The sequence below is a fragment of the Eurytemora carolleeae genome, unplaced genomic scaffold (genome assembly GCF_000591075.1).
Source record: "Eurytemora carolleeae unplaced genomic scaffold, Eaff_2.0 scaffold525, whole genome shotgun sequence".
Taxonomy (NCBI): Eukaryota; Metazoa; Arthropoda; class Copepoda; order Calanoida; family Temoridae; genus Eurytemora; species Eurytemora carolleeae.
This window is the reverse complement of record NW_019396459.1, coordinates 69,882-121,920: the sequence shown is the minus strand read 5'-3', so window position 1 is coordinate 121,920 and position 52,039 is coordinate 69,882. Positions and strand designations below refer to the sequence as shown.

The 52,039-nt window shown below is 31.7% G+C and overlaps 3 protein-coding genes across 19 annotated transcripts in view; 2 read left to right on the top strand and 1 right to left on the bottom strand.

Moving 5' to 3' along the window:
• LOC111703670 (bromodomain and WD repeat-containing protein 3) overlaps positions 1-6,698 on the top strand; it is a 40,484-nt gene extending 33,786 nt beyond the window's left edge. For 2 of the 15 annotated variants that reach the window (XM_023475690.1, XM_023475689.1), the window contains exons 24-35: positions 657-723; positions 1,369-1,422; positions 1,507-1,583; positions 1,779-2,008; positions 2,076-2,152; positions 2,242-3,059; positions 3,153-3,331; positions 3,481-3,814; positions 4,010-4,144; positions 4,484-4,521; positions 4,788-4,844; positions 5,127-6,044. In XM_023475690.1, the coding sequence (XP_023331458.1) occupies positions 657-723; positions 1,369-1,422; positions 1,507-1,583; positions 1,779-2,008; positions 2,076-2,152; positions 2,242-3,059; positions 3,153-3,331; positions 3,481-3,814; positions 4,010-4,144; positions 4,484-4,521; positions 4,788-4,844; positions 5,127-5,176 (2,116 nt within the window). In that variant the 3' untranslated portion in view covers positions 5,177-6,044. Of the gene's footprint in view, positions 1-656; positions 724-1,368; positions 1,423-1,506; positions 1,584-1,778; positions 2,009-2,075; positions 2,153-2,241; positions 3,060-3,152; positions 3,332-3,480; positions 3,815-4,009; positions 4,145-4,483; positions 4,522-4,787; positions 4,903-4,938; positions 6,045-6,075 lie in introns of those variants that run through there. The other 13 variants (XM_023475703.1, XM_023475701.1, XM_023475698.1 and 10 more) reach the window with 13 other exon arrangements.
• Positions 6,699-11,916: 5,218 nt separating this feature from the next.
• Positions 11,917-17,023, top strand: LOC111703669 (uncharacterized protein At5g50100, chloroplastic). 2 transcript variants are annotated; one of them, XR_002765662.1, is made up of 6 exons: positions 11,917-12,138; positions 12,738-12,780; positions 13,264-13,326; positions 13,400-13,463; positions 13,818-13,918; positions 16,731-17,023. XR_002765662.1 is itself a non-coding variant. In XM_023475688.1 (5 exons), exons 1-5 carry the CDS (start codon positions 12,064-12,066, stop codon positions 13,858-13,860), a joined length of 288 nt encoding a protein of 95 aa, XP_023331456.1. In that variant the 5' UTR covers positions 11,917-12,063; the 3' UTR covers positions 13,861-13,983. The 2 variants fall into 2 exon arrangements, 1 of the variants encoding a protein (XP_023331456.1); XM_023475688.1 differs by lacking the exon at positions 16,731-17,023 and having other exon boundaries at positions 13,818-13,983.
• Positions 17,024-17,130: 107 nt separating this feature from the next.
• Positions 17,131-46,451, bottom strand: LOC111703668 (uncharacterized). Of its 2 annotated transcripts, XM_023475686.1 has the most exons (25): positions 46,399-46,451; positions 45,521-45,749; positions 44,757-44,928; positions 43,185-43,279; positions 41,074-41,220; positions 40,367-40,436; positions 39,295-39,387; positions 38,625-38,699; positions 37,548-37,615; positions 35,050-35,143; positions 34,467-34,527; positions 33,914-33,955; positions 33,019-33,072; positions 30,906-31,231; positions 28,905-29,008; positions 26,771-26,846; positions 25,505-25,583; positions 23,980-24,077; positions 22,365-22,426; positions 20,161-20,215; positions 19,333-19,410; positions 18,934-18,990; positions 18,619-18,707; positions 17,547-17,656; positions 17,131-17,236 (listed from the first exon to the last, which is right to left on the bottom strand). In XM_023475686.1, the coding sequence occupies exons 1-25, from the start codon at positions 46,433-46,435 to the stop codon at positions 17,175-17,177; spliced, it is 2,433 nt and encodes an 810-aa protein (XP_023331454.1). In that variant the 5' UTR covers positions 46,436-46,451; the 3' UTR covers positions 17,131-17,174. The 2 variants fall into 2 exon arrangements, with proteins under 2 accessions (XP_023331454.1, XP_023331455.1); XM_023475687.1 differs by lacking the exons at positions 17,131-17,236; positions 17,547-17,656; positions 20,161-20,215.
• Between the last annotated feature and the right edge of the window lie 5,588 nt (positions 46,452-52,039).

Here is a 52,039-nt window from a genome sequence, read left to right as displayed (position 1 = left end):
AGGATACTGGGTACAGGATACTGGAACATCTTCTTGAATAAGCAATCAAATAAGTACTTATGGAACATATTCTCAAATAAACACTTCTTGGACATATCTCGAAAATTATGAATGAATTTTGATTGTCAATTGAAACATTAATCAATCTAATATTATTTAGAATGCAGAAAATAAGTTAAACTAACTTCATTTTGACGAGAATTTTTTTTTAATTTCATGAAAAATTTGCTAAAATGAGTGAAAATTTAAAAAAACGGTGTATTTTCCAGGATAAAATCCGTACAATCCGTACAATTTGAAAACAAATCCGTACAATCCGTACAATTTTAGGGTTAAAAAAAAATCAATCCGTACAATCCGTACATTTTGGCCACCCTGTATCTGTCTGTTTGTTTGTCCGATCATAACTCAGGAACCCCTGGACCGATTTGCCTCAAATTTTGATTGGGGAACTCGGGAGACCCACGGGAATGTTCTTAGCCTTGTTTTGAGATTCTAAGTTGAGTGGGTCGACTTTTATAGCGAAAATTTAGTTTCCCTGTAAAATTGGTTAAGTGCGGGTAACGGGGGGAGTAACTTTTAGTAACCTTTGCAATTGGTTCCCAAGCTATAGTACATATACATAGATAAAGATAATTCCAAGGTTTCCTTTGTAGACGAAGTACAAAGAAACCTGAAAGATTTAGAGAGGAGAATTCAGACTCGGAACCAAGACCAACTAAGGTTAGTTAGTTATATCACATTAATGTTTAAGGGGTGGGATTGTTAATCCCGCAGTGAGTTAACTAAACGTATAATCTTTTTTTGTTTGAATTTATTGTTATGTATTGATTTATTTATGTTCATGAATTTCATAGAATTTTAATGTTTTTGAATCTTGGGGTCAAGTTTTGATCTCAACCTAATGCAAACCTATGGATTAATCATATTTCTATTCGATATTCAGTGGTGGATATATCCTAGAGGGATGACTTTTATTGGATGATCAAGCATTAAGATTTTATTCCATTTTGAGAGAATTAATATCCCGTGTATTTTCCTGTAATTTGAAAATCTTCTAGGATATTATTTCTCATAATTGTCCAGGGACATTTTGAGAAATAACGTCCCAGAAGATAATTGATAAATCTAACATGTTCCTTGCCAGTTCAACTAACACTGACAAATTCTGGATTTTTTACTAAATTTTGCGGATTTTAGAGGGTTTTTTTCGTTTTTTCGGTTTAAAAGGAATAAAATTATATAAGCAACTGCCTTGCGTAAAAGGAAAATTTTAACACAAGGCATAAATAGATTAACGATACTCCAAGCTAAAGTTCTGACCTTATTTTTAGCTTTTTCTTTATGTCAGTAAATATTATTTTTTAGGAACGCAGACGCCTTAATCTTGATTTAAGCGAAACTTCAGAAACAGATTCCAAGGTACAGCAGATTAAAAATAAAAAGATATATTTGGGTTTAACATAAGCTTACCAAAACATAGCACTAATACTATAACTATTTTAGAGTAAAGGGAAAGGGAAGTCCACCAAGGCTCTAAGTAGAAGGCCAAAAACAAACTCTGAACAAACCAGCTCAAACAGGTAAACATCATTTGTATATGAAATATTGTGCTGTTTTCTTCGTTTGAAACAGATTCTCGATTTTTGTAAATTCTAGTTAATCTAAATACTAACACTAAGTTTAAATTAAAGTATAAAAAATATTTTAACCATTTCAAATTGTCATTAAAAAAAAGAAAAAACAAATTTGGCTAATTTTTTACTACTTGTATTTAGATCTCGTTCTGCACTTGCTCAAGAAGACACCCAGTCAAGCGAAGAAAGTGAACAAGTGAAGAAATCTACGAAAAAAGGTCGAAGTGGCGGGAAAAAATCGTCTAAGAATTCAGATGAATCGGAATCTGATGATGATATTCCTATTTCTGTCAGAAGAAACATCACACCAAAGAAGAAATCGATAAACGGGAAAGGTGTTAAGAATGCCGGTAGTAAAACTCGCGGAAAAGGTAACATAATATCCTTTGTGTGCTAAAATTTAAAGAAGACGAAAAACACAACAACTTTTTTGTTAAGATTCAGAAGAGGAGTTGGAAACTGAAGAACTTACTGAAGAAGAGGAAGACATTGAATCTACTCCAAATACTTCTGAGGTTTATTTTTTTTGTTTAAGTTTTTTTAGTTTATGGAATTATTTGCGAAACTTTGTTTTCATAAGATTAATTTTCATATTTACTTTTAGTCTGAAGAATATGATCAAAAAAGGAAAGATCCATCCAAATCTTCGAGAAAAGGGAAAAAGCGTAAACATTCTGATGATGAGGAAAGTCAGGCCCTTCCCCGGCCTCGGAGACAAGCCACTGCTCGAGCTATATCAAAGTTTCAAGAATCCAATTCTGACGACGACGACACTGAACCTCTTGGGCGAAGACGGGATCGCAAAAAGCAAGGGGTTCATATCCAACCAGCTGCTAATCGACGAAAACAAAGAGTAAAATCTGCCGAAGAGACTGTAACCATCTCTGCAGCAGATAGTAGCACTGATCCTAGGATTAGTTCTACCAGAAGACAAGAACATAACACTGAAACGGAATCAGAGGAAGAGCTGAGAGGATCAAGGGTTAAAAGACAAATTCTTCGTCCGGACTACAGCGAGGAAAATGAGCCGAGAGCCTCTGGATCTCAGAGAGGCCGAAGAAAAGAGGTTCCGAGTAAATCCAAGAAAAACTCTGGAGAGCACTCTGCAGAATCAAATAGGTCCAAGCGTAGAACGGTTCGTCCGGACTATAGTGAAGATCTCTTGGACGAAACTAACGGATCTTATCAATATGAAGACGAAGACGTGAATCCCAGACGAAAGAAGAATCGAAATGGTAATTCCGTGAAATTAAAAATCTACGAGGATGAGGATGCAAGTGAGATCAGAGAGGCAAGAGGAGAGCCCAGTAAGAGGCTGGTTTCCAGAGCTGAACCAGAACAAGAGGAGACTACTGGACGAACAGGACGAAAGATAGTAAAACCTGCTAGATTACAGGACTACAGCAATGACGAGCTAATCAGGTAAATTGAATTATTTTTAGCTTTTGTTTAAATAATGTTTTCTTCACAAATAGGATTTTTATTTCAAATTTTCTTTAATAATACAACCTTTAGGGAAGCCCGAAGAAAAAGTATGAAAAAGAAAAGGAAAACGTGGGAGGATGATTCTGACCACCAAGCTTCAAGGAAGAAAAGAAACGAGGGTGGTAGCGGAAAAAGAAATCGGAAGGAGGTTCGTTATACAGAGGAGTCAGAACCAGAGAATAGGAAATCCAAGGGTCGCCGGAAGTTAGGTAAACAAATTGTTTTGTAAATCTTTAATCTGCAATTCGTTTGATAACAAACAGTAAAGAAGTTACACTCTCTTCTTCCCTTTTATTATTTATATGAATAGAAATAATTTTGACTTTGGTTTCGAAAAAGATAACTTATTTCTGTTTAGAAAATGAACCCAACTACAGAGACCATTCTGAGACCGAGGACGACGAGGAGGAGATAAGACCCAGAAAACGCGGGAAACTGGTTTCAGCCAATCCGCCAATCAGCGAGGAGTCGGAGGACGAAGAACCGCTGAGGAAGCGTGGTAGAACTTCAGTTCTTCAACACAAATCTCAAGAAGATTCTGAATCTGAAGAAGAAGAGGAAATACCAAAGAAGAAGAGCGGAAGAAACCCAAACTCTAATTCCAGATCTAGATTAAATCCTCGTGATGAGAGACAGGATGAAAGTTCGCGGGGTAATGATAACGACAGCGAAGAAAGCGATTATGGAAAAAGGTAACTTAATAGAAAAAATTATTTTATTCGCCGTTTTAAATTTTGTTTGTTAGAATTTCTTTGTCATTGTTATTGTTAATATAATCGAGAATATGTCAGGGATTTGAACTGATTTTTGACATTCAGATTTTATTCCATAAATCGTACATTAAAAATCATGCAACAATATTTTTTAAGATTGATATTTTATTCTAGAAAGCGACCACGTCGCCAGACCTCCGGTCATCTGAAGGGTGAATCCTCTCGACCTCAGCGATCTGCCGGTCAGAGTGGTAGATCTAGGTACAGAGAATCCTCAGATGAAGATCCGCATCCTAAACGGCATCACAGGTTTCAAATCAAATAATATTGTACAAGGCTCGCTTAAGACATCCTTTCCTTGGGTCAGAAATTAAAATCCTCCCCATATTCTAAATTTAAGCCAGATCTTTATCTTATAACAAAATAGAATTTAGATTTTTTCAGGGGTCATACGTTTCACATTATTTTGACATTTTCACAGACACACTACAAAAAATTCCCTGTACAATCGTTTATTTTCCCCTATTTAGTGACTGGAAACTAAAAAAGAGAGCCCTTCAAAATGGTTTTTATTAGCCCCGACTTTGAATTGTTTGAGTAAAAAATGAAATTTTTGTTTTTTGTTTGTTGATGGTGTTCTTTTTTCAGGGGTAAAATTAGCAGGACTGTTCAAGAGGAAGCGTCAGGTACCAAATTAAAATATTAAATTTTTTCTTTTTTAAATAAACTGACTTGACTTCTATCTAATAGGATAAAAAAATTTTTTTTCACAAATACTAAAATATGTTACATTGAATTCTTGTTTTTCTCCTTTCTTTATCCCCAGAAAAAAATCAAGATAGATTCAATCGTTTTTTCTGATTAACGCAGTCAAAACGGAAAAAAAATTTTAGATAAGAAAAACAATAAACAAAAATATGTTTCATCAAGATATTAAAAGTTCAAATTTTAGATGGAAGTTCTGAAGAGACAGAAGATACTTCACTTCTTACAGGAATCAGTTCAAGGGGTAGAGTCAGAAAACCTAATCCTAGACTTCTAGATTAGATCTAGTCCTAGACTTCTAGATTAGATCTAGTATCAAGGGTTAAAAGACAANCTAGACTTCTAGATTAGATCCAGTCCTAGACTTCTAGATTAGATCTAGTCCTAGACTTCTAGATTAGATCTAGTCCTAGACTTCTAGATTAGATCCAGTCCTAGTCTTCTAGATTAGATCCAGTCCTAGACTTCTAGATTAGATCTAGTCCTAGGCTTCTAGATTAGATCCAGTCCTAGACTTTTATATTAGATCCAGTCCTAGGCTTCTCGATTAGATCCAGTCCTAGACTTTTAGATTAGATCCAGTCCTAGGCTTATAGATTAGATCCAGTACTAGACTTTTAGATTAGATCTAGTCCTAGACTTTTAGATTAGATCCAGTCCTAGGCTTCTAGATTAGATCCAGTACTAGACTTTTAGATTAGATCCAGTCCTAGACTTCTAGATTAGGTCCAGTCCTAGGCTTCTAGATTAGATCCAGTCCTAGACTTTTAGATTAGATCTAGTCCTAGACTTTTAGATTAGATCTAGTCCTAGACTTCTAGATTAGATCAAATCCTTGACTTCTAGATTAGATCTAGTCCTAGGCTTCTAGATTAGATCCAGTCCGAGACTTCTTGATTAGATCCAGTCCTAGTCTTCTAGATTAGATCTAGTTCTAGACTTCTAGATTAGATCTAGTCCTAGGCTTCTAGATTAGATCCAGTCCTAGGCTTCTAGATTAGATCTAGTCCTAGGCTTCTAGATGAGATCCAGTTCTAGACTTCTAGATTAGATCTAGTCCTAGGCTTCTAGATTAGATCCAGTCTTAGACTTCTAGATTAGCTCTTGTCCTAGGCTTCTAGATTAGATCTAGTTCTAGACTTCAAGATTAGATCTAGTCCTAGGCTTCTAGATTAGATCCAGTCCTAGACTTCTAGCTTAGATCTATTCCCTGGCTTCTAGATTAGATCCAGTCTTCGATTTCTAGATTAGATCTAGTCCTAGGCTTCTAGATTAGATCTATTTCTAGACTTCTAGTTAGATCTAGCCCTAGGCTTCTAGACTAGATCTGGTTCTAAACATCTAGATTAGATCTGGTTCTAAACATCTAGATTAGATCTAGTCCTAAACATCTAGATTAGATCTAGTTTTAAACATCTAGATTAGATCTAGTTCTGAACATCTAGATTAGATCTAGTTCTAAACATCTAGATTAGATCTAGTTCTAAACATCTAGATTAGATCTAGTCCTAGACTTCTAGATTAGATCTAATCCTAGTAGCTTAGGTTAAATCCTAAATTCTAAAATCAGATTTAGTTATTTTATGATAATTTCGTATCTCACTTTCTTTAAAAATGAAGATTATTTATTTTGTATTTCTAATTAAGTACTAAGAAAAAATGTAAATAAAATAAAACCGTGTAATGTGTATCTTTTCGTGAGATATTTTTTTCAAATTTTTTGTGCGTTAAAAATTAATTTTGAAGTATTGTTATTCACATATTATGTATTTTTTGCAATACTTTTAAATTAAATGTTTTGTGTCGTGCCCCACCCGAGAAATCTGATACTTAAAAACACCAAAAAGGAAATGTTTCATTTTAAATTTCACAAATTTGCCAATTTTGTCAAAACTTAATTTTTTCACTCTGACCACTTTTTGTCCCCGTCAATATTGTCAAATTCTGTTCCAGTATTTATTTTTAATGTAAAGGGTATACGCCCCCCCCCCTTGTTAGTTTTAAGAACTATTTTTGTGCATAATAATTGTGATATTAAAGTTATTGGCCAGCACACTGCCTTTTGTATTTTTACAGGAATAAACGACTGAAGTATTTACAGACTGCGAATTCAAATATAGTGTGATAGCTGTCTGGGGAACCCAGTGTTGCCGGGAAATTAAAACCGACCAATTCATCATGGAAATTTTTATTTTAACTAAAAACATTTCCTTGTTTTTACGCGTTTTTCAATCAAAATTTGGGACAAATCGGTCAAGGGGTTTGTTAGATATGATCGGATACCTAAGCAAACAAACCGAGATGACTACTTTATATTGATAGATTAGTAGCAATGTTTGAATGTTAGTATGTGACCCTCTTTGCAAAGATGGCATTGTCCGATTCACAAGGTGTCGTTGGTACTTTAATTTATTTGCTTTCCTGTAGTAGAAATACGCAAGTCACATATTTGCAGTAAACCCACAATCATAAGTGATAAGTTTTCATGATCATGAGTATCAATATCTTTTTAACTTTAATAATTTATTTTTGGATAAGGGTTGTGGGCACAAGCTCACGCTTCCAAATACAACGAAATAATCTATTTTCAGTTTGTCTTTCTATTATTTTGTTTTGCTCAAGATCAGTTAAAAGTCATATACCCCAACGTTTTGTGTTGCGCCATTGTCTTAAAAATCCTTTAACCCTTTAAACCATAGTGAACACTTATTTTACGCGGCTTGATCTTGCCTCCCTATTTTTCCTTATGCTTAGCTATTAGGTTTGGTTAATGATTTAATTTTTGTTAATCGCATGTAGCGTTGATTTGCCAGTGACTTGTAGAAAGCTGGATTTTCAAACATAATTGAGTTATGGTCTTTTTTTCAGTCAATCATAAAAAGTAAAAGGAAAGAAATAGGGAATTTTTCCTTTAAAGAATTGATTTTGTTTTCTTTTGTCTTTTCTCTTCCATCTATCATTTCCTTTCTTTTTTTGTTTTCTGTGTTCACTGGCTCCGCAAAAAAAATTCTCTCAAATTCTCCTACTTAACTTTTCTTTACTTACTAGGAGTGGGATTCATGTTGTGTTCAATGACCCGAAAAATTCCAAAACAGAGAGGGGGATTGAATTTTGTAGATCCAGAAAAATAATTAAATTAGTATTTATTTAGGGTTAGGTTTGGTTAAAACACTTTCTGGGCCGAGCCCTGCGGCCACGGGTTAGGTTAATTGTTATGACACTTTCTGGGCCGAGCGATGCGGCTAGGACAGGATAGGGGGCCGAGCTCTGCGCCCACATGTCTTACATTTAAGACCCCACCAGCTGCTAGTCTCTACGCAGACATCCCACAGATATCATTTTTCTGGATTTACAAAATGCAATCCCCCTCTCTCTGTTTTGGAATTTTCCAGGGCATTGAACACAACATGAATCCCACTCTGCCTACTTACTAGTGCTATCCTTTCTGCACTTTAATTGGATCAGCCTGTGTAAATGTCATGTTCATCAGTGCCCATCATTTGTCTATTGCTTGACAGAATATTAATATCTAATTCATGCTTGATCGGACAAAGTTTTCAGGGTACGGTTGTTAATCGGTCCCTTAAAGCAGGTCCTCGACACAATGTTGCAGCGAGGGAGGGAAGGCAATCTCCCCCTCACAGCTTACGAACCTCATTCTTTTTGCGGCATTGCATGTCACCATAGGGCTTCCGAACCTCCTCCAAACAGTCTTCCTGGAATGATCTTCCATCTATAATCGTCAATTTCTACTTAAAACGGGACTAATTTGATGATTTAAGCACGGTAGTCAATCTATGTAGGAATCAAGCATTTAACCTCAACCTGAAAAAGTGCCCATGTTTAAAGAAAATCCGCGAAAATATTTCGACAATTGGTTAAAAAAAAGCTGATTTTAATCCTAATTTAAGGATCTATTCCTTACAGAAATGTTGTATTTTTGTCCTTTTTTATTGAGCAATAGTTTTAACTATTTCTCACTTCTCAGTACGCCAATGAAGAAAAAATGTTCATTGTCGAGTCGATCAAGGGTAGCTTTCCGAGCTACAGGGTTACCCACAATAGGATAAGACTTCAGAGACGACTCTATGGAATTTTTGCTGTTTATTTCCTAATGTCTATCATTCCCTGCAACTGCAGCTAACAATTGTTTGTTTCTATGTTAAAATTGTTAAACCAAAATATTAGTACAATTAGTACTATATTATATCCGAGGCAAAAGAAAATAATTTTAACCTTGTAATTGTAGCATCATATTTTCAGAGTTTTATGTTGTCTTTACAGTCTCATTGTTTGTAAGTAACCCTGTAAATAATTAAAAATATTGTTATAATGTCGTCTTCTTATTCTTCTTTTGCAATTGGATACGAAATATTTTCTTAAATCATTATTCTCTTTCATTGTTATTCGCAAGGCTTTTGGCATGCCTACTCAGCTACAGGGTGTCCCATGAAACATGACATTTAATAAATAGCTATTTTTAGTTTAAAAAATCTTTTGCTTAGTTATATTTTACTTTTAAATCAATGTTGATATAATATGACATGACTCCCATATAATATTTTTATTGAATTTTGGTAACACACAACTGAATTAATTATGGAAAAAGACATTCTAAACTATTCACTAACTGTCATGTTTAGTGGGACACCCTGTAGTTCTGAATACTGAATTAGGAATGTGTGTTTTTAATGAACTTGTGAACATCCCTAATAACAGCTGATTCCGGGGTCACAGTGTACACAAATGTTTCGTAAGATTTGTGTACGCTATCATAACAAACTCTTTAAACCAAACATTTGGCTTTTAGTAAGTTTGTTAAAAATCTTCACGACAGAAAAAAATCTCATTCTCAAGAACTGATGAGGGTCAATCAATAAAATGTGGAACTCACATCTTCTTTTATTTTTCTACAGAGTCCATCATCACCGAATTTTAAACCAAATTTAATTATTGACAACCGAGGTGAAAGGTACTCTGCTAAAAGCATACAAACTCATAATCATAGGAATGTGTACTACGCGAATGCGATATAGTCTACAGTCATCTTAGGGTGTATAGAAAATGTCATCATGCCTGGAGCGTTGCTATGGAAACGCCTCACTACGGAAATGCCTCAATCTCAAAACAGGGAAACCCCTCAAAAGTAGTTTATTTGAGTTGTTCCGAGATTTCTGAGAAAAATGCGGAGATCCCTCAGAACCCAGTTTTTGAGAGGGAACCTTTTTATTTTGTGGCGTTTCCTGATATATTTGACATATTTTTTTTCATTTATATTTATTCATATTTATATCTGACAAATATTTTTGAGGAATTTCCCAATATTTTTGAGACGTTTCCTACCAATAACATTGCAACCGCTTTAAGTGAAAATATAGGCTATGATAACGTTTTTAAGTGAAATCAGAAGTGTATTTAACCTTAGACCTCCTAGGATCAGTGAAATCCATGGCCCAAACATATGCTGAGCACCCCCCCCCCCCCTAAAATTCCTGTGTACGCGATCTATTTGATTTTGAAATATCCTCTCATTGAAATATTTTGTTTTAAAAGGGTAAACCATGTTTATGGTAAGATTTAAGTAAATATGAGGTATATTCAACTTTCAAGTTTGTGGACTGTTTGTTGGGTTTTTGAGGGTTCTTCCTGCTCAGACATTTCCTTGTTCTGCCAACACTCTCAATTATGCCTTTTCCCTTTTAACACACTTGTAGACTGTTGCCTTGACCATATCATTCTCCTCTAATGCATTTTGAATCATGTCAAAGGTGTCTGCTTTGTATTTAGAAAGTTTTAGGCCTGAATTTTTGTGTATCTAGTGTCTCTTTCCTGGGTTGGTATTAAGAACATTCCCGTGCTGTGACAACGGATCTTAACAACTGAGCCGGGAAAATCTGGATTATATAGAAATACAAATTTTGATAAATAAAGTCTGTTACGAGAAAACAACCGGGATGGATACACTCAGCTTTGAAAAAAAATAACATGGCTGAGACGCCATAAAGTATCTTTAAAATTATTTTTGCATTACTTATTGAACATATACCTCATACAAATATTTAAGGGTTTCAATGAGAACTTTGGTTTAATTTAGAGTGTTATTGATTAATATGTGATTCATGTTTATAGATAAAAATGCTAATTTCTTCTCATAAAGTTTTGAGGGGAATTAGAAGTATAAGTAGAATATATATTGGAGAAGATGTAATAGCAAGAAGAGGAATTATAAGCTCGCGATTCATCAATTCAATTTCAGGTTAAAATATATTTCCCTTGAAATCAATCATCTTTACCATGGAGTCTATCCAGAGACGTATTCAGGGGGGCAGTGAAATCTATAGCTTTTAGGGGTTTTGGGCTCCGATGGGTGCAGGGCCTCCCCCCCCTGGACGAATTCCTGAATTTGCCCGTGAGTTTATCTATTAAACCATGGAATTTATCATCTTTTCTAATCAATTATCTTTACAATTGAGCGAGTTTACTATCTTTACCATGGAGTTTATCATCAAACAACCAATAGAGTTTATCATCTTTAACATGGAGTATATTATCTGAAACATAAAGCTTATTGTATAAACCATGAAGTTTATCATCTAAACCTTGGAGTTTATTATCTAAAGTTTATCATATAAATCATAGGAATTTATCATCTTTACCAAGGAATTTATTCTCTAAGCCCCCTGGAGTTGTTCTTTAAAATCATGGACTTACCTATTAAGTTTATCATATAAACTATAAGTTTATCTTCTTAATAATGGATATTATTATTTAAACTATGAAGTTTATAATATAAGTTTATAATGCCTTTTATGACCGCAAACATGTACATGTACGAAGTACTTGTTTTTAACTAGTCTCTGAGAAATAATAAGCAAAATTCTCATCAATTTTCGCGTATCTTCAAATCAAAGTGCCATTTATTAAATCCTGCCCTAGACCTGATTCCATAATAGTTAATCAATTATCAAGAATAGAAAATAGTTTGAATTTCGATTCAGGATCCAAGAAATGGAAAATAAATATGCTGTACGACAGTGAGTGTCCCTTATGCATGCATGAAGTTAATTTCTTAAAATCCTAAATAAGTTTCTGTTTACGCCTCTGGTCAACTAAAAATCCCCCTTTCTCCCTTGTAAAGGACAAGGGGGAGATTTTAAAGCTTTGGGGGTAAAGAATTTGCAAACTTATTTTCATCATTTATATAGGTGAAATAAATCAAAAATTTACTTTCTTCTTTTTATATAAAGGGGTCCCTGAATTATTGAGTACCTAACGACGACTTTTGGACAATAGACATTATGTTAAAAAACAAATAGTGAAAATTGTAGTAACCCAGGATAAGATGATTTTTGGAAATTTTTTTTTTCCGAGAAAGTATTTGAAAAATTCCTATTCCACTTTATTCTTGCGACCACTGTAATTAATCACAGTGTACTAAACTAGGTGTAAGCTACGAGGAAGGTATGAAGAAGATACACGCAGTTACGTCTTCGGGAGAGGTCATAGTCGGGATGCATGTCTTCAGGGAGGTCTACAAGGTAGGAAGGTCTTATAATTAGGTCATGTCTTCACTCAAGTCAACAATGTAGGTCATCTCTTCACTTATACAGGGAGGTCTACAAACTAGATAGTTTCTTCAGGGAGGTCTACAAGGTAGGTCATGTGTTCAGGGAGGTATACAAGGTAGGTCATGTCTTCAGGAAGGGTTACATGGTAGGTCATGTGTTCAGAAGGTATACAAGGTAGGTCATGTCTTCAGGAAGGGTTACAAGGTAGGTCATGTCTTCAGGAAGGGTTACAAGGTAGGTCATGTCTCCGGGGAGGTCTATAAGGTAGGTCATGTCTCCAGGGATGTTTACAATTTTTAAAAATATCTAAACCTCCGAACAGAAAATAAATAAGATAAATAATTAAAAGTCTGTCATCCTTGATAAGCCAAAATTTTATAAGGTACCGTTGTGAATCGGGTGGCGGGCTTTTGGATCTTATTTCTAAAGTTTTCATATCAGAAATAATTCTGAAGAACTGAAAATATAATGTTAAATATAATTTTGGAAGTTCGCAAATAGAACATGTGTAATCTTCTTGTTTTGTCCGGGATGCTGCATAAGCACCAAGCTTTAAACCCCTTTTTCAGGCTGTTGGCTTAGGATGGGTCTGGGCATTTACTCAGTTACCAGGTCTGAAATTATTTCTTTTTTCTACTTACATAACACAATTAAGTAAAAGTTTATAGCCGGTGACTGACTCCGCTAATTTTGATTTTTAAATGAAGAAAAAATTGAAATTTCTTCATGAAATCTAGAAAATCTTTGACATTTTTTTTTTCGAAATGTCGAAAAGCTTGCGGATAGATCAGCAACAAAAAGCTAATTTCGGTACGATGCGCCCTTTAGACCTTGGGGCTAGGACCGAATTTAATGAATTTGAGCTAGGTCACTAAACTACATACCGTCGATTTAAATTCTTATCTGTAGTTCTGCAGTGAAGTTATATCAACAATAAGGACATGTAGACAAATCCTTCATGTTCTATAGATATAAACAACTATACTGAACTATTTGAATCGACGGTAGGTAGTTCAACGACTTAGCTCAAATTCATTAAATTTGGTCCTATTGTGATCAAGATTTTTTTCCCCATTCGAATTAATTTATTTTTAGGATTTAACTCTGTATGTGATAGATTTTACGATTATTGGGCGGCTTGGCGCATGAAAATAACAGGTTTTTAAAAACATAAAAATCATCAAAATGTTTCAACTTTTTATGTCAAATTTTATATTTTTTTTATTTTAAGGTCGACCTGAGCTTGAACACGTGTTTGCGGAGAGAAAACAGATTCTTAAAAAGTTTAACCAAGGGTATTAATAATTATTATTAAATCTTACGCGTATAAAAATAAAAATTAAGAAAGTAATAAAGGAGGGTTCATCAGTTTCATGGAATTATAGAAATTTTTCAAAATATGATTATGAATTCTATAAAATTACTATGCAATTCAAGTTTGTAGGAAGTGTTAAATAATTCATTCTCTGTTAGCCCTTTCCAGATTGTTAAAAAATACAAATTTTCATTTTAACTCAATTTTTTTAACTTTCCAAACCGAAGGGTTTAAATGGATACCCCCCCTGTCCTTTTTGACAGGGGGAGGATTTATAAGACAAAAATATCCCAACCGGAATAGGGTTAAAGTAAATTTAAATTCCTTTTTTTAGATCTGATAAGCTTTGTGAAGACGAGTGCAAAGTGAAGAACTAGAAATACAGTCTAAACACAGAGAGAAGTTATTAAGATTATAATCATATTTCAAATTAAAGTATGAATATAGATCATAATCTTTCTGTAATTTCAACTAATGAAAAATATAATAATTATCGCTTACTCATTAACTTCATTTTCTTCAGAGTATTGCTTTGTAAGCAAACTCTGTAAATTTTAATCTTGTAGCTAATTTGTTGTTCAAATGTGTTTTAAAAATCAAAGTAAATGCCTTAAGACCTTTAAAACAACAAAACTACTACAATGAAATGCGCCAATTTTGTTTGCTGACATTATTAAAAATGTACTTAACGATTTTTAATTATAGAAATTCACCTATAGTAAATCATAGATTTTTACTGTTAATAAAATTCAATGATACATTAGGACCCACAAAAATGTGGAAAAGGAAGACGACAGTTACTGCTTGATTTATGTCATGGTTTTTAATAGTCCAATGAACATGAAATGCAGTAATTGTGCTGCTGTGCAGTGTACAGAGAGCCATTAAACTGAATAAGCTGATTTTTAAGCACTTTGTAAATTTTTTTTAGTTAATCAAATATACATAAGATTGTTTAACTATCGTCTTCCTATTTTACAATTTCTGAGCCTTAGGTCTAATGTCGACTCTGATCGATCTTGGAAATGTTTAGTAGCTTAATATTTTTAAATTGATACTTTGCCAGGAATCTCAATCAAGCGGAGTTGCTATCTATACAAAATATAAGATATGGTTGTTAATCGTTTTTGAGAACGATCATTAAACGATCGTTTTTTTCGTTTTCCTATCGTTTTTTGTTTCGTTTTTCGATCATTTTCAAAACAATCGTTTTAAAAACTTTTTTAAAAAACGACAGTTTTTAAAACAATCGGAAAACGAAACAAAAAACGATAGGAAAACAAAAAAACGATCGTTTTTAAAAAAAAAATGAAAACGTTAACATCCCTAGATATAAGTAAAAACAAACCGAAAAGTGAGTGATATAAACTTAAGTTTTTGGTTTATTTTTCTATATTTATATTTTTTTCAATTCTTCTCTCAGGGACATAATTTGGTATAGTGTATACTGTATAGGTAACTTCCAAGCAAATGTATATAAAGGGTGGACACGAAAAAACTGTCCTTCTACTTTTTGGCCTCCTACAACAGGCAATTAATCAAAATCTGTAAAACTAAAAGGACAGATTTTTCGCGTCAACCCTTTAAATATGTAAAGCTTTAAATCATAATGAGATTGTTGTAGCAGTTTTCTTAGATCTGCAAAAAGCATTTGATTTGGTAAACCATGATATTTTACTTATGAAATTGAAGAAAATGGGGGTTCGGGGAAGCTCGTTAAAATGGTTTGAAAGTTATTTGAAAAATAGAAAACAGTTTGTAATGATTAATGGAGCCTTTTCGGAATTTTTTAAACTTTTAAACATTGGTGTCCCCCAGGGGAGTATTCTTGGCCGTCTTCTGTTTCTATGTTTTATAAATGATATGTTTAAGTCAAATTCTCTTTTGAATTTTGAATTTGCAGATGATACCTCAGCTCTTTGCAGGGGTTCTGATATACATTTTCTTTGCAATTTTGTCAATATTGAACTCCAAAAACTCGGAGTCTGGCTTCGTGCTAATAAGCTTTCCATCAATACTGACAAAACTAAAATTATGATATTTCACTCCAAAGGAAAGCATATTCCTGATGTCGTCTTCAAATTTGATAATGATTCTGATACTCTTTCTAACCCTTCAATTGTATTTCCTATTGAAAGAACTACTAATAAATCGAAAGTTCCAGCATTTAAAATCCTCGGTGTTTATCTTGATGAGAATTTGACTTTTGACTTTCATTTTAAATCTATTACATCAAAAGTCTCAAAGTCTTTTTTCTCATTAAAAAATGCTAAACAAATATTGACTTCATCAGCCCTTACATATCTTTACTATGCTTTAATTCATCCTCATTTCTTGTATTGTTTACCAATTATATCTTGTACTAGCCAGAAAAATGTAAATATTTTATTTAAGAAACAAAAATTAGCTATTAGATTGATAACCAAGTCTAAATACAGGGTGTCCAAAAAAACATGGGAATTCAGTGACGAATTCGATATCGTCTTTGTTATGAATTAGCATTGTAATACCTAATTTCAAAAGCCATAATATTATTATGTCTGCTAGAGTTTATTTAATGAAAAGGGTAAAAGACTGAAAAGATGTGTCTATAATGTCTCCGCAAGATGAACAGTGAATATGGACAAGTTTACTCTGTTTGTATACTGTAATTTTCTTGTTTTACTAAGTACAACCGGTTGCAGTCAAAACATAAACAAACAAAATGTAAACATAGCAGACGAAACTCTTACAGATTACAGCTTTCTCAGTAGGTATCACTATACTAAATCAAAGAATTATTCATAAAGACGATATCGAATTCGTCACTGAATTCCCATGTTTTTTGGGACACCCTGTATAATGCTCATTCACAGCCTTTATTTTATAGCACAGGTATTTTACCTTTACCTGAGCTGATCTTACAGCAAAAACTTCAATTTATGCATTTATTCAATCATTCTCTATTGCCTAGTTCTTTTGATGAATTATTTTTAAGAAATGCTTCACTTTTTGGAAACCTTTATTTTATGAGAAATTTAAATGACTTTTATGTGCCGGGAGTAAGAACAGAATTTCTTAGACGATTTCCTTTTTACTCATTTCCCACTGCATGGAATTTTCTTTCGTCTGAATTTAAAGAAATAGCTCAAAAATCCATTTTGAAACAGTCGTTAAAAGCCAAACTTTTCGATAATCTTAAAGATTTTCAATGTGAAAAACTATTTTGCAATTCTTGCTCCTCCCTTTAACTCTCATTTATTTTTATGTGTTCCACCCCGAGAATGGAGGTATCCGACCTCTCCTTGACGGATTCCTGCACGTTTATGAACTGTATCCTCTCCAGTAGCTCCAGCTCCCTCCATCCCATGAGCAGCATGACATCCAGCAGCACCTCTTCTTCAAGTCAGCACCATTGCAAAAACTGACTCTCCAGTGGGAGGCTGCGTGTTAAACAGCCCCTGGCTATTAATGCCTCCCCGTCTCAAGTTTATAAATATATTTTGAAATATGATATTTTCTATGTTTTTGGCTTGGGACAAATATATATATTTGATTTGATTTGATTTGCTTTGAAGTTGCATTTTGAAATTTGTAAAATTTCTCAGGTTTTCATTTAACCAAAATAAGGCCAAGCACTACATCTGATGTGAAGTATATGAATATTATCTAATTGTATTAAGCTTTATTTAATTTTAAATGTTGCTTGAATTTAAATTTGTCCTCCATTCCCATAAAACCCATTTGGCTCAACTGTCTCTGTCCAAGCAGATTCTAAAAAAATAAATTCTAATAAAAAAATCTTGAAAAGATTAAATTTTTAGATAAAAGAGATTGTATTCAGATTATTAAACAGGAACCTTGATTTGAAATAAATTTTAAAAATATTGATGTTTACTTTCTAAAAGTTGCAGAAAATTGATATTTACATTCGAATTTTTAAAAACTGCCTTGGAAATAGAATAATCGTTATTTTCGAGGTTTTACGGCAATTCAAACAATGATAAGGATTCAAGGGTATCATTGGTAGATAAGTGTAGATATAAGACATGTAGATATGTAGATATACGTGTAGATGACATACTTCGAATAAGTGCAACACAAGGTCCGTTGTCTACTTCTAGTATAATATCCATTATCCATGAGAGGGTTGGCCAGGTAGGGATATATTCAGCTGACCCACTGTTTCCACAACTACAATTAGACATTTAGTGGTGATTGTCGTCTTCTTTCTATTTTAATATTTGACAAGGTTAGGAACCCAGCTTTGTCTGGAAACTAAGTTTTTATTACTAAAGTCCATCGTTACAGCTTAGTATTTTTAAGCCAAGCTAAGAATGTTCCCGTTAGTCCCGTTGTGCATAGTGTCACACATTACCTGTAGTCCTGTTTTATAGTGTCACACATTACCTGTAGTCCTGTGTATAGTCCTACCCTTTACCAGAGGTCCTGTTGTATATAACCTTACTCTTTACCTGTAGACCTTTTGTATAGTACCACCCTGTACCTGCAGACCTGTTGTATAGTACCACCCTGTACCTGCAGACCTGTTGTATAGTACCACCCTGTACCTGCAGACCTGTTGTATAGTACCACCCTGTACCTATTCCATTGCATAGTTCCCCCCTGTAGTCCTATTACATGGCCCTACCCTACACCTGTAGTCCTGCTGTATTTTAGACCCACCCTGTAACTGTATGCCATTGTATAGTTCCCCCCCTCCATTGTATAGTCTTACCCTTTACCTGTAGTCCTGTTGTATAGTCCTACCCTACCAGAGGTCCTGTTGTACATAACCTTACTCTTTACCTGTAGACCTGTTTTATAGTACCACCCTGTACCTGCAGACCTGTTGTATAGTCCCACCCTGTACCTATTCCATTGTATAGTTCCCCCCTGTAGTCCTATTATATGGCCCTACCCTACACCTGTAGTCCTGCTGTATTTTAGACCCACCCTGTAACTGCATGCCATTTGTATAGTCCTACCCTGTACCTGTAGTCCTATTGTATTGTATTGTATTTTGTAGTTCCACCCTGTACCTGTAATTCATTGTATAGTTGCCCCCTGTACATGTAGGCCTATTGTATAGTGCCCCACTGTACCTATAATCTATTGTGTAGTCCCACCCTGTACCTGTAGTCATTTTCCTATACCTGTAGTCCCAAAGTAACCCAGCAACTTGAAAATTAATTTTGTATCCGCTTCTCCCAAATCTTGTCATTAAAATAGATCCGTAATCTCTCTAAAAAAATCTATGCAAACAAATTTTTAATTTTTAAAAATAATTTCGAGTATCAAGGTTTACAAATACAGGGAAGGATGTAATTTGTCATTTTGATTTTACTCAAATTTTTATTTTGATCAAATTTTGTTTCCAATCAATTTCTGATTTTAATCAAAGTTTTAGTCACTTAAACTGCGTTCAGAATTTCTTATTTTTTATCTTAGTAAAAAATATTTGTACTTACAAATCCTAAAACACTTTTCCCTCCAACTGTAATCCTAGAGGTATCACACTGCTTCTCCTTTAAAAAAAACATAAAGAAAAAAACTTTAAAACAAGATTCTTAGATTAGGATTCTCCAAAGAAAGAACAAGATAAATCACCCATGAAATTATTTTTAACAGGATTAACAAGATAATTAAATATTTTTTAGCAAATCTGGATATGAAACCTTTAATCTAGTGTAGTGACAAAACATTCTAATTTTTTCACCGATCTCGAATCCCTTTTAAATTTCTTTATATTTTTGTTCTTAAAAGTTCTTGAAAAAAAGTATGGCAATAAATGCTTTTGAAATAAAAAATTCTAAATAAAATGAATTAAATTTTAAACCATTTAAAAATGAATTATTGTATTTTTATACCTGTCCAAAACTACTGATACAATAGGTCTCGGCAGCGCTTTGATTTGGTCTTTTAACACACTCATTACTGAGCATTTCCTTGTGAATTGTAGTCTTTTATTATAATTTGTTATTTTTTATAAAAAATGTCGTCTTTTATTATGATGATTTGTTTGTTATGGAAATATCGTTTTTTATTTTAATAATTTGTTTGCTCTATCAGGCGCGTACACGGGGGGAGCAGTAGTCCTGTTGCCCCCCCCCCCCTGGGAGTTCCAGGGGGGCCCTGTGTACGCGCCTGTGCTCTATATAAATCTTCTCTTTTATTGTGAGGATTTGTTTGTTTTTATAGATATGTCGTCTTTTATTATGTTAATTCTGTTTGTTTTATAGCAATATCGTCTTTTATTATGTTAATTTGTTTGTTTTTATAGAAATGTCGTCTTTTATCCAGATATATTTTTTTTTAATAGAAATATCATCTTTAATTATGACAATTTCTGTGCTTTTATAGAAATGTCCTCTTTTATTATGATAATTTGTTTGTTTTATTATGATAATTTTTTTTCTTTTTATAGAAAATAGTCTTTTATTGTGATAATTTGTTTATTCTATAGATATGTCGTCTTTAATTATGATCATTTTATAGACGCAACAGATAGAAGGAAGATTAGTAGCGATCAAAAGCGATAATTTTTCACCGTAAGCCTATATACCCTTTCATTTTTTGGGAAAACTTTTCCATTAAAACAATAAGATATTGCCGAGAACGCCGTAAGCCTATATCCTCTTTCATTTTTCTTGAACACTCCCTTTAAACGCAAACAATGTGAATCTGATAATTATTACCGATAGACTTAGTTCAGCAAGATATGTTGTAGATCTTTGGTTTGGATATGGAGGCCTGAAATATATTTTTTTAATAATTTAATTGATCAGATTTAATTATTTTTTTCCTTCGATATTTAAAGGGACAGTAAAGGAAAAATGAAAGGGGGTATAGGCTGAAAGCTAATCACTTTAGCTCTTGATCGCGACCCATGTAAGTCATATCTGATGTTCCTGTCTCAAGAAATTGATATAAAACTGTGTCAAATATATACGAAAATAAATATATATACAATTTTGTATAAAAGTAGTAGGTTTAAACAGATCATATTCAGAAAATAAGCAACCAATCTGAAAACGATGATATCCCAGAGAAAGCTAATTGTAAAGTAGGTTTACTTTTATATTTGTTATTTCTATTTTCAATAGATTTCATTCATGATATTATTTTTACGTCCGTATTACTTGACCAGAAATTCCACCAATGGCAGTGCAGTAAAGTGGTCACGTGATACAGGCGGAGACACGTGACCAGTATACTGCTCTGCCATTGGTGATAGTTCTGGTCACGTGATTTAAGTTTAAGATTTTCAAAATTTTACATATATGAATTTTCGTATAATTTTAACACAGTTTTATATCAGTTTCTCGAGACAGGGACATCAGATAAAACTTTCATTAGTCGCGATCAAGAGCTAAAGTGATTAGCTTTCAGCCTATACCCCCTTTCATTTTTCCTTTACTGTCCCTTTAAGACAATCCCGTCGCGCAGTTTAGAAATGTATTTTATGCTAGTATTAAAATAAATGAAGTATATAAAGTAGATTACTACAGTGCACCAGAAAACTCTGAAATAGGAAGACGACTTATAAATTCAAGCTAAGACTTAAACTAGTTCAATGAACATTAGACATAGCAATTTTACATTGTACATAGACTCTTTCATTTTGTGCTTTTCTAAGTTACTAGTAAAATATTTACATTGTTTTCTCGTTATCACTGTATCAACCAACTTACCACACTCAATCAAAAAAGAGATAAAAAGATAAATCATAAATATACATATATACATACATATACATATATATACATATATATACATATATACATACATATATATATATATATACATATATACATACATATATATATTACATCTTGAAATAAATTATACTTGGCATTCCGGGCGGTTCGCGTTCATCTTCTATTTCAATTGTAAACATTTTCTCTCTGTTTACAATGTAAAACAAAAACAAAAGATGTTTGCGGATTTTATAAAAAAAAAATCGTGGACTTTTAAATCAAATGAAAATTGAATTTTGTCGGGAGCTTATTTTCGAAATTTTTATCGTCTATAAACCTATATCGGGTCATGTGAGGTCCCACACAAAATTTAGGCCCGATCGGTTTAGTTCAACCGTTTTAACGTTTATTAGATACAAACAGACAAACAAATACCCAGACAGACAGCAAAGTATATATACAATACTAGCTGAAGAGCCCGCGTTGCCCGTTGAAAAAAAAATTTTAAAATTAATATTTTTAAAAATTTTAAAATTAATATTTTTTTTAAAAATTGCCAAAAAAAATTTTCGATTTTTTTAGCCTTTAACAACCCACGACCACCCATGAGTGTCTACAAAAAATTTCAGCCCAATTGGTTTAGTCTTTAGGCCGGCTATAGGCAACATATATAACGAATGTCTTGTTTTACTATATAGATATATGGAAACCCTTCAAAACATGCACCTGACTTAACGGATAAATATAAAAAGGAATTCAAATTTTCCAATTTTTATATCTTTGCAACCTGATGGTGTAAACATTTGATATTTTAAACTTAGATCATTCAACCTAATGTCGAAATCAAGCATTGATTTCGACATTCAAAGTTCTGTATTAACAAAATATCCAGATAAAGCATTAATCTACGATTCAAAGTTCCTAGCTCTGTATTAACAAAATATCGAGATCAAGCATTGATCTCTACATCAACGATTCAAAGTTCCTAGCTCTGTATTAAAAATAAATCGAGATCAAGCATTGATCTTGACATTCACGATTCAAAGTTCCTAGCTCTGTATTAACAAAATATCGAGATCAAGCATTGATCTCGACATCCACGATTCAAAGTTCCCAACTCTGTATTAAAAATAAATCGAGATCAAGCTTTGATGAAGCATTGATCTCGACATTCAAGATTCAAAGTTTCCAGCTCTATTTACCTAAGACCGTATCCAGCTAGTAAAGGTGTGGCACGTGTCATCTTGTCCAACATACTGTTCAACTGTTCTCCGAAAAAATTTACAATTTTGCATACAATTTAAAGAGGTTGTTCACTAAATAATTAACATGTTTTTTTACAATTTAAGAGATTGTTGACAAAATGTGATTACAATTTAAGAGATTGTTCCCCAAATAATTTACATTTTTGAATACAATTCAAAGTGGTTGTTCACTAAAGGGGGTTCACCAAATAACTAACAATTTTGTTCACATTTCGGAGGTATGTTCCCCAAATAGTTTTCCTTTTTCATGTAGAAATAATCCGTTTATTTTCAATAAAAGATAAAAATTTACTGATTTAAGAATTTATTGTCTTGCTAATCAAAATTGTATTAATATTTATTATACCACATTCTTATCGGATTTAATCTTGCATAGCCAAATCAGCAATAATTCTTATATTGTCACCCATTTCGTGTAATAATGATGATTATTCCACGAAGTACAGGTGACAATAATAAGAATTAATTCTCACAATCATGAAACTAACAAATTGCTTATTTTTTAAAATAGTTTTTTTTAACCTGAACCCTTTAAAAATTCTCATTTCTTGTTCTTTCATCAGGGGCGTAGAAACGGAACGGGGGCAAAATATATATCAATATCAATATATCACACATATTTTAAGATTTTAGGTCTGTCAGAATGTTATGCCATGAAAAAAGTGCTTCACGAAAATGATTCAGCATGCAAGATTTGCCCGATATGGTTAACAATGTAATTCTGGGAATGTATTGAAATCCTCCAAGAATGTGGTATAATATACTAATTTCTCCGTCAATTTTAAGATACAAGAAAGATAGACCACTTTATAAAAAGCTCGTCAGCCGTACAGCTTCGTTTTTACATTCTTTGCCATGCATTTAATGCACTTCGATGTATGTAGTTACTGCAGAGTGCAGGGTGTACCACGAAACATGACAGTTGGTGAATAGTTTTTAATGTCTTCTTCCATGATACTGTATTTGTTATTTAAGACTTTTTGCAGTTTCTTTCGTTTCTTTGTCTGAAATCAATTTTACTATAATATTACTGCCATTTAGTATTTCTTCTCATTAATTTTGGTATCAAACAACTTAAAACCTATGGAAGAAGAATTTTTAAGCTATTAACCAATTGTCATGTTTCGTGGGACACCCTGTAGTTTTACGTGTGTTTATTTCCTTTGTAAACAAATTTTAGCCTTCTTAGAATGAAAAAATTTTTTCCGATAGCCCAAAAACGAAATAAAAAACTTCATAGTTCAATTTTTTTCTGATTTCGAGTCGTAAATTAATTTATGTTGAGGCTGAATATCATACTAAACTAAACTAGCTTTTCAAAGTTTTTGGAAGTTTTTCGTTTTCTAACTAATTTTTTAAGAAGGTTTTAATATTTTTTTTGTCTCTGTAGTCATTTTTTAATTTATCTTTTTGGCCTATCAGAAAAAGTTTTTCAATTTATAGAGGGCTAAAATGTGGCAATGGGCATATTCATTAGGTTTATTCAGGACCTCTAATGGGCGGTTAGCTGATTTCCAAAAAAAGTCCAAAATCGATGACCCCTAAACCCTACCTTGCAGGTAAGACATGAAGGTCTGGGTCTATACGGAGCCGTCATATTAAACCCATCAGATAGAATTAGAGCTAGCACACAGTACTGAGGTCTTACAACTAAACACATCATCATCAAATTACTACCTATATAGTTCATATACACATATATATATATATATGTTTAGAAGTAAATTTATTGCTTCTAGATATAATTACATGTTAAATAACGAGTGTGTAAAAGGAGAGGAAGTTGAGCAGGTCTTCTCCGGTTCCAGGGTCCGACACTACTGATTTGCGGATTTCCTAATCCTCTTTCGGGGATTTCATATCCTCTACAGAAGTCCCCCCTAAGTCTCGAGTACAGAGAGAGTCGAGACTGATNTTTAAGATTTATGATTAATGATTTAAGATTTATGATTAATGATTTAAGATTTATGATTAATGATTTAAGATTTATGATTAATGATTTAAGATTTATGATTAATGATTTAAGATTTATGATTAATGATTTAAGATTTATGATTAATGATTTAAGATTTATGATTAATGATTTAAGATTTATGATTAATGATTTAAGATTTATGATTAATGATTTAAGATTTATGATTAATGATTTAAGATTTATGATTAATGATTTAAGATTTATGATTAATGATTTAAGATTTATGATTAATGATTTAAGATTTATGATTAATGATTTAAGATTTATGATTAATGATTTAAGATTTATGATTAATGATTTAAGATTTATGATTAATGATTTAAGATTTATGATTAATGATTTAAGATTTATGATTAATGATTTAAGATTTATGATTAATGATTTAAGATTTATGATTAATGATTTAAGATTTATGATTAATGATTTAAGATTTATGATTAATGATTTAAGATTTATAATTAATGAATTTAAGATTTATGATTAATGATTTAAGATTTACGATTAATGATTTAAGATTTATGATTAATGATTTAAGATTTATGATTAATGATTTAAGATTTATAATTAATGAATTTAAGATTTTTGATTAATGATTTAAGATTTACGATTAATGAATTTAAGATTTACGATTAATGATTTTAAGATTTACGTTCGATTAATGATTCAAGACTTTTAAGGCAATACTATAACATCATCATCTAAAAACTTTTATGATTTTCGTTTTTCTTCATCAATATTTATTAAACCCAACATGAAACCAGTGGAATTGCGTAGATATGATGTAAGTATTGCGTAGATATGATGTAAGTATTAGTAATTGCGTAGATATGATGTAAGTATTAGTAATTTAAGGTACTGTACGTGCGTAATGTCAAAAGACCCACAAAATTGTTTAATTCTGTTAATTCCTGCATGTTTTCCTGCAGTAGAAATGTACTTGTTACCACTTTTGAAAATAATCCGTTTTCAAAATCAATCACATAGATATCAAATTAATACTTAATCAGACAAAGCTTAGATGAGACAGTTGTGAATCCGACATGAACTTCTTTGGATGAAAGGTCACTTGAAATTACGCTTACAGTCCCTTTAAGACCTTTACCTGGATCACAAGATGGATGAATTCTGATTTGTTTAACAGTTCTTTTCTCCTCCCAGTACCCACTCTCTACACCAATATCCTGGACACACCACTGTCTACTGTCTACTGTCTACTGTCTACTGTCTACTGTCTACTGTCTACTGTCTACTGTCTACTGTCTACTGTCTACAAATGCTTACTGATAGCGTTAACCTTATATTTTTCACAAATATCCTGTCATGTATATATACAGGGTTACCCACAAAGGATGAGGCTGTAAAGACGAACAAAACTCTAAAAAATAAAGATTCCAAGGTAAAATTAAATCTTTTTCCTTACAAACAGTTTGGCAAGGCATTTTCTAATGATTGGGCAAAGATTTTGGTTGCAGAGAATAATAAATATAAGAAATCGGGCGGTATGAATTCCGTACACTCGTCCCTGAAGTCTCATCCTTTTTGGGCAACCCTGAAGTAAGTAGAAATATCTGTTTGTCAGTCTGTCTGAGTGTACTTGTGAAACTCTTAATTCGGTTGCATTGTGGCTCAAATATGGCTTGGAGAGCACATTAGCACCACAAAAATGTTCTTTATAACTTGGTTAAACATTTTAAGTTAAGTTTATGACTTTTTAAACTGAAAGGTTAGTTTCCAGGTAAAGCTGAGTTCCCAAGCTAGATTTTCATATTTTAAGAACTTTCGTTGAAAGCATAAAATTCTATATTATCCTATTTTATTTCTAATGTAAGTATGTGAAGGTAATTTTATATATTTAATGTAAAGTAAAATAGATTATTATCCTATATCAATTATTTGACGGTATATATATATCTATTATTTCACACTTTGACCATAAAATTCAAAATTCACAACATCATTTGCAATTTATTTTTTTTAGAATTTAATCTAGTAAAAGATTCTTTAAACCATTAAAAACTTTAAATCCCAAGCTTTAAAAAGGCTTTGTTTACATCGTAAAACTAAAACAAAAAATAAGTTTGCGTATTGCGGATTTTCTTAAAAAATCAAATTTTGTTGGAGGCTGATATTTGAAATTTTGATCATACATAAACCTTCCCTGGGGCCATGTTAGGCGCCACACAAAATTTGGGCCGGTTAGGTTGAGAGCCGTTTTGACTTTTATTGGATACAAACAAACAAACACCCAGACAAGCAAAGTATATATGCATATAGAAGATAAAACCAATAGCCCAGGAAAACTGCAAATTAGGCCCGATCTCAATAGTATATGCACAATTTTGAAATTCATAGATCGCTAAGATGTCACCTGTTCATCCTGGCAGATCACATAGATCTTGGATATTCTTGAATTCAGGTCTTCAACACCGGTTTGGTCTGTTCCCCTGAAAAATAAGCACTTGCAATAAACTCCAGCTTTCTAATTTATATATGTAGGCAACCGCATGGTGAAAACCTTTGATTTAAAAAATGGCTATTAGATCTAGCAGAATCAATATTTTATAAATTTTAAAGGACATCAGATTGCAAAACTAAAAAGATTAGAATATTAGAGTTTGTGGCGAGTTCTCCATTCCTTTCCAGTTTTCAGAATTTACGTCTATATGTTGGAAACTAAAAAAGTTTTTTTTACCATATTCCGATAAAATATTATAGATTTAGTCTGCTATAAGGTAAAATAAGGCATTCAGGGTTTGAGAACTCAGACAGTAGGTATAAAATCACAAGCTTTTAGCCAAAGAGAATAGAAAATATATCAGAGTGGATTTTAATAAAATCTCTCGGTATGAATTTTGTCAGTCCCTTCCAGCCTGAAAGGGAGTTCAAAGTGTACAAATCATGTAAATGTTCACAAATTATATGCAGTAGAGAACATTAATATGCATTATGTTCCCTAGACTATCCATTTCAATTTCGAATTTTTTAAAGCTGTTAAATAAACTTTATAAAATGAATTAGGTGAATAAAAACATCATTTGAATTATAGTTATAACGGAAAATCATTGTTTGTAAAGTGAAATGATCATTGGTCAATAATGAAACCAGCCTATTTCATTATTTGGTTTTCTTTTAATATTAATTTTAGATTTTCTATCAAATGATGTTCCAGGGCCCAAAATGTGAAGTACACCTGTAGTATGGAAACAGTACAACAAAATGGCCGTTTTACACTTTTTTTCTAGTAAATTCCACTCTAATATATATTCTATTCTCTTTGCTTTAGCCTTAAATGAGGGGCATGTTTTTGTTAGAAAAGTGAGAAAAAATATTATATAGATTAAATACTTTTCGAGTTCTAGCAAACAAAACTATATTGATCAGTCGGAATCAAAAAAGTGTTTTTTAAAGTAGCTTATGATTATTATGTGGGTCACAAAAACGTAGAAAAACCCTGATTTTTTTCGACGAAAAAAATTTGTTTTTTATATTTTCAAATATTGGATGAGAATTGATAGCTTGCCAATTCTGTAGCCAGAAGATGAAACAAAGCTATTTATTTTAAGCCGAGTTTTCATGCAAGATTTGAACTGAAAGAACCTGTACTTAAATATGATAAGTTCTCATAATATCTCTATTCACAGTTCTTGGCTTTAGACGCATTTTCATTTTCATGAAAAATAAAACAAAATATATCTACAAATTATTTATCAGATTTGCGTAAAGATTAATATTATATTGAAAATTTAAACAATTACATGTGTCTATTGTAATATTTAAAATATGTTTTTAAGTGTTTTCTAGAAAGAAAAAAACCTTGTTGTAAAACACATCAATCTTGTCAGAACAGAAGGGAAAGGACCAATTTATGGGAAACTACTAGTGACACTTTGTAATTATGGTTCATTAGTTATATACTAGAAATCAAAACTTATTTTTCATCTCAATTTACTAATACTTGTAAATAAGAGAGGGGGTGGGGGTAAAATCAGGTGGATGGGGGGAGTGTAAAATTAGCTGAAAGGGTGATGAAGGGGAGTGTAAAATAAACGTTTTTGATAAATATATATAGGGATAACGCGGGCCAAACAATTTCGTTTTGAAACAAAAAACATTATAATTTAAAATAATCATTTTGACCTAAGACTGGGGGACCTGTCGAAATTACTTATTTCTCCCCATTGGTATCTATATCAATTGGTGCTTGCTTCTGGTTTGTTTAAGAAACAACAGTTCATACAGTGATAACCATAAAACTGTAGAATAGGAAGACGATATTTAAGCAATACTGAAGTGCATTTGATGTTGTTTAGTAAGTTATTAAATCACTGACTAAGTGAAATGGGTCTTTTTACACTACACATTATGACTTATGTTCATTGGACTATTCAAAGTCAAATCTTGAGTTTAAAAGTTGCCTTCCTCTTCCAGAGTTTTCAGGTTTCATTTAAACAAACTTTTCTAAGATAAAATACAAAATATCTATTAATTTATTAATATCTTACTTGATATCCGTGATCCAATGGAAACATTTTGTAACAATAACAACAATACTTGGGGATACAGCATACCCAGTACACACATAGCTCTCATCATAAACTACACTCACCTAAAGGGACTGTACACTTAATTTAAGTTGGAATAGTATATACGCTACAATACTCAAAATATTGTCTTTTTTCTATTTGAAAATTCTGAAATTCATGCTCAGACAAAAGTGTCATCGTGAATATGGTCTGTGGCTCTTAAAAGGGAGAGACCGGCTAGGTAACAGATTTGAACCGAGAGTGCAGTATTAGAGAGAAAAATGTTAGGATTCATTTGATTCAATGAGACGATTAAACGGTGTATAATTTCAAAGTAAGAGTGTACATTTATTTGTAAAATTTCACTAAAAGGGATCGGTCCGCAGAAAAAACTTTTTTTAAAACAATTATTTAACAACTCGGACGAAAAATGTAACAAAAATTCTACTGTTAACTAAATTGTTGTTTAGGAACAGAGTCTAAAACTAAAGAATGCGCGAATTTTAAGTTCGAGGTTAAAAGTTCTGCAAAATAATGAGTAGCTACTTAAATATTTAACTTTCTCAATTTTAAATTTGAATTTCCCGGGAAAAATTTCACCCAATCAGAGAAAAGGATTTATATGGAGAATATTACGTAACCATCGCTAATCAGCTGTTTTAGTTAACTTTTTAATATTTACGTAACCGAAAACAAAAAATATTTCCAGTTACAACCGTCTTTTGGGTTTACGTACAAACATTAATTAATTTAAAACGTGAAATTTATTAAATCAAGGGTTTTAATTTTAAATATATCGTAATTAGATGAATGCGCGCCGCTTATCGCTGAATGATGATAGACAAATAGGGATTGCGGGATTTCAAGATTTTAACCATGTGTTTAATTTTAACTCGTCGATTTCGGCGAGTTAAATATTTAACCACAGGTTTAAATATTTAACCTCACGGTTAAAGTTCGGGTTTAAATTAAGTCAGAAGTGGCATTTAACCATGAACTTAAAATTTAAGTCAAAACTTTTCTCGTTCTTTAGTTTTAGACTCAGGTCGATAAAATAAAATTAACTGTTCTTGTCTAAAATAAGTGATCTTATTTAGTTTAATAATTCCCTTCATGATTAATTGTTTACAAACATTTTACATAGATTTTCGTGAATTTTCGTTGAATATAGATGACATCTGAAGAATTCAAAGAAATCTTCGAACACAATTATAAAGAATAGAAAATTTAATATAATGATGATAATGAAATAATGAATTCTACTATTAATTTTTTCACAAATTTCTATTGAGAATTATGTTCTTAGTCGGTCTCTCCCTTTAAATTAAAGAAGGGTCTAATTAGTAATTTAGTCGATATTCCCTTAGATTAAGTATTAGAATAAAAAATTGGCCTTTAATATTGGAAATTTTTGTAATTTCCTAAGAAAAAAATGTTCTGCATTTATTTTCTAAACATTAAAATTTAAATTTTAAAGAATCTTTCAACGACGAAGAAAAAACTGAACTTTTTTTCTCAAAGTCTTAATTTCTAATCCACATTTTTAATACGATGACGTACAGGGTGTCCAACGAAACATGATATTAACAAGACGACTTGAAGGTCGTCTTTGATTTTTGATACAATTTTCTAATTTTTTTGTCAACCTAATTTCAGAAGTATTATTCTAGGGATAATAATCAAAAAATACGCCTACTTCTGGCATTTCAAAAATGACATGTTTCTTGGGACACCCTGTAGATCTTAGAATTTTCAAATTATGAATTCTGCAAGATCAAATAGTTATTGGACCGAAAGTTGCAAAGATATAAGGATTAGAAAACTAAAGTTTCAGGCAAATGTTCAGTTCCTGTAAAAATAATAATGATGCAGGAGGGTGGAAAAATATGTGTTAACTTAGATTCTGATTAAGCTAGACCGCTTAAACTATTTTTAATGGTAACTATTCGGTAATCAAACCTATTGTTGGTTTTGACTTACCAGCCAAGGCCAAATAGATTTGAAAGGGCTGTTTGGCCCTTTACTAGCTGCAGTGTCTTGTTTTACACTCATTTTTCCGGTTTTCTTAACTTTTTCATTTTTTGACTTTGAATTCACTTTTTTCTTTTTCCGCGAAGATTTTCCTTTTTTTCCATTTTTTCTCTTCGGGTTTCTCTGGTCTTTGTTAACTTTTGCGTATTTTTGCGGGGTTTTCTTTTTTATCTGCTTTCTTTTTCCCAGTTTTAAAGTTTCATTTTTTATTTTTCTGTTTGGCCTGATTGTTTTGTTGTGAGAGAAGGAAGGATTTGCTTCTCTCCTTCCTATTCCTGCAAGCAGAGAAGTATAGAGACGGGCATCGTGTTCTCCTCTCTTTTCAAAAAGTATTTTTTTGGTTGCTTTTTAAACATTTTAAAAGACCATCGTTTAATTTTCAGTAAAATCCACAAAATCAATTTTCAAAGAGAAAACTGCTACTGTACTGTATTATGTCTATTTAAGACTTTTTACTTTAAAATTGTATAGATATTAGATACTCTCAGAGTTTACTTTTAATAATTTGTGCAAAATTAAACTATGAAATAAGATAAAGGTCTGAAATAAGATAAAGGGCTGAAATAAGATAAAGGGCTGACATAAGATAAAGGGCTGAAATAAGATAAAGGGCTGACATAAGATACAAAGTGATAAATGAATGTTAAATGTTTAATTGTTTATTAACTCGTTTCCATTAAACGTTTACTTGCAGAAAAAATATAAATATTTAATGAACAACCAAAAAAATATGCCCTTCTGTAGAGAGTAGGGTAATTACTATATAATGTATATATAGAACAAACCATACCAAACCACTCTATTCTACTAATCAAGTATTGTCAATATAGATTATATATAAACCCAGGGATACAGGCCGATATACAGGGTTACCCACAAAGGATAAGACTTAAGATTTTAAAAACGTGTCAAAAATTGCTGTAGAAAATGAAATTACTGCTTGTTCGAAAAATGTCCTTAAGTGCAATAATAAGTGCAATTACTTAAATAAAAACTGTTCTGAACAGCTCTGGGAAAGAGAATGTTCTAAATCTAAATTGTGAAAAACTCATATTTTTTTAATCCCTTTATCTCTTCAACTTGATTTTGTAGACCTTTGATATTTCAAACTATAATTTCTGTCAGATTAAATAATCTAAGTTTGAAAAATCATAGGTTTACACTTTTAAGCTGCAAAGATATAGGAATTAGAAAATTTTAAATTGTAACAAAAACTCAATTTACAAATTACTCGTATTCCTAGCTTAAAGGAAACATCCTTATTGCTCATGCGTAATGTAAACACAACTGTTTTGATTGCGATCAATCTAAGAGGAGCCAGATTTACAATTCTACTCTTTAAACCTTTATCTGATTAATAACGTGGAAGATATCGTCGTTTTTCTAGTTTAATATTGTTTTGTTCTGAACAATTTCCTTAATAGTTTCTTCAGCAGAACTAAACAAGGCACTTTATAGAAAATCCACAATGAAAATAATCAATGTTTAAATTTAAACTCATGAATATTACTTGCATTCTTTTGAAACTATGTCTACAGTCTCTGTAAATAAAGGTGAAACTATGGGACACTTCTTTAAAAAAAAGCTCAAATTATTCTTGCACCAATTTCTAAAGTTATCTTTGATATATATTTTCTTTCTTTTTTTATAATTTTTAAATTCATTAGTTTTTTTGTGTAGAAAAATCACTGATCTAAAGGGAAAAAGTTCAAAATGGGTAATCTAAAAATATCCTAAATTAATTCTAAACGTGAAAATCGTATAAATTATAAAAAATGAAAGAAAAAAACGCGAGGTTGAAAGATATTTTTCAAATGAAATAGTTTCACTATAAAGAAGTTTTCAGTCTTGTTATCATTATTCAGGGGCGGATACATGGGGGGGCAGGACCTTTGCACCCCCCCGTGAGATTTCAGAATAGTTTATCAAGCAATATCTTCGTTTGCGGCGCGTCTCTTGGTTCCTAATTCTGGATTTTTTTGGTTCCGAAATAAATCTAGCACCCCCCCCTTACTTAAATCCTGTATCCGCCCCAGTTATTATTAAATACAAAATGTTTAACCTGATTTTTCAAGAGGATCTTTTACAGGTCTGTTAGTGTTTCTTAACCCACATACTAAAATAATTAAAATCTAATTGTTTTACATATACAATAGTTTATAGGTATATAGGTATAGGTATCCTGAGATCAAGCAGTAGTCCGTATATTATGCTATCCTATATACTATCCTATTGTCCGTATATTATGCTATGTCCTAAATGCTTGAGACAAATATATATATAAATATATATGATTTGATTTGAAATTAATTTCTTCATGGATCAGTGGTGGTCCCAACCCACAGAGATCCAGACAGCTAGAAAATACATTCAATAATATTCATTCATACTGGATTGCAAAGATATAGAGGTTGGAAAATCAGAGCTTGTGGCAAAGAGTGAAAACCAATTTCTTTTAAAGATGGGTACGAAGCGCTCTAAAGGTTAAGTAAATAATAGTTAAAGAGTAAAGACCTTAATCAAAGAAATTCTAAAAATATCCAATTTCTTAGAACATAAAATAAAAGAGAAAAGGAAAAAGAAAATGAAAAGAAAATGGAGACAATTTCTCAAAACCCCGCAGGATTAATCTGGGAGCATCACGAACAAATTTGTCTCAAGAAATTGATAACATGAAAGTGTTAAAATCTATTTTTTATACATAAGGTATATAAATAAACCATTTTTTTCTTCAAAGCAGCTTTTAATACGTGTAAACATTTTTTACTCGTAAATTTTGTTGCTTTTCATAAATATTTTATCTTAAAATTTATATATTTTAGAGATTAAAATAAAGTTTTTCAATATTTTTGCTAGATTCTAATATATTTAAATACATTTACCTATCCAAGACAGTTGGAAAAATGGATAATTCTAAGTAGATTACGTAGATTACGTGATATATATAAAAAACTTACAACATTTTTTCCCGTAGAACTTCTGATCATACGAGGCAGTTCCTACAATATAAATATATTTAATAGAAGAAAATATGTAGTTGAAAGATAATTCATAATTTTCTTGATATTTTGATGTTAGAAAACGAAATGTAAGATGTTTGTACAACGTACAATGTTGTACAATTTTGTACAATGTTGTACAATTCTGTACAATGTTGTACAATTTTGTAAAATTTTTACAATATCGTATTATATCGTAACAATTTTTTACAATATTGTATATTTTTTTTTCATCGTTTTCAATGTTTTAAAGTGCAGTTGTACAATGTTAAGCTGATCAATCCTGTACAATCCTATACAATTTTGTATATTTCTTTCACTATTTTTACAATTTTGTACGATGTAGTGTATTTTTAACAGTGTTGTGTAATGTTGTATTAGGTTGTATCTTTTACGTATTTTAGCATTGTTTTATAATGTGTACCCTGTACAACGAACCCTGCAGGCTGCAGTACAGTTTTTATGAGAATATTTAGAATTCTAAATTTTTCAAATAATTTTTCATTCTTACTTCTATATCCTATGCTTCTAGCCTGGAAAGCAAGTTTGGAATTGCTTTTTCCAATCTGGTCCTGGAGCCAAAGTTAATATATATCTTTTATCATATTTCAAAACTTTTATCATTTTTAGAGATCACAACTTCTATCGGCATAGTGTCACCAGGGAGGGAAAGTTAAAAGTGTTTTTCAAAGGGATCGTTCAGAAATTTTAGCAAATTGGTCGGTACCAAAATTGGTAACATTATTTTGATCTAATCACCAACTTCGCATCTTAACTTACTGTCCAAATTAGTTGTGCTATTTTTGTCTAATATAAGGCTGAAGAAATCTCTATATCTTTACAACCCAATGTCGTACACGTTAAGTATTTCAGATCACAAAATCAATGCTTGAAGTATTGAAGGTGAACGCCATAAGGTTGCAAAGATATAAGGATTAGAAAATTTGAGTTTACAACTAATTTTCTTTGTATTATAACTTTTACTAAATTGTGTCAAGCCGAAACATAGAGTTGTAAAAATTTGTGATCAGATTTTTTACTGAATTGTAAAGCCAAAGTTTAATGTCTTCATTAAAGATTATTATGCCCCTCTCCTTGTGAAGCGTATTGTTAAAAATGATCAACCAACGGGCTCTACCAAGATCAAAAACAGTATTCTCAAACTTAGGCGCAGTTTGCCCACAATACCTGAAAAAAAAGAATTTTTAAAAAAGACTCTGAACGTAGTTTCAAGTAATTCTCCAATTTAAAGAGTTTAACATGCATGATTTACAACCAAGGTTGCGCTCCAATGTACGGAAAATGTCATCTCCTTGGATAGATAAATACAAACCTCATATGACGTCACTCTCACCTCTATTATCATTTATCAGTGACGTCATATGAGATTTTTATCTATCTATCTTAGGAGACGACATTTTCCGGCCATTATAGAGCATCGAGAGTAACGAACCTTAACATACAACCTAGTTTACAACGGTACTCTGTAAAACGCAAAAAGAGAAGCAATGGGGAACATATTGTAGTTTTTCTGGAAAAATGTTTTCTTCTGACAATTTCTATTTTTTCTCTACTATCCCGCGTGCAAAAATTACAACAAAAAGATGTGTAAATATCAATTATTAAAACAGCCATCACTTTCAATCGTATAGAGCTGCATACATTAATTCTATATAGTAACCACAGAAGGAAATTAACAAATTACCAAGGATGTATTCAGAATAAGGTTAAAAGGGTACCATTGTGAATCGCACATGCACATTGCACATGAATTAATGAAGATCAGGGAATAGGAATAAAGAAAAGGAAATGGCGCTGGTCTGGCATGAGAAAGCCAGTCGCACTGCTTTGCTGACAAGTTCGGTAAACCTTACACACACTCTTTTGATACAGACACACAACATGACTACAGTCAAAGAAATTGCAGAACAATGTTGTCAGTTATAATTAAGCTTGAATAACGAGTAGCTTATTGTAAACTTTAATCGAATTATATTCTTTGCATGAAAATTTGGCTTACAGTGTTGACTTAAATATGTAAATAATATATTACATGTATATTAAACTTATTTTTAAGTAAACAATTAACAACAAACAAATGTACTCTCCTAGACTGTACAAATACCGAGATTCTTACGTACTGTATATACCTACAGTACAGTACACACCTTCGGTTCGGTAAACTTTACACGCACTCTTTTGGTACAGACACACACACATGACGTTTCCGCTCCCTGGTGAAGATTCACTCAAAATTACAAGTGTATGTAATTTATACTAACACCAATTTCCAGTTTGATGGCTTGCCATTTTAGTTATGTCAATTATAAATCCGTGTGGAACCCTTTTTAAGCCTTGTTGTGTATATGCATGAAGAGCTGGGGAAGGCAGACGGCCAAAAGCCACCGGCCACTATTTCCCCTTCCGTTCCACATATTAGCTTTTTTCTCTTCCGGCAGCCATGAGCCACCACTATTTCCCCTTCCGTACCACCACATTTGACTCTTCCGGGCAAAACTACTTTTTTAAATGGTATATTTAGGGCCTTTAAAGTCTGATTTTAAAAAATCCAGCCGCGTCCTCAAAAAAGCACAACTCAAACCATTTTTCAATTCTACTTAAGATTAATATTTGTGTGTTTAATTCTTAAACTGTTTTACAATGAAATTTTTGACAAATTTGACTGAGTATTGCATCTTGAAATATCACAAAGTCTAATGATTATTCAATTACTGACTCATTATACTAAAGCCATCTTAAAATCACTCATTAACCAACTTTGTGATACTTCAAGGTGCAATACTCAGTCAAATTTGTCAAAAATTTCATTGTAAAACAGTTTAAAAATTAAACACACAAATATTAATTGTCAAAAATTTCATTGTAAAACAGTTTAAGAATTCAACACACATGATATTAATCATAAGTAGAGTTGAAAAAATGGTTTGAGTTGTGCTTTTTTGAGTGACGCGGCTGGATTTTTTAAAATCAGACTTTAAAGGCCCTAAATATACCATTTAAAAAAGTAGTTTTGCCCGGAAGGGGAAATAGTGGTGGCTCATGGCCGCCTGCCTTCCCCCGCTCGCATGAATAGACAGAACTAAATTGACAAACTGACAAACCTGATATTGCTCTAAGTGCACAGTGAGCTAATGTATAAATTGTAAGAATGGGATATTGCTCTAAGTGCACAGTGAGCTAATGTATAAATTGTAAGAATGGGATATTGCTCTAAGTGCACAGTGAGCTAATGTATAAAATGTAAGAATGGGATATTGCTCTAAGTGCACAGTGAGCTAATGTATAAATTGTAAGAATGGGATATTTCAATGCTACACACAAGGATTATTTTTAGCAAGTTAAACCCCCTTATTTCGGTATTTTAATTGCTTTAGGGGACGGATAACCATTTTTGTAAATTAAATAAAAATCCCACCAATATATTTTAGATTGAGCCAGAGATGACTGTTTTGTCAAAATAAAACTTTGTAGAAATAGAACATCAAGATTTTCATTGCATTTAAAACGTATAAAGTTTTCCCTTTTTCCTCAAAATTTTGCGGTTTTTCTTAAATAATTTTAAAAAGTTTACGCTTCAAGTTTCTTTGCATATCCTGTCTGTGATATTAGAAGATGTGGACCCTGCTTGCAGCAATCTCCCTGTTAAATCAAATATTTATTAAAGGGACTGTTTAGTTATTTTACTAATGTTTTAGGTACCAAGTTTTAGTGATGGGCTTTTACTTGGTGCGTTTTAAATCTTTTTGGAGGTTTTTGCATTCTCAAAAGTTACTGTAAAGTTAAAAATCTGAATAGTTTACAAATTCTGCACTCAAAATTTCGAAATAAAAATAGTTTTTTCGGCGACAAAAGTCGGATGGCTGCCAAATAAGCGACAAATCTGTCCACCTATCTTTTACCTCCAAATTTTGAATTCAAAACTTAGAGTGTAAAAATTTTTATTTTTCAACATTCGTCATTGGGTTGCAAAGAGAAATCGAATAAAAAATTGAAGAAACAGAGCAAACTGAGACTGTTGAAATTTTCTTAATTTTCCTACATATCCATTTTTTTCCACAAATAAATTTGCATTTCTTAATTTACATCAGGTTATTTAAAATTTTGCATTTTTTTGCATATTGAAATGGCATGGTAAAGGGCTTTTTCAAAAATGTATATCTGATCACTTTTTGCACATTTTTTCTTTTGCAAACATTTTTACTAGGAAAAAATAGATTTTGCAAAATTTTTTTAACTTTTGCAAATTTCCAATTTTTTGCAGATTCGGAAAGTAGAGCATAAGAGCTTTTCAATAATGTATCATTTATAATTTTTGGAAATCAAACATGGTATTTAGAGGGTGGGGGTGGTGTCAAATTGACCCCCCCCCCCAGCGTATTCTGGTTTTCAAGTACCCAGCAGGGATAGGGTTAAAAAACAAACAAAGCACTGACCACAAACTCTAAATTTAAAATTCTTATAACTTTGCAACGTAATCATTAATATTTCTAATTTTAACAACTAAAACTATAGCAGAGTTTAAAGTTTAAAATGTTAAAGGGTTACGATATCAGATTAAAAATTATCGTTTGTGTTAAGTAATTATAATTCCGTACGGATTTGTAATTCTATTTATTTATTATGCTTTTATTTTGGAATAAAATCCTACCTTTGTAGACCCATCAGGGCATGAGGGTAAATCCCAGTCTTTGAATACAATTTGTCGTCTCCAGTGTTCATACGCCTTATATTAGAAAATATGCCAGAAACAGCTATAATTGGTTAAACTTACATAGAAATGCCAGAAACAGCTGTAATTGGTGAAACTTACATAAATATGCCAGAAACAGCTGAGATTGCTTAAACTTACAAAAATATGCCAAAAACAGCTGTAATTGGCGGAACTTACATAAATATGCCAGACACAGCTAAACTTTCATAGAAATGCCAGAAACAGCGCTGTGATTGGCTAAACTTCATAAATATGCTAGAAACAGCAGTAATTGGTGGAACTTACATAAATATGCCAGACACAGATATAATTAGTTTAAAAATTACATAGAAATGCCAGAAACAGCTGTCATTGGTTTGAATGAAATGAATACATAAATATGTGAGAAACGGCTGAGATTAGGTAAACTTACATAAATATGCCAGAAAAAGCTGAGATTAGGTAAACTTATATAAATATGCCAGAAACAGCTGATATTAAGTAAACTTACATAAATATGCCAGAAACAGCTGAGATTAGGTAAACTTAAATAAATATGCCAGAAATAGCTAAGATTAGGTAAACTTACATAAATATGCGAGAAACAGCTGTGATTAGGTAAACTTACATAAATATGCCAGAAACAGCTGTGATTGGTAGGAAAAACAGAATACTCTGGAGCCTCTTCTCCGCAGTTGTAATCTGTTTCATCTTGCTCAATCTATTTTTGAAAAAAAAATTTCAGTTAAATGGGTTATAGATCTTATTTAACTGATTACATGTTTTATTGAAACCAACAAATTATCTAACCTATCGAACCTGTCGAACCTATCGAACCTATTGAACCTATTGAACCTATCGAACATATTGAACCTACCTAACATATCTAACCTATCTAACCTATCTAACCTTTCGATCCTATCGAACCTATGGAACCTATCGAACCTATCGAACCTATCAAACCTATCGAACCTATCGAACCTATGGAACCTATCGAACCTATGGAACCTATCAACCCTATCGAACCTATGGAACCTATCGAACCTATCTAACCTATGGAACCTATCGAACCTATCGAACCTATGGAACCTATGGAACCTATCGAACCTATCGAACCTATCTAACCTTTCGAACCTATCGAACCTATGGAACCTATCGAACCAATCAAACCTATCAAACCTATCGAACCTATCGAACCTATCAAAACTATCGAACCTATCGAACATATCGAACCTATCGAACCTATTGAACCTATCGAACCTATCGAACCTATCGAACCTATCGAAAGCTCCGTTATTATTGGCTAACGCCAATGTATTCTCATTCCTGTATAAAAACCAATTTTAATTGAATCTTGCAAATCTAAAATTTATTTACGTAGGTCCATATTAACATCAGCTTTTTACATTGAATGTCACCAAAAGATATACATTAACTGGATTTATTGCTGCTCAAAGCGATAAAATATTGACTGCATTTTATGAGGAAACAAAAATGCACGTTTTTTAGGACTGTAAATGTATTGGTGTTCAGCTGTAATTCGGAGGAAAACTTTAACAATAATATCTCTTGCCAAAAATCCTAAACAAATTTTCTTTCTTTTCTAGATTTTTTCCATTGATTTCTGTATCAGTAAAGAAGAATTGAGTCTTTGCCACAAATTGAAATTTTGAATCTATATATTCTATATTTTATCTTACCTCCGCCCCACAATTGAAAAATGTTTGTTTCTCCCCAGCATCATCACTAGTGTTCTGGGACAGCTCAACACTAATCATATCTCATTTGAAGGAAATTAAAGGGAGTGTTCGCGAAAAATCAAAGGATTTAGCACAAATTTTCTTCATATTTTATCAGAAAAAAGGAATTAAGTCTTTTCCACAAATTGAAATTTTCTAATCTATTTATCTGTGCAGCCCAATGTCGAAGAATTTTGTTATTTAAACCATGAATTCTTTAAGATCAAACTAGGTGAAGTACCCGGCGTGGGATTTCAAAAATATAGATAACAAAGATAATAGAGCGATGATCTTTATTATATATATAATCTAAGTTTGAAATATCAAAAGTTTACACCTTCAGGTTGCAAAAATGTGGGATTAGAAAATTAGAGTTTGAGACAAAACTCAGTTCATTTATGTCAAATGTCTTTTAAAAAATATTCAGATATTTGATAATTTTTGCTTCTATGGAAAATAATATGATAATGCCTCTACAAGTACCCCTTTTTAATTTTGTTTAAGAACGCCGAAAACAATGTTTAAAAGTATAAAATGTATTTGTAACACTCTCATCTAAATCATACTATTTCTTCGGCCAGAGTACTGCAAATATAATGCGGTACACGCCAAAAGCTGATAAGTTTGTGAAATAATTTGTTATAAAAAAATGTCAAGTTTTTAATTACCTGAACTGTTTGAAGTTGACCTGCTTAGCTGCCAGCTGGTTAGTGCAGTTCAAGGATCCAGGTATAAATATAAAAGTCAGATTAGGTCCATAACTTAAATATTTCTCCGCCCAGGAATTGTACAAACTTAGGTTGGAAGTACAAAATCTGAAAAAAAAATAATTAAATAAATCTTTTAAAAGTTTATGCTAAAATTATTCAAAATTGAAAGAAAAAATCTTGGAAAAATCGAATAGATAAATCGAATAGATAAATCGAATAGATAAATCGAATAGATAAATCGAATAGATAAATCGAATAGATAAATCGAATAGATAAATCCGCCACAATTTGAAAATGTTTAAAACTGAAACCTCGACTTTCAGAGCAACATTTAAAAGCTAAAATTATTTACAGAAATCGGTTGCGAAGAGCCCACAAAGTTTATTAATTATACAGGGTGTCTCTGAAAAAAAGCGTGTTCATGCTTTTCAGCCTAATAACCATTGTTGTATTGTATTAAAAAGTGCTCCTATAGTAGGTATAAATAGTAGGTATTATACCTAACTTTGAAGGTTAAAATGACATTTTAGAGAAACATGTTTCATTGACCACCGCCCCCCCCCCCCATTTACGGGGATTGTACCGTACCTACTAAACTTGTTTTCTCTAACAAAAAAATGTTTAGTATGTTAAAAAGCATAACTTTTTTCCAGGGACACCTTGTATATATACTTTGCTTGGGTTAATGTTAGTTTGTATCCGTTAAACGTTGAAACGGCTGAATTGATCGGGCCCAAACTTTGTATGGCAACCAACATGACCCCAGGGAACAATTGGAAGCTAGAATTGTTAATAGGAAAGGGGGTGCCGCGAGTAGCGCCTTATAGGCATGGTAAACGTATGAACAGTCAATTTTCATGCTGTAATATTATAGGATTAGTAAGGTAAGTTTCAAACATTTTACAAATTGAAGAATGGGAAAGCTTTTGAAGAAAGGAACTGATTTCTCGCATTAAACTATCGTTTTAATATCCATATATCTTTTAAACCTGATAATTTTAACCATTTGTGTTTTAAAATTTTGACTTTACTGTTCTAACAGAATTTATAGAAAAATTATATATTATATAAATACAGACCTCACTGAAGATTGGTCCATGACAATTTGTCCATGAAACATTGTGTATGAAGATGTATCTGTTGTTTTGATTGAATAATAAATTGAGTATTGTATTATATTATATTTTATATATTATTTATTTCTGTAATACTAATTTTTCTAAATTTATAAACTTAATTCCTAAGCTTAACAAAGTTTAAATAATATTCCCAAGGAAGCATTAAATTTAAAAGTAGAGAAAGAAAAAAATTCAAAGATTTGTAGAAAAATTCAATGACCCCAAAAAAAATCCGCGAACATTTTTTTCTCTTAAATCAAAAAATCAGAAAAACAAAAATGTGCAAATAAATTTTTTCTATCGAAAACTACAATTTTAACAAGATTGAATCACAGAATCTCAGAAAATTTGCAAAATAGTAATTAGTTCTAGCCTAATTTTTACGAAAAAATTGTTTTTCACTGGTTCTTAAGGTTTCAACTAAACAGCGTATATTTAATACTTTAGAATATACTAAGAAGAAAGGAATTTAAATAACTTTTCCTTAAAGATTAGACCAGAACTAAAAATTGCGAATTTTCTCATTACAATATTGCAAATCTTCTGTTATTCTTTGATTCAATTTTTAAAAACTTGTAGATTTCGATAGACATAATTTATTTCCACATTTTTGCTTTTCTGAACTTTTGATTTTGAGAGAAAAAAAGTTCGCGGACTTTCTTTTGGACCATTGGAGTACCAAAAAAAATTACAAATTTTCAAAAAATATTGAAAAAACACCATACAGGAGAGTTGCTCAAAAAAGGTACAATCTTGCACCAGGCGCCGCAAATCACACTTTTTTTAAACTCACCCTGTAGTTACTTACATAGGTAGATAGATAGAGATATAGTTACTTACATAGGTAGATACATAGATAGTTACTTACATAGGTAGATGATAGATAGTTACTTACAAAGGTAGATAGATAGATAGTTACTTACATAGGTAGATAGATAGATAGTTACTTACATAGGTAGATAGATAGTTGGAGGAGGGGCATACCAGGGGTCATAGATAATCAAGGTGTCTTCACAGTTACCACATCTATACTCTCTTACAGTCCACTGTACAGTACATAAATAGATAAATAAATAGATAGATAGACAGATAGATAGATAGATTGATAGATATATAGATATATATATAGATATATAGATAGATAGATAGATAGATAGATAGATAGATAGATAGATAGATAGATAGATAGATAGATAGATAGATAGATATATATATAGATAGATAGATAGATAGATAGATAGATAGATAGATAGATAGATAGATAGATAGATAGATAGATAGATAGATCGATAGATAGATAGATAGATAGATAGATAGATAGATAGATAGATAGATAGATGTGTAACAAATGCCTTACTCCGTAAAGTTCTCTTAAGTCAGCGTCAATCCAGGTATAACCTTCTGTATTCGTCAAGCAAGTATCAATCCAGATACAACACTCTCTGTATTCTCAAGTTGGTATCAATCCTGATACAACTCTCTTTATGCTTAAGTAAGTATCAATCCAGATACAACACTCTCTGTATTCTCCAGTTAGTATCAATCCTGATACAACTCTCTTTATGATAAAGTAAGTATCAATGCAGATACAACACACTCTGTATTCTCAAGTTGGTATCAATCCTGATACAACTCTCTTAATGCTCAAGTAAGTGTCAATCCAGATACAACACACTCTGTATTCTCAAGTTGGTATCAATCCTAGTACAACTCTCTTTTATGCAGTTCAAGTAAGTATCAACCCAGATACAACACTCTCTGTATTCTCAAGTTGGTATCAATCTTGATACAACTCTCTTTATGTTCAAGTAAGTATCAATCCAGATACAACACTCTCTGTATTCTCAAGTTGGTATCAATCCTTATACAACTCTCTTTATGTTTAAGTAAGTATCAATCCAGATACAGCACTCTCTGTATTCTCAAGTAAGTATCAATCTAGACACAACACTCTCTGTACTTCTTAATATTTATCGCACAGATACAGCTCGAGCTTACTATTTGCTTCTCTACACGAGAATTAATACGTTTCTAACGTAATAAAGCAAACTCACTATATTTTGAATTTTATGGTACATGTTAAATTAATGAACGTAATTAAACTAAATCGTAGTACACGTTGAGTACACGTTATAATGATAAGAACCAATAGGTTTTCTCAGAAATTAACGAACGTTCAGGTTTACAAATATGCGGTTAGTACTATAATTATTACAGATAGATAGATAAATATATAGTTCGATAGATAGAAAGAAAGACAGATAGATATATGGATGGATAGATAAATAGATAGTTTAAATTGCACCCCGCGACCTGTGGTTTTCCCGACGCTCTAGCATCCACGTACGTGTGGCGAGCCGACTGGCAAGTACATTTTGGGATAGATAGATAGATATATAGATAAATAGATAGATCGATCGATAGATAGATAGATAGGTAGATAGGTAGATAGATAGATAGATAGATAGATAGTTAGATAGATAGATAGACAAATAGATAGATAGATATATGATTTCCACTTACATCTACATCTTCTGGGTAGAGATATCCGAAGGGTCCAGAGGTTCTCTCCTCTACAGGAGGTTCAGTGGCTGAAACTTGTCTGTTCCTTTGCTGCTTTCTTTTTTTAATCCTCTTTTTCCCCTTCTTCTTCGTAATCTTTCTGGTTTTTGATCTTTTCCCAGCTTTCTTCTTTCTTAATTAAAGTAACTGTTAATTTTGTAATCCATATATCTTTGCAATCCGATGTTTTAGACCTTTGATATTTCAAAATATGAATTCTGTTAAATAGAAAAGATAGTATACAGGTTTGAGATGAGACTAAAAAGACGACTTGAAACTAATAAGACGATTTAACCTTTACTCAGTTCAATAAAAATCGGTACAGTCGTCTCTGAAGTCTCATCCTTGGTTGGTAACCCTGTGAGTTTAAAACATCAATTCTTATTTCAGGTTTGAAAGATTTTGTGGCAAGAACTCAGTTACTATGTTCAGAAAAAAAACATCAACCATTTACCTGCTTTACGGTCTTTAAGTCTAGCTAGTGCTGTACTAGTTATCATCTATCATGATCGAATAGAAGTCTAGCTAGTGCTGTACTAGTTATCATCTATCATGATCGAATAGAAGTCTAGCTAGTGCTGTACTAGTTATCATCTATCATGATCGAATAGAAGTCTAGCTAGTGCTGTACTAGTTATCATCTATCATGATCGAATAGAAGTCTAGCTATTGCTGTACTAGTTATCATCTATCATGATCGAATATTTCGTATTGATGCAACTTACTTAGCAACTGTATTGGGTTTTGTCTCTTGCAGTGATCGTTTCATCTTCTCTACACCTTCGTACTCCTGGATGGTTCTAATCACGCCGCCATCATCATCATCATCATCATCATCATCATAATCGTCATCATAATCATCATTTGTATAATCGTAATCATCATATTGATCATCACTGATCTCCATATCGTTATATGTATTCCTTCCTTCAGCACTCAGCAGACAATTCAATCCTATATTAAAGAGACTGTTACTGCCTCACAGGTCAGATTCACAACTTTACCATTTAAACCTTTATGTAATAACAATGAGAAAGGTTCAACAGTGAGAACCAGAAAACTATAGAATAAAAAGACGATAATGATTAGGTGTATTTGATGTGTGATGTTTTACTATGTAGTAACTTGTTAAATCACTTATCACGCAAAATGGGTCTGTTTACAAGGCACAATAGCTCTGTCTCTTGATTTTTGAACTATAAAAATTCATAAGTTGAGTCTAAAAGTCGTCTTCATATTCCAGAGTTTTTTGCTCTCACTGTACATACTTTCAAAACAAGCTGTGATTTACCTTCCAATTGTTTCAACAAATAAGTTTTCTGTTTTTAGGTAGAAAAAGAGGATTATCTCCATCATTTATATCTCAGACAAATGTTTATAGAAAAGGGGTACTTTTGTGAATCATACATGTCACTTTTTGAATTGACGAATTTTGTAATAAGAGGCCAAATTTAAAGAATTTGAGCCTGGCTCAAATATGGTTGTTTCCACTTAAAATCATATTTAATGTTTCAAGATTTAAACCGGCGCTCAGTTGAAACCGGTTTGGGGGAAATTTGAGACGAGGCTCAAATTCATTAAATTTGGACTCTGGGTTGTTTACCTTGAACAATAACGGCAAATAGCACAATAAACTTCATTTTTTTAACATATATGTNCTAGGTGGGATGGAACAACTGTTAAACTGTTAATTATATTTTGTTAACAAAACACAAAGGAAAAAAGCTAGGAACAAATGAAAGTATTAAAACCTTCAAATTTTTTACATAAATAATTTATTCTTTCTTCTTGCATAATTTGATTTATGGAAGCGCAAGGTGCAGTGTTCAACACAAATATAGTTTTTCAAAATTAATTTTATTTTGATAATTTGTACATAAACTCTGAAAATCATTTGCATTGATGTAAGAGATAATTAGCGTAGGTTTTTCATAATTTCAATCATTCTGATAATTATAATTTTTATAACAAATATTTGTTTGAATTTTGTAAACATCCTTTAGTTCAGACTTAATTTGATTAAATAATATCAAAATATAATAGTCAATAATATACAAGTTTGGTTCCTGGAAGTGAAGCCTTGGAAGAATATCCCATTAAAGAGACTGTAAGCGTAATTTCAGTTGACTCTTCATGCAAAGATAGAATTGCCCGATTTAGAACAGTACCCTTATAAGCTTTGATCAAAAATAAATGAGAAAGCCAACTTTTACCTTAAAAAATACAAAAATAAAGTGCGCGCATTTTAACTTAAGAAAAACTTTTAGGAATTATCATTGAAAAACGGCAAAATGTTTCACATTATTGATCAAATTAAGATTTGAAGGTATGCCGTTGTGAATCAGGTATTGTCATTTTTACAGGGAGGATCACTTAAAATTACGCTTACAGTCCCTTTAAGCCTTCTGACATACATGTAGGTCCAACGTTGTTAATCCAATAATTTTAACAGAAAACCTTTGAATTTTTTAATTTTAGAATGTTCAAAAAATATTTAGACATAAAACCAATATTTATAACTACAAGGATTCCAGAGCGCTTTGCGCCCGTCTTCGATTTGATCTTTTAACGTTACTCTTTCATAGATTTTCTTTCGGGGATTTTTAAAAATCAAATTTTCTTTACGGTATATTTTGTTCAAGTCTAGTTTAACCGTTTTGACGTTTTTCCGTTACAAACAAGCAGACAGACAAGCAAAGTATATATATATATATATATATTATTACTTTGGAAGAGGCTGAAAGCCTAGTAATTAAATATATTAGAAGTGTGGTGAACTATTAATGCGTATATTAATTATCCCCCGTCGTCTCTTCCTAATGGAACCCAGAACCATCATATATAAGTGATTAATTGATTAATTGGTTAATTAATTAAATGATTAATATGTTAATTGATTAATTGGTTAATTGATTAAATGATTTATATGTTAATTGATTAATTGGTTAATTGATTAAATTATTAATATGTTAATTGATTAATTGGTTAATTGATTAATGGGTTAATTGATTAAATGATTTATATCTTAATTGATAAATTGGTTAATTGGTTAATTAATTAATTTGTTAATTTGTTAATTGGTTAATTTATAAATTGGTTAATTTATTAATAGGTTAATTTATTAATTGGTTAATTTATTAATTGGTTAATTTATAAATTGGTTAATTTATTAATTGGTTAATTGATAAATTGGTTCATTTATTAATTGGTTAATTTATTAATTGGCTAATTTATTAATTGGTTAATTTATTAATTGGTTAATTTATTAATTGGTAAATTGATAAATTAGTTCATTTATTAATTGGTTAATTGATTAATTAGTTAATTGATTAATTAGTTAATTGATTAATTAGTTAATTGATTAATTGGTTAATTGATTAACTGTAACTAGGTAACCAGGATAACCAGGTAAATAGTAAACTAGGTCGGTAAATAGTAAACTAGATCGGTAAATCGTAAACTAGGTCAGTAAATAGTAAACTAGGTCGGTAAATATGAGTTTTAGGTCGTCTTTACAGTTTCATCCGTTGTGAGTAACCCTGTATGTAAGAGAACAATGTGTAGGAAGAGGCGAAAGGATGGGTTGAAGGAAGGAGGTGATGAGCGAGATGAGCAAATCTGTTATGTTTTTATCTATTTTCATCTCAAGGGTTAAATAGGTTTTAGAAGTTTTAAAAGAAAGTTTTCGGATTGAGTAGAAAGACATAGTTTGTTCCGTTATAGGTTTAAAACCAGCGTAGCTATGGTCGGTAAACTAAGAAAAATAGGTCGGTTAAAAGTGTAAAAATAGGTCACTATAAGACGGTATTTTAGGCGTAACTAAGTCGGTAAATTGCGTAACTATAGGTTTGTAAAATGGTAAAAAGTATAACCATATTTTAGTAAAGAAGCGTAACTTTAGGTCAATTATCAGCGTAACAGTCGTAACAGTGTTGGTAGATTTCGTAACCATGCGGCTTGGTAACCAGGCCTGTTCAGAAATTTTTACAAATTACCTTTTCATTATTTCAAAATTGGAGTCAAGTTGCATCTGCGTAAAGTTTGTTTTGCGTCATGAAAGGCAAAGAGTACCAAAAAATGAGTGTTATGAGCCTTCAGACCAACGGAAATTTAAGTCATGCATTTGTGTTCCAATCTAAATATACAGAAAATTCAACAAATAGTCCCTGAAAATGTTTCTTCTTTATTATTCATGTTGACAGGCTTTTTCTGAATGAACTGAGCCGGCAAATGTAAAATTTGAAAAACTGTCACACTCTTACTGAATGAGATTATTTCTATTAAGCTGAGAATAAATAAATATCAACAACAATTTTCTGTTTTTAAACAAATATTCAATTATTTCTCAGAAACATCTTTTTTAATTTCCTGTTATTGGCTTAGAAACCTCAATTAGACTTTAAAATCTCAGAAGTTCCGGAATTTTTCAATGGTTTTAAAAAAGTTTCTAAAAATCTTATTAATAAAAAAATGTTAAAAGAATAAAAAACGTTTAATTTAAAAGATTGTTTTTTTTTAATTGGCATTAAAGTGTTATTCTTTCTGAGTAACCCTGTAGTGAATAAAGTACCGATTTTTAGAAAAATTAATGAAAAGATAAATTATTTTTACTTTTTGTTTTTTCCTCAATAATAACATTTTATTTTAAATGCGCCAATGTTTTTAAATCTGGCATCATGGCCCAGAAATTACTTTTTTTTAATCCTTTTGCTACCCATCAATAGCCCTAGCTAGGGTGCCTGAAATTATATCAAAATTGTATTTCAGGTTTTAATAAATTACAGGAAGAAGTAGGTTGAAGGATGAAGTAGGCAAAAGATGATATATTTCTAGGATATATATTTATGATATATATATGATATATTCTGTTATGCATGAATAAATTAGGAAAACACAATGTCTGTATAGTAATCTATTCTTTCAAAACAAACCAACCAAGAAAATGTCCTGAATACAATACAAGTTCCGTAGGATAGGACAGGAGAGAAAAGATGGTTAACATCTTTTGTAATTTAAAATGACCTCTATTTAAAAAGGTGTTTGCCCGATGCACAGCCTTTATCTGATCAATAATGTGAAAGATAAACATGATTTTTTAGAAATGCGCAAGTCAGAAACAAAAATAAAAAGTGCTTAGTTTTCAAAATTACAAACATGGATTTCATTATCTACTTCATACCGGATCAGACAAAGATTCTGGTACCGTTGGGAATGGGACATGCCACTCTAAAAATGGAGTTTTACTCAAACTTCAGTCCCTTTAAAAAGATTACTAGACTCAAACTCTAATGTTCTTATATATCCCTAAATCTTTGCATCCTGAATCATGTGTAAACCCTTGATATTTCAGTTTAATTTTCTATATCTATATATTGATTGTATTGGTGTTTGTTTGTATTAATAAACTACAAAACAGCTGAACCGATCGGGTTCAATTTTTTTGTGTCAACTTGCTCGAAAAAAGTCGACTTTGCTATTTCAGAAAATGCATCAATTTAATAAGAAAAATCATCGAAAGTTTGGTTTATTATTCTTTGTTTTAAAAAGCTACAATTAAAAGATGAAATTATTACTTTAAAAGAGATTCGGAGTGCCCTAAAATCCCGGTTTTGATTAAAAAGGTTACCCTGATTTAGTTTTGGGAATCGAAAGGTGAGCATGGTGGAAAGAGTATAAAAAGTATTTTCTTGTTAGAAAGTTGAAACAACCCTATTGTATAAACAATGTTTTAGGAAATGTAATGTTTTCTGCACAATTTCCTAATTAGCCTTTGGTCATTACTTTTCTCATTAGAAGGGGATGGAAGGGGGGGGGTCTCATAGNCTCATAGCATTTATGTGTTTTGCTTTATTTAGCAAGAATACCAAAATATCAAAAAACAGGAGTTGATCGATTAATTGTACGCTATAGCAGCAAAGGATAAGTTTTTAATACCGTTAAGGTGTTTTTTTCCCTTTGAACTAATTCTTTCTCCTTCTTTCTCTCTCCCTTTCTTCTTCTTTCTCCTGCTTTTTTTTCTTTTTTCTTCTTAATCCCTCTCTTTCTCATTCCTTTTCCTTCTTATACCCTTCTTTTTTCCTCATTTTCCTTTTTTTCTCTCTTTGTCTTCTTCTTTCTCCTTTTTTAAAATTCTTTACTCTTCTTTCTCCTTTTTTAAATTCAAATTTTAATTAATTTTTTCCTTCTTTCTCCTTCTTTCTGACTCGTGTTCTTTTCTCTTCCTTTGTCTCCTTCTTTTACACTCGTTAATTTTCTTTAATCCAACATCTTTCTTCTTCTTTATACTTCTTTCGTTATCTTTCTCTTTTTATCACTTCTTCCTTCTTCTTCTTTTTCCATCTTTCTACTTCTTTCTCCATCTTGCACTTCTTCATTTTATCTTTCTTTTCCTCCATTTCTCTTTTCCTCTATACTTCTTTTGGTGGAGTCTTGAATTTATAGGATAAAGCTGTTTTCTGTCTTCTGTTATTCTTCCCTTAAGTTTCACTCTCATCCTTAAATCTCCAAACGCAATTAGCAATTCACATGTATGTTCGCATACATAGTGCATTGTACCTATTTTTTCTTTCCAAAAATTTCTTCTAAATTTTTTTTCATTTTCCAGTGAATTTGAATGTCGTGTCGGGTATTCAGACTGTTTCACTTTTCGATGTTTTATTTTATATTTTTATTAGAATTTTTCTATTTCTCTTCTTTAAAGGGACTGTTAGCGTAATTTTAGTAACTCTCCATACACAGATAGCCATGTCCGATTTACAACGGTACCCGTGAAATCTTAGTCAGGATCAACTATGAATTATATCAATGTTTATAGATTTGAAAACTGAATATTTTCAATTGTGAGTTCTTATACAAAAGTGACTTGCACATTTCTACCGAAAGAAAAGGTATAGGAACTATCGGAGGTAAAAAGTTTGAAAAACGACAATATCTTCCACATTATTGATCAGTTAAAGGTTTCAGGGGTACTGTTGTAAATCGGGCATTGTCATCTTTGCATGGAGGGTCACAAGAAATTATGCTTTCAGTCCCTTTCAAATTGACAAGGATCAAGCCTATTTGTCTAGAAGATCGATTAGTTTTTTTCTTTTCTTTTCAATCTAACCCAATTATATTGACTAATTTCTTTTTTACTCGGCACTTAAAAATAAACTTTCTAATGTAAATAGTGAAATCGGGGATTTGAATCACAATTTTAGAAAATCTTCTTGGACGTAATACATCTTCTTCCGGCCCCCCCCCTT

Bases quoted from the DNA above. Each gene is read 5' to 3' on its own strand.
- LOC111703668 (XM_023475686.1), bottom strand. From the start codon at position 46,435: ATGAAGTTTATTGTGCTATTTGCCGTTATTGTTCAAG. The intron at 18,708-18,933 runs GTAAGTACAAAT...AGATTTTTTTAG, and splicing joins GGAAAAGTGTTTTAGGATTT to AGAGATTACGGATCTATTTT. The intron at 17,657-18,618 runs GTATAGGAAAAT...GTCTAATTGTAG, and splicing joins GGGTTACTTTGGGACTACAG to TTGTGGAAACAGTGGGTCAG.
- LOC111703669 (XM_023475688.1), top strand. From the start codon at position 12,064: ATGAAGAAGATACACGCAGTTACGTCTTCGGGAGAGGTCATAGTCGGG. The intron at 12,781-13,263 runs GTCTGAAATTAT...ATTTATTTTTAG, and splicing joins GGCATTTACTCAGTTACCAG to GATTTAACTCTGTATGTGAT. The intron at 13,464-13,817 runs GTATTAATAATT...TCCTTTTTTTAG, and splicing joins CTTAAAAAGTTTAACCAAGG to ATCTGATAAGCTTTGTGAAG.